This window comes from Arachis ipaensis, chromosome B10 (assembly GCF_059453495.1).
Source record: "Arachis ipaensis isolate K30076 ecotype BB chromosome B10, ASM5945349v1, whole genome shotgun sequence".
NCBI lineage: Eukaryota > Viridiplantae > Streptophyta > Magnoliopsida > Fabales > Fabaceae > Arachis > Arachis ipaensis.
Genome location: NC_142435.1, coordinates 122,435,920 through 122,508,008, shown reverse-complemented (window position 1 = coordinate 122,508,008; position 72,089 = coordinate 122,435,920). Strand labels below are relative to the sequence as shown.

The 72,089-nt window shown below is 37.3% G+C and overlaps 1 non-coding gene across 1 annotated transcript; it reads right to left on the bottom strand.

Moving 5' to 3' along the window:
• Positions 1-41,275: 41,275 nt before the first annotated feature.
• Positions 41,276-41,383, bottom strand: LOC148581543 (small nucleolar RNA R71). Its single transcript, XR_015897202.1, has one exon. It is a non-coding gene; the product is annotated as a small nucleolar RNA R71 (small nucleolar RNA).
• Between the last annotated feature and the right edge of the window lie 30,706 nt (positions 41,384-72,089).

Below are 72,089 nucleotides of genomic sequence, written 5' to 3'. Positions count from 1 at the left end.
TAAGTTTGGTGTCTTGCATGTTTTCTTTTCTTGAAAATTTTTTCAAAAATAAGTCTTGATGTTCATCTTGATCTTCAAAGTGTTCTTGGTATTCATCTTGACATTCATAGTGTTCTTGCATGCATTGTGTGTTTTGATTCATAATTTTCATGTTGTGAGTCATTTTTTTTTTGTTTTTCTCTTTCATCCTTAAAAATTCATAAATAAAAAAATATATCTTTCCTTTTTTTCTCTCATAAATTTCGAAAATTTGGATTGACTTTTTCAAAAATTTTTAAAATTCAATTGTTTCTTATGAGTCAAATCAAATTTTTAATTTAAAAATCTTATCTTTTCAAAATCTTTTTCAAAAATCAAATCTTTTTCATTTTTCCTTATTCATTTTCGAAAATTTTAAAAATATTTTTCAAAAATCTTTTTCTTAATTTTAAATCATATTTTCGAAAATATCATCAACAATTAATGTTTTGATTCAAAAATTTCAAGTTTGTTACTTACTTGTTAAGAAAGATTCAAACTTTAAGTTCTAGAATCATATCTTGTGATTTCTTGTGAATCAAGTCATTAATTGTGATTTTAAAAATCAAATCTTTTTCAAAACTAATTTCAATCATATCTTTTCAAAAATATCTTTTTATCTTATCTTTTTCAAATATCTTTTCTAACTTCTTATCTTCTTATCTTTTAAAAATTGAATTTCAAATCTCTTTCAACTAACCACTTAACTTTTTATTTGATTCTTATCTTTAGTAAAATTGCCCAACTAACTTTTTACCTTTAATTTTCGAAAATCCCTTCCCTCTTTTTCAAAATTTCTTTTTAATTAACTAATTATTTCAATTTTTTATTTTAATTTTATTTCATTCCTAATTTTCGAAAATTACTAACCTTTTTCAAAAACTATTTTCGAAATTTAACTTTAAATTTTAATTTTTAATTTTCGAAAATCCTCTCACCTCTCATCTCCTTCTATTTATTGATTCATTTACTAACGCTTCTCTTCATCTCATATCTCTGCTCCCCTCACCCTTGTGTTTGGATTCTCCTCCCTTCTCTTTCTTTACATTACATTCTTTTCTTCTTCTACTCACACAAAGGAATCTCTATACTATGACATAGAGGATTCCATATTTTCTTTGTTATTCCCTTCTTTGTCATATGAGCAGGAGCAAGGACAAGAACATTCTTGTTGAAGCAGATCCTGAACCTGAAAGGACTCTGAAGAGGAAACTAAGAGAAGCTAAAATACAACAATCCAGAGACAACCTTACAGGAATTTTCGAACAGGAAGAGGAGATGGCAGCCGAAAATAATAAAAATACAAGGAAGATGCTTGGTGACTTTACTGCACTAAATTCTAATTTACATGGAAGAAGCATCTCCATCCCTACCATTGGAGCAAACAATTTTGAGCTGAAACCACAATTAGTTTCTCTGATGCAACAGAACTGCAAGTTTCATGGACTTCCATCTGAAGATCCTTTTCAGTTCTTAACTGAATTCTTGCAGATCTGTGATACTGTTAAGACTAATGGAGTAGATCCTGAAGTCTACAGGCTCATGCTTTTCCCGTTTGCTGTAAGAGACAGAGCTAGAGTGTGGTTGGACTCTCAACCCAAAAATAGCTTGAACTCTTGGGATAAGCTGGTCACGGCTTTCTTAGCCAAGTTCTTTCCTCCTCAAAAGCTGAGTAAGCTTAGAGTGGATGTTCAAACCTTCAGACAGAAAGAAGGTAAATCCCTCTATGAAGCTTGGGAGAGATATAAGCAACTGACCAAAAAGTGTCCTTCTGACATGCTTTCAGAATGGACCATCCTGGATATATTCTATGATGGTCTGTCTGAATTAGCTAAGATGTCATTGGATACTTTTGCAGGTGGATCCATTCACCTAAAGAAAACGCCTGCAGAAGCTCAAGAACTCATTGACATGGTTGCTAACAACCAGTTCATGTACACTTCTGAGAGGAATCCTGTGAGTAATGGGACGCCTATGAAGAAGAAAGTTCTTGAAATTGATACTCTGAATGCCATATTGGCTCAGAATAAAATATTGACTCAGCAAGTCAATATGATTTCTCAGAGTCTGAATGGAATGCAAGCTGCATCCAACAATACTCAAGAGGCATCTTCTGAAGAAGAAGCTTATGATCCTAAGAACGCTGCAATTGCAGAGGTGAATTACATGGGTGAACCCTATGGAAACACCTATAATCCCTCATGGAGAAATCATCCAAATCTCTCATGGAAGGATCAACAAAAGCCTCAGCAAGGCTTTAATAATGATGGAAGAAATAGGTTTAGCAATAGCAAGCCTTTTCCATCATCTATTCAGCAACAGACAGAGAACTCTAAACAAAATACCTCTAATTTAGCAAACTTAGTCTCTGATCTATCTAAGGCCACTCTGAGTTTCATGAATGAAACAAGGTCCTCCATTAGAAATTTGGAGGCACAAGTGGGCCAGCTGAGTAAGAATATCATTGAAATCCCTCCTAGTACTCTCCCAAGCAATACAGAAGAAAATCCAAAAGGAGAGTGCAAGGCCATTGATATAACCATCATGGCCGAATCCAAGGAGGAAGGGGAGGACGTGAATCCCAAGGAGGAAGACCTCCTGGGACGTCCAGTGATCAATAAGGAGTTCCCCTCTGAGGAACCAAAGGAATCTGAGACTCATCTAGAGACCATAGAGATTCCATTGAACCTCCTTATGCCATTCATGAGCTCTAATGAGTATTCTTCTTCTGAAGAGAATGAGGATGTTACTGAAGAGCAAGTTGCCAAGTTTCTTGGTGCAATCATGAAGCTAAATGTCAATTTATTTGTTAGTGAGACTTGGGAAGATGAACCTCCCCTGTTCACCAATGAACTAAATGCATTGGATCAACTGAGATTGCCTCAGAAGAAACAGGATCCTCGAAAGTTCCTAATACCTTGTACCATAGGCACCATAACCTTTGAGAAGGCTCTATGTGACCTTGGATCAGGAATAAACCTCATGCCACTCTCTGTAATGGAGAAACTGGGAATCTTTGAGGTGCAAGCTGCCAAAATCTCATTAGAGATGGCAGACAACTCAAGAAAAGAGGCTTATGGACAAGTAGAGGACGTGTTAGTAAAGGTTGAAGGCCTTTACATCCCTGCTGATTTCATAATCCTGGATACTGGAAAGGATGAGGATGAATCCATCATTCTTGGAAGACCCTTCCTAGCCACAGCAAGAGCTGTGATTGATGTAGACAGAGGTGAACTAGTCCTTCAATTGAATGAGGACTCCTTGTGTTTAAAACTCAAGGTCATCCTTCTGTAAACATGGAAAAGAGGCATAGTAAGCTTCTCTCAGTACAGAGTCAACTAAAACCCCCACAGTCAAACTCTAAGTTTGGTGTTGGGAGTCTATAAAATTGACCTGATCACCTGTGTGGAGCCATGAGAGCCCACTGTCAAGCTATTGACATTAAAGAAGCGCTTGTTGGGAGGCAACCCAATTTTTATTTATCTAATTTTATTTTTATTTTCATTGTTCTTTCATGTTTTATTAGGTTCATGATCATGTGGAGTCACAAAATAAATAGAAAAATTAAAAACAGAATCAAAAATAGCAGAAGAAAAATCATACCCTGGAGGAAGGGCTTACTGGCGTTTAAATGCCAGTAAGGAGCATCTGGCTGGCGTTCAACGCCAGAACAGAGCATGGATCTGGCGTTGAACGCCCAAAACAAGCAGCATCCTGGCGTTCAAACGCCAGGAATGCACACTGAGGAAAGCTGGCGCTGAACGCCAGAAACAAGCATAGAACTAGCGTTCAACGCCAGAAATATGCTGCATCTGGACGCTGAACGCCAAGAACAAGCACCAATTCGGCGTTTAAACACCAGAATTGCATGCAAAGGCATTTCACATGCCTAATTGGTGCAGGGATGCAAATCCTTGACATCTCAGAATCTGTGGACCCCACAGGATCATCTCAGCATCTGTGGACCCCACAGGATCCCCACATACCTCTACTCACCTTACCTCCTCATAATCCTATATCACCATTTCCCCGAACCCTTCCCACACCTCCATCTCATCCATCTCTTCTTCTTCTCATCCTTTCTTCTTTTGCTCGAGGACGAGCAAACATTCTAAGTTTGGTGTGAAAAAAGCATTTCTTTTTTGTTTTTCCATAACCATTGATGGCACCTAAGGCCAGAGAAACCTCTAGAAAGAGGAAATGGAAGACAAAAGCTTCCACCTCCAAGTCATAGGAGATGAAGAGATTCATCTCAAGGGTCTATAGCTCAGTGGTAGAATATTTGACTGCAAATCAAGAGATCCCTGAGATACCTCAGGGGATACATTTTCCTCCACACAATTATTGGGAGCAACTAAGGGTGGAACATCAAGAGCACTCCATCATCCTCCATAAAATTAGAGAAGATAAAAAAGCAATGAGGAAGGAGCAACAAAGACAAGGAAGAGACATAGAAGAGCTCAAGGACATCATTGGTTCCTCAAGAAGAAAATGCCACCATCACTAAGGTGGACTCATTCCTTGTTCTTAAATTTTCTGTTTTTCGTTTTTTTTATGTTAAGTGCTTATCTATGTTAGTGTCTTATTACATGATCATTAGTATTTAGTAACCTTGTCTTAAAGTTATGAATGTCCTATGAATCCATCACCTCTCTTAAATGAAAAATGTTTTCAATTCAAAAGAACAAGAAGTACATGAGTTTCGAATTTATCCTTGAACTTAGTTTAATTATATTAATGTGGTGACAATACTTTTTGTTTTCTGAATGAATGCTTGAACAGTGCATATGTCTTTTGAAGTTGGTGTTTTAGAATGTTAAATATATTTGCTCTTGAAAGAATGATGAACAGGAGACATGTTATTTGATAATCTGAAAAATCATAAAAATGATTCTTGAAGCAAGAAAAAGCAGTGAATACAAAGCTTGCAGAAAAAAATGGCGAAAAAAATAGAAAAAGAAAAAGCAAGCGGAAAAAGCCAAAAGCTCTTAAAACCAAAAGGCAAGAGCAAAAAGGCAATAACCCTTAAAACCAAAAGGCAAGGGTAAATAAAAAGGATCCAAGGCTTTGAGCATCAGTGGATAGGAGGGCCTAAAGGAATAAAATCCTGGCCTAAGCGGCTAAACCAAGCTGTCCCTAACCATGTGCTTGTGGCGTGAAGGTGTCAAGTGCAAACTTGAGACTGAGCGGTTAAAGTCAAGGTCCAAAGCAAAAAAAGGGTGTGCTTAAGCACCCTGGACACCTCTAATTGGGGACTTTAGCAAAGCTGAGTCACAATCTGAAAAGGTTCACCCAGTTATGTGTCTGTGGCATTTATGTATCCGGTGGTAATACTGGAAAACAAAGTGCTTAGGCCACGGCCAAGACTCATAAAGTAGCTGTGTTCAAGAATCAACATACTGAACTAGGAGAATCAATAACACTATCAACTCTGAGTTCCTATAGATGCCAATCATTCTGAACCTCAATGGATAAAGTGAGATGCCAAAACTATTCAAGAGGCAAAAAGCTACAAGTCCCGCTCATCTTATTGGGGCTATGTTTCATTGATATTTTGGAATTTATAGTATATTCTCTTCTTTTTATCCTATTTGATTTTCAGTTGCTTGGGGACAAGCAACAATTTAAGTTTGGTGTTGTGATGAGCGGATAATTTATACGCTTTTTGGCATTATTTTTAGTATGTTTTTAGTAGGATCTAGTTACTTTTAGGGATATTTTTATTAGTTTTTATGTTAAATTCACATTTCTGGACTTTACTATGAGTTTGTGTGTTTTTCTGTGATTTCAGGTATTTTCTGGCTGAAATTGAGGGACTTGAGCAAAAATCAGATTCAGAGGTTGAAGAAGGACTACTGATGCTGTTGGATTCTGACCTCCCTGCATTCAAAGTGGATTTTCTGGAGCTACAAAACTCAAAATGGCACGCTTTTAATTGCGTTGGAAAGTAGACATCCAGGGCTTTCCATAAATATATAATAGTTCATACTTTGGCTGAGTTTAGATGACGCAAAAGGGCGTTGAACGCCAGTTCTACGCTGCAGTCTTGAGTTAAACGCCAGAAACACGTCACGAACCAGAGTTGAACGCCAAAAACACGTTACAACTTGGCGTTCAACTCCAAAAGAAGCCTCTGCACATGTAAACTTCAAGCTCAGCCCAAGCACACACCAAGTGGGCCCCGGAAGTGGATTTATGCATCAATTACTTACTTCTGTAAACCCTAGTAACTAGTCTAGTATATATAGAACTTTTTATCATTGTATTCACAGTCTTGGTTACTCCGGTTCCCATCTGGGGCCGAGACCAATGAACTCCATTATCACTTATGTATTTTCAACGGTAGAGTTTCCGCACTCCATAGATTAAGGTGTGGAGCTCTGCTGTTCCTCATGATTTAATGCAAAGTACTACTGTTTTTCTATTCAATTCAACTTATTCCGCTTCTAAGATATTCATTCGCACTTCACTATGAATGTGATGATCGTGACAGTCATCATCATTCCCCCATGAACGCGTGCCTGACAACCACTTCCGTTCTACCTTAGATTGAATGGATATCTCTTGGATATCTAATACAGGGGACCGAGTCCGAGTTATTAGTGTCTTCGTGGTATAAGTTAGAACCCATGGATGGCCATTCCTGAGATCCGAAAAGTCTAAACCTTGTCTGTGGTATTCTGAGTAGGATCTGGGAAGGGATGGCTGTGACGAACTTCAAACTCGCGAGTGCTGGGCGTAGTGACAGACGCAAAAGGAGGGTGAATCATATTCCAGTATGATCGAGAACCTCCAGATGATTAGCCATGCCATGACAGAGCATTTGGACCTTTTTCACAGAGAGGATGGGATATAGCCATTGACAACGGTGATGTCCTATATAAAGCTTGCCATGGAAAGGAGTAGGAATGATTGGATGAAGACAGCAGGAAAGCAGAGGTTTAGAGGAACTAAAGCATCTCTATATGCTTATCTGAAATTCTCACCAATGATTTACATAAGTATTTCTATCTTTATCTTCTGTTTATTTATTATTATTATTCGAAAACTCCATAACCATTTGATATCCGCCTGACTGAGATTTACAAGGTGACCATAGCTTGCTTCAAGCCGACAATCTCCGTGGGATCGACCCTTACTCACGTAAGGTTTTATTACTTGGACAACCCAGTGCACTTGCTGGTTAGTTGTATCGAAGTTGTGATAAATTATGAATTAAGATTAGAGCACCAAGTTTTTGGAGCCATTACCAGAGATCACAATTTCATGCACCAGTGTGGCTCCTCTTGATTCCTCTCCTGCAGTGTGGTTCCGGACTTCAGGGTGATGGCATTGATGCCACCCTTTGGATTGGGTAATGGTTGAGAGGGGATTCCACCGGAGCTCAAAGGTTGATTATTGGAGTTGTTCATTGATCCAATCTGGGAGACAAGAGCCTGCAAAGTAGCGGTCAGACCATTTAGAGTGGCATTAATGTTATTTTCCATGGTCTGCATTCTCCGGTCAATAGATTGTAGTAAGTCATCATTAGCAGAAAAAGAAGGATATGTAAATTGAGAGGTCTGCTGTAGGGTATTTTGTGGTCCTTGGGATTGCCTTAGGTGAGGTGCTCTATAAGGCTGATTCTGATTCTGCTGCCTGTTGTTGTTGTTATTCCACCTCTGATTTCCCTGGTTATCTCTGCCTCCTCTGTTGTTGTTGTCCCTTCAATTCTGGTTAGAATTGTCTTGCCATTCGTGGTTGTAATTGCCACCTTGATTGTACCCTTGGTTGGGGCGGTCATAGAAGTTATGTGTGGCTGCCACGGTGTTGTCTTCCTGCTGGAGCTGCGGACATTCATCAGTATAGTGGCTATAATCAGTGCAAATTCCGTAAACTCTCTGTGGGACTAACTGTTGGTTTTGCTATGGTAGAGAAGGTTGAGCTTACTGAACTTGTTGTTGATTCAATTGCATCTGCTTCAGCAAGTTGGTCATTTCACAGATACTCTGAGTTAAAACAGCAGTCTCTCTGCTAGAGGATACTTCTGCCACGGCTTTTGCACGGCCTTGTTTCTGCCTGTGATTCCTAGTAGATTCAGCTAAGTCACTGATCAATTGCCATGCCTCATCAGTGGTCTTGTACTTTTTCATAGACCCATTGCTAGCACTTTCCAATGTGGTCTTATCTTGGGGCCTCATGCCCTGTGTGACATAACCGAGTAACACTATCTTGTCAATCATATGGTGGGGGCAAGCTTCCAGAAGATTATTGAAGCACTCCCAGTACTCATAAAGAATTTCAGAGTCATCCTGAACAATCATGGAAATGTCTTTCCTCAGTTTATCAGTAACTTCAGCTGGAAAGAACTTTTCCAAGAATTCTCTTCTCAGTGTATCCCAGTTGGATACAATTGCTGCTGGTTGAGTGTAGTACCACTCTCTTGCCTTCCCCTCAAGAGAAAATGGGAAAGCTTTCAGCAAAATTGAAGTTTCATCTGCACCATCACGCTTGACAGTAGAACAGGCTGCTTGAAAATCTCTCAGGTGCTTGATAGGCTCTTGAGCAAGTTGATGCCAAGGCATCTTAGGCTAGTTTCACTAGCCTTTTTCTTTTATTTTTAGTTGTTTTATGCATTTTCTTGAGCCTTAAGTAATCATTTTGGGCCAAATAGTCATGCTTGTCTTAAATCATTCAACATGAAGATTTTGATGCAAATTCCATGAGTTTTTAGTTATATTCCTTGAAAGCTATGAATGGAAGAATTCTCATGAATTTTTGCAAGACTTTGATGCAACTGTTTGGATGATTTCAGGGAAGAAGAGGCTAGGCAAGGAAGCAACAAAATCAATAAAGGAAGCTTGAATATCACATGTGGAGTTTAAGATCCAGTTTAAGCCTAAACTGGAGCTTAAACGCCAGAATCATGAAGGCTAAGAAATGCTGGAACTGGCATTTAACCTCCAGTTTAACCTTAAACTGGAAGTTAAACGCCAGAATGAGAATTTCACCAAGGAAGCATTTCCACGTTTAACCTCCAGTTTAACCTTAAACTGGAGGTTAAACGCCAGAATTGAGAAATGAACCAGGATGGCTTTTCTCCATTTCCACGTTTAAGCTTCAGTTTAACCTTAAACTGAAGCTTAAACGTGTTTGACAATTCCACACTCCAGGGTTGCCTTCTTCCATTTCCACGTTTAAGCTTTAGTTTAACCTTAAACTGAAGCTTAAACATGCTCGAGCTTGTGCCTCCAGGGAGTGCCAGCGTTTAAGCTCCAGTTTAAGCTTAAACTGGAGCTTAAACGTGTTATATGGAACAGCTTGACCATGCCTTCTTCAAACATAAATAACTTGAGCTACAAAACTCCAAATGAGGTGATTCAAAATGCATTGGAAATAAGACATCTAGAGCTTTCCAAGCATATATGGCATGCATGGTGGATACTAAAAATTGAGGGAGAAAACAGCCCCGTAATATGCATAGAAGAGCATAGTACCAACATGCAATCAGGCCAGCTGACCTCTTCACCTTCCATGGAGTATAACTCGAGTTGTAGAGATCCAATTGAGGTACTTCCAGTTGCGTTAGAAAGCTGACATCCATAGCTTTCCAACGAGGTATAATAGTCTATATTTGGCATCAAATTGGCAAGGTTGACAAGAGAACAAAGTGACGACTCAAGAAAGGGGGGTGCAACATTTGAGTGTAGTTTAATGGATCATTATCCTTTTTGGATCAATTATGTCACTCTACCCTTCAAGCAAGCAAGGCCCATCAACAATACCAAATCAAGGCCACAAGAATCATCTAGAATAGTTTATTTTCATTTGATTGTAATTTGCTTTGAATTTCATTTTCATTTTGTAATTTAGGGAGCCTATTTAAAGGCCTTAGTTTCAGCATTTGAAGGGAGGAGGATTGAAGGGGAATCCAGCCCTTGAGGGGGAAGTTTGGACACACGGAGAACTTTGGATCATTTTCTTTTAGTTTTGTAATTGAATTCAGAGCTATGACTCACTAAACCCCTTTCATTGGGTTAGGGAGCTCTATTGTAATTCAATGAATCAATAATAGTTTATCTTCTTCTTCAATCTTTTCTCTTGAATTTTGTTAGAAAGCTTCTCGATCTAATTCCATTGGGTAGTTGTCTTGGGAAAGAAACTACCCATAATTGGAATCCTTCGGAACCTTGGGAAAGGAATGGAGGATTCATGCTAGAGAAGCTTTCTCACAGTGAATTGGATTGGGGTTTGGATGGATATTGTGACATGTAATCCTACCAAATTGTGGTTCATGAAACTGTGTGGTATAATCAGTGATCGAGCATCATCTCTTCTTATGAACATTTAAACCAAGGGATTGGGAATTTGTTTGTTTTTAGAGAGAATTGGTGAGCCAAGGGATTGGGATCCAATCATATAAGATTGCCAAGCAAAATTCAATGAACGCATTGGTTGAGGAAGAGATAAACATGTTTTGATTCGGAGATCTCAATATCTCCTATAACCCAATGAATTCCCCATTTCTGATTTCCACTTTCTCTTTACATTCTGCAACTCAATTCATGCAATCACCCCCATTCCCTTTTAATTTCAGCAATTTAGCTTCTGCTCTTTGATTCATGCAATTTAAGATTCCGCCATTTCAATTTCTTGCCATTTACGTTTCCCGCCAATTTTACATTCCGCAATTCTCATCTAATTCTTGATTCCGCTCAACTAGACTCACTTCTAATCCGAATTGCTCATTCAACCAATCCTTGTGGGATTCGACCTCACTCTATTGTGAGTTTTTACTTGACGATAACCGGTGCACTTGCCGGAAGGAATTTTGCCGATCGTGCAATTTCCTAAATCGTGGCATAACTAGTTTATGCGCATCACAGGTAAGCCATGAAACTTGGGCATCAAATTGAGCAGTGCGGTCTTTATTTCAAAGTCTGTAGCCACCGCTGGGTGATGCGCTTGAAACGGTTGCATTGTAAAATCAGGGGCTCCTTCCTCCTGGATAGTAACTCTTCTAGATGCTGCCATGTTACCTGCACGTAAAACAACCAAATCAGTAGAACGGGGGCTGGTTTCTTTCTCAAGTGACGTTTCAGATCCGCCCTCAGAGAGGACTAACCGACGCCGAGCTTGCCTTATTCGTGAAATAGTTCTTTCAATCTCAGGATCGAATACTAGCAAGCTTGGATCAGGAAGCGAACGTGTCATCTAACGAAAGAAACAAGCAGCTCATAGTAGCAAAATAAAATAAAATGCAAATAAATAAATTCCAATTAATAACTTTAGCACTCTATTGCAACTCCCCGGCAACGGCGCCAAAAATTGATGTTGGTGGAAATTGGCGAGTTAAGAATGATTATAAAATATGCGTTGCAAGTATAGTTCTCAACCAACCAGAAATCCGCTTATCAATTTAGAAGGGTGTCACAGAAATTAAAATTAAAATACTGGGAGTATGAATCCCAGGTCGTCTCCCAACGAGTTGCAGAAAAGTGTGCTATTTTATTAATCAGATGTTTTCAAAAAGGGTTGAGTTGAATGGCAGAAAATTAAATTAGAGAATTTATATAAATTTAAATAAAAGCCTTGACTGGGAGTTGATTAGCTGGAAGCCCTATTCTTGTTGGAGTACTCTCAAGATTAATTGACAATTGAGGGTTATTATGTTTAGCTGTCCCTTACTAAGTAAGGGAAAGTCAAACAAGCTGGAATGCTGTTTCTATCCACAAGTTCCAATCCGCTCTTGGGAGGATTGGTGTTAATGACTAGAGAGAAATCCAACAATAAACCCAATTACAATCTTTCTCTTGAGCATCCCAACTCAAGGGTTCCTTTCAATCAACTCCCCATCAAGTTAGGGAACTACTCGCTCATTGTAAATGTAAAATTCATAACATAAGAAAGGGAATTAAAGAAAGACATGATAAATAATAATCAAAAGATTAATTAAAAATAAAAGTGATTATTGTATTAATAAATGCTAAAATAACCCAATAGTAAAATTAAGTAAATTAAGGAACATGGAAGAGTAAAAGACAAATAAAGGGAACGAACTAGAATGTCGAAATCTTGATGAGGCAATAACTCTTCTCAATATCCCAATACAAAACAATGAAAATAACAAATCCTAAAAACTATGAATGTGTAGAGAGAAAACCTAGAGGAGAAGAAAACTAGATCTAAAAACTAAAACTATGCGGAATGAATGTTGTTGTTGGTTTATGCATGTTCTCTGGCTCTAGTCTGCTTTTCTGGGCCGAAAACTGGGTCAAAATAAGGCCCAAAATCACCCCCAGCGATTCTGCAGATTATGCAGATCGCGCATGTCACGCGGACGCGTCATTCAGGCAGACACGTCATTCGGCATTTCGCTTTGCCACGCGGACGCATCGTCCACGCCTCCGCGTCGCTTGTGCTATTCCATGCCGCGCGGTCGCGTCATCCATGCGGCCTCGTCACTGCGATTTCCTCTCTTTCGCGCGGTCGCGTCATCCATGCGGCCGCGTCACTTCTCGCTGGTCATCTCCTCAATTCCCTGTGTTCCTTCTATTTTTGCAAGCTTCCTCTCCAATCTCCAACTCATGCATACCCTATAAAGCCTGAAACACTTAACACACAGATCACGGCATCGAATGGAATAAAGGAGAAATAAAATACATAATTAAAAGTCTCTAGGAAGCAAGTTTTCAATCATGCAATAACTTTAGGAAGGAATTATAAATGCATGCTTATTTAATGAATAAGTGGGTAAAGATCATGATAAAACCACATAATTAAACACAATATAAACCATAAAATACTGGTTTATCAACCTCCCCACACGTAAACATTAGCATGTCCTCATGCTTAGTTGAAGGAGATAAAATGAATGAGTAAGAACATGTAAAACCCATGCAATGCAATGCAGCCTATATATGCGAATGCAACTATATGATTCTTGTCCACTTGATCTAAAGTAAATAAGCTCTTCAAAATAATTAAAAATCAAATTCCACTAACTCAATTCTTATACAGTAAGAACAGATAAAAATGCAAGAAGATAGCTCATGAAAGCAGGGAACATAGAAATTCAAGCATGGAACCCTCACTGATGATGTATGTACACTCTAGTCTCTCTAGTGTATAGGGTCATCACTCTATCCTTCTTTAATCATGCTCTCTAATTTTTGTTCTTCTCCTAACCAATCAACAATATTTAATATACCAATGCAAACATCATGAGGTCTTTTCAAGGTTGTAATGGGGCCAAGGCAAGGGTAAGGATGCATATATGGCTAAGTAAGCTTATAAATTGAATCTTTAATTAACCCAAGCTTTAACATAACATATATATATTCTATGTAACTTTTAAAATTCATACCTAGCTACCCAGAAATTTCCTTTCACATTCCAAACTCATGTTTCAATCTTTTATTTTGATTTTATCATACATGCATTGATCTTTGAATGCTTGACTTAGCATTGGGGTAATTTTGTCCCCTTATTTATTTGTTGAATATATTTTATATTTTTTTTCATAAACATAGAAACACAAAAATAACATAGCTTATCAATGCACATAGATTTTTAATTCTTACAGTTTCACATGAGTAGGTATCCAAATTCCTATTATTTATCATGATTCATTCTCTTATTATCCTTTGTTCCCACAATTTCCCATACTTGGATAACACACACAATTCTATCTTAAGCTAACCAAAGATTCAATTTGGGGTATATACTTATTTTTTCGATTAAGGCTAGTAATGTGGTAAAATATAGAACAAATGGGATTTAAAGGCTCAAAGTGGCTAACAAAGGTAATTGAAAGGATAGGCTTTATTTGGATAAGTGAGCTAAACAAATAATGGCCTCAATCATATGTAAACATATAAATATAATAAACATTGGACATATAGGATGAAACAAAATATAGATTACAATCATAGAGAAGTAAACACACAAGAATAAAATAATTATGGTTAAATAATGTAACCATTCATAAAGGCTCAAATCTCACAGGTTGTGTGTTCTTTAGCTCAAAAATCATGTTCCAAATACAACTTCAAGCAAATTTAACATAAAAGTTTTAATTAAAATTAGTGAAATTTTGTTCCAAGGATAGGGTCTTAGAAGAAACCTGTTGTCTTTTCAATCAAGCAGAACATGCATGCAACTAACCTATTACTATGCAATTATCCTATTCTACAAAAGAAAAATCTAACTAAATATCCTAATTTATTGGTGCTAGGGAAGAGAAATTACCTCTGGAAGTCAGGTACTGACCGACCTCCCCACACTTAAGGCTTTGCACCGTCCTCGGTGCCATCCGTCAAGAACAAAGGTGTGCTGGTAGCAGTATCTCCACAGTCAGGACCATCATGGCTCCCTGTGCTGGTAAAAGAACTGGAGTCTGGGGTGTCTGAGTCCTTGAATTTCCCCATGATCAGCTCCTTGAGGTATGTGAATCGGCGCTTGTTACGGCGCTCTCTCAGCTTAGCTTTTTGTGCGTGCCGATCCAACTTTTCAAGTATCTGATGGAGCAGTTGGGCTGTTGTAGGTGCCTATGGTATTGAAGAAGGAATATCTTCAACTGGTTCAGTAGGCTGGCTAATAGTGGCTGCTGGAAGTCGAAGGTACTTCCCGTTGGGGGCATACTGATCATCCCATGGAAGCATGGCTTTGGTGTCCCCAGCTCTGTAGGAGATTCCGACTGCTGAGACAAGATCCGAGACCAGGGCGGGAAAAGGTAAGTTGCCCGCGATTTGTACGTGTCCCATGGCATTCCGGATATGTCTTGGTAGATTCAGAGGTTGGTCTGTAAGGATGCACCATAGTAGAACGGCCATGTCCACAGTGAAGGAGGAATCGTGAGTACTAGGAAAGACGTAATGGGACATAATCTGTGCCCATACACGAGCCTCCAAGGTAAGTGCTGAAGCCAAAATTCCCTTAGGGCGGGTACGATGGTATCCGTAGATCCATCTGCTGCCAGGTAGTGCGATAACTCTGAGAACGGCGTCCCAGTCAAATTGGTACAGCTGGCGCTTGAGTACGGCTTCTTGAAAGGCGTCCAATCCTTCTGGAACAGGGGGAAGACCTAAAGATTTTTGAATGGCCTCTTCTGTAATGGGGACTTATTTCTGACGGACATAGATAGACTGCAGGGTTGGCAGGTGGAAGTTGGAGTAGAACTCGACTACCCAAGAAAGATTGACCTGCCTTGGCTGTCTTTGTAGGAAACCCCATTGTCTTCGGGCAATTTATGGCTCAACAAAGGTAGCAATATTGGGCGGGAGGAGAAGAAGGTATTCATTGTTGTAACTCCTTTCAGCCAGGATGGGGAACATCTGCTCACAGTAGCGATTGGGGAATCGCGCAGTGTCCTTTACTGGGAAGGCTTTTTCTTTATCATCAACCTTTATGATCCTCTTAATTTTCTTTGTTGAGGGCTTTACTGCAGTTGAAGAGGGTTCTGCCACTAATGCTCTCTTTGTACCTCTTCTTGCTGGTTGTTTGGGAGTAGCTTTCTCTTTTCCTTTCTTGGTGGCCATCCTGAAAAAGGGAAGAGAAAGTAAATTAAATTTAAAGGGGTAGAGCAAGAAAAGGGTGATGTAAGTGATATCAATGCACAATAAAGAAGAATGACATTAACACATGGTCCGGACTACATGTGAAAAGTTCATCAATGGAAATATAGCAAGTGCATATGGGACAATGAAATGCAAGAGGTTTATTGGCATGCAGGCAAAGGCATGAGTAGCATATATCAAGCATTCAATGTCCAATTGAAATATGTTATCACTCGTAACTAACTATCATGTTTGTATTGAAAATTAAATTCAATGAATAAAATAGTAAAGGGAATTTGTAAAAAGCAAGCATTAAATATTATAGTAGAAAAAATGTAGAGAAGGTCATAATGCCATATGGGCTTTTTCACAAACACATAGCATGCATGTAGAAGAAGCTCTTGAAAATAAAAATTTGAACATGCAAGTAATCCCTTAAAAAGCAATATATAATTGTCAAACAAATTTACAACAATCCATAAGCATATAATAATAAATAATGACTCACATAAATTGATAACACCAAGTAAAAAGGAAAAAGAAAGGAAGAAAAAGAAGATATGAGTAATGAAAGTAAAAAGAAAAGAAAAGAATATAACATATAAAAATAAGAAGAATAATAGAAAAGTAAGGAGGGAAGGAGAAAGAAAAAAAGAAAAACCTTGTTAATGGGGGTGAGAGAGAGTAAAAAGTGAGAAAGAGGGAAGAAGGGAGGAAGGAAGGGAGAAGAAATAAGGAGGGAAAAGAGAAAATAGGATTTGGGGAGAAAAAGATATGATAATTGGCAAATTAGGAAAACTGTGCGGCGCAAGCGACGCAGTCGGATGGGGCACGCGGTCGCGCGACTTGCGCTTAAACTCAATGACGCGGTCGCGTCGGTCAGGCGGTCGCGTGACCCGTTTTAGGCTAATGGCGCGAGGGTAGCCTCGCACTCGCATAACTCTCTGTTCAAAATCATATTAGTGCCAAATTTTGGGTGACGCGATCGCATGGAGCATGTGATCGCGTGAGTGGTCAATTATTGGGATACGACGCGGTCGCGTGGGGCACGCGATCGCGTGAGAGGGACTGCGCGTCCAGCGCCAGTCCAACAGCACTCTAGCACAACTTTCGGGTGTGCACCACTTTGACGTCGAAATCCTGGTCACGCGGCCGCGTGGGGCACGCGGTCGCGTAGGAGGCCATTTTTCCCATATGACGCGGTCGCGTGGGGTGATTTGTGCCATTGGCACGCCTCCAGCCCTGCTCCTGCGTAACTCTCTGTTCATATTATTATTGTCTCCCATCTCCTTGCGACGCGGACACATCAATGAAGCGGTCGCGTCGCGTGATTTTTTTTAATTAAAAATAAAAGTATGGAAATGCAGATGCACGAAATGTACTAATGAAGAGAAGAGTTATTGAATAAGAAAATTAAAAATAGGGAAAAGAACGATCATACCATGGTGGGTTGTCTCCCACCTAGCACTTTGCTTTAATGTCCGTAAGTTGGACGCTCCACTAGCTCAGTCTTCGGCAATGTGGGGATCTTCCAAGAGGAAGATCTCAAGCTACTTATTTTTCTTCAGCTTCTCGCCATGGTACAGCTTTAAACGATGTCCATTATCTTTGATAAGTTCAGAGGTTGAAGGATGGCTTAGGTGATAAACTCCTTACGGTTCGGCCTTCTCTACTCTGTATGGACCTTCCCATCTTGATCTCAACTTGCCTGGCATGAGCCTCAGTCGAGATTTATAAAGGAGGACTAAGTCCCCAGGTTGGAACTCTTTCCTCTTGATGTGCTGATCATGTACAGCCTTCATCTTCTCCTTGTATAGTCTTGAGTTCTCATAAGCTTCTAGGCGAAGGCTCTCCAGTTCCTGCAGTTGCAACTTCCTTTCAGCTCCGGCCTTTTCAATTCCCATGTTGCATTCCTTTACTGCCCAGAAGGCTTTGTGCTCTACTTCAACAGGGAGATGACAAGCTTTTCCATAAACTAAGCGGAAAGGACTCATCCCAATGGGTGTTTTATATGATGTTCTGTATGCCCAGAGTGCATCTTGTAGCCTGGTGCTCCAGTCTCTTCTGAGGTTTGACTATCTTCTGCAAGATACGCTTTATCTCTCTATTTGATACCTCGGCTTGCCCATTAGTCTGAGGATGGTAGGCTGTTGCAACTTTATGAATTATCCCATGCTTCTTCATTAGTCCTGTTAGTCTCCTGTTACAAAAATGGGTGCCTTGATCATTCACGATTGCTCGTGGTGATCCAAAGCGACGGATAATATGGTTTCTCACAAAGGAAACAACAGTGTTAGCATCATCAGTGTGGGTAGGAATTGCTTCCACCCATTTCGAAACGTAATCCACAGCTAACAATATATAGAAATAACCATTAGAGTTTGGAAATGGACCCATGAAGTCAATGCCCCAAACATCAAAAATTTCACAAAAAAGCATAATTTGTTGAGCCATCTCATCCTTTCTAGATATATTACCAAATTTCTGGCATGGAAAACAAGATCTACAAAATTCAACAGCGTCCTTAAAAAGAGTAGGCCACCAGAATCCACAGTCTAAGATTTTTCTAGCAGTTCTTTGAGGGCCAAAATGTCCTCCACTCTCAGATGAGTGACAGGCCTCTAAGATGGACTGGAATTCTGATTGAAGCACACACCGCCTAATTACCTGGTCAGTGCCACATCTCCATAAATATGGGTCATCCCATATATAATATTTAGACTCGCTTTTCAGCTTGTCTCTTTGATGCTTAGAAAAGTTCGGAGGGAAGGTGCGGCTAACTAGATAATTAGCTACAGGTGCATACCAAGAGACTATCTCAGATACTGCTTGCAGGTTATCAAATGGGAAATTATTAGCTATAGGAGTGGAATCATCTGTAATATGTTCAAGGCGACTCAAGTGGTCTGCCACTAAATTCTTGTTACCACTCCTGTCCTTAATTTCCAAATCAAATTCTTGTAATAGCAGTATCCAACGTATAAGCCTTGGTTTGGACTCCTTTTTAGCTAATAAATACTTTAGAGCTGCGTGGTCTGAATACACTACTACTTTAGTACCAAGTAAATAGGCTCAGAATTTATCCAGAGCGAAAACAATAGCAAGAAGCTCTTTCTCAGTAGTAGTGTAATTCGGCTGAGTGGCATCTAAAGTTTTAGACACGTAAGCAATAACAAAAGGATCCTTACCTTCACGTTGAGCCAGGGCTGCTCCTACGGCATGGTTGGAAGCATCACACATTATTTCAAATGGTTGGCTCCAGTCTGGTCCTCTCACAATTGGAGCTTGAGTCAGGGCGATTTTCAGCTTATCAAATGCTTGTTTGCAATTTTCACTGAACTCGAACTCAATATCTTTCTGCAGTAGCCTGGATAAGGGAAGTGCTACCTTACTGAAGTCCTTAATGAATCTCCTGTAGAAACCTGCATGGCCAAGGAAAGAACGGACTTCCCTCACAGAAGGGGGGTAAGGTAAACTAGAAATAACATCCACCTTTGCTGGATCAACAGAAATGCCAGTGTTAGACACAACATGTCCTAGTACAATCCCTTGTTTAACCATAAAGTGACATTTTTCAAAATTTAATACCAGGTTTGTACTGACACATCTGTCTAATACTTTAGATAATCCATCTAAGCAAAGGCTAAAGGAATCACCGTATACACTAAAATCATCCATAAAAATCTCCATACAGTCCTCAATAAGATCAGAGAAAAGACTCATCATGCACCTCTGGAAAGTAGCTGGTGCATTGCACAAGCCAAAGGACATTCTCTTGTAAGCATAAGTCCCAAAAGGACATGTAAAAGTGGTCTTTTCCTGATCCTCAGGAGCTATATGAATCTGGAAATAACATGTGTAACCATCTAAAAAACAATAATGCGATTTACCTGACAGGCGATCCAGCATTTGATCAATGAATGGAAGAGGATAGTGATCCTTACGGGTTGCTTGGTTGAGGCGTCTGTAGTCAATGCAGACCCTCCAAGCGTTCTGAACTCTGGTTGTCAGGAGCTCTCCATGCTCATTCTTCACTGCAGTGACTCCAGACTTCTTTGGCACCACTTGTACTGGGCTTACCCATTCACTGTCTGAGATGGGATAGATAATATCTGCCTCTAGTAGTCTGGTCACTTCTTTTTTGACAACCTCTAGGATAGTGGGGTTCAGTCTTCTTTGGGGTTGACGGACAGGTCTTGCTCCCTCTTCTAAAAATATCCTATGCTCACAGACTTGAGGGTTTATGCCTACTATGTCTGCCAAACTCCAACCAATTGCCTTCTTGTGCCTCCTCAGCACACCAAGTAGCTGCTCTTCCTGTTGAGAAGTGAGTTCCCTTGCAATTATAACCGGAAACTTCTGTCCGTCTTCAAGGTAAGCATATTTGAGGTGTGGGGGAAGGGGTTTTAATTCCAACTTCTGATCTTGTTCAGGCTCTGGGTTGTCTGGAGCTGGTAATAGTGGTAAGGCACTGTCATTGTCCTCTAAAAATGTCCCCACACTTGGACCTTGTCCTGTGTGCTTCTCTTCAAATTCCTCCTGGTGAACTTCAGCCACGGTTTCATCTATAATGTCACACTGGAGGATAAAATGATCCTCCGGAGGATGCTTCATAACTCCATTCAGATTGAAGATTACTACTCTGCCATCTATTTCAAAAGAGTATGTTCCTGAAAAAGCATCTAATTTAAACTTTGAGGTCTTCAAGAATGGCCTTCTGAGTAGGATTGATGATGGCTTGTCTGAGTCATTTTGGGGCATTTCCAGGATATAAAAATCAATGGGGAACGTGAGTCCCTTAATGCCCACTAATACATCTTCAGCAACTCCAACCACTGTAATAATGCTTTTATCTGCTAACACAAAACGAGCTGCCGACCTTTTTAAGGGAGGGAGCCTTAAAATATCATATATAGACAAAGGCATTATACTCACACATGCTCCTAAATCAAACATGCAATCAGAAATTATCACACCACCAATAGTACAATTGACTATACAAGGACCTGGGTCACTACACTTTTCAGGTAAACCTCCCATTAAAGCAGATATGGAACTTCCTAAAGGAATAGTTTCTAATTCATTAATTTTGTCTTTATGTATACATAAATCTTTTAGAAACTTTGCATACTTAGGTACCTGTTGAATAACATCAAATAGAGGAACAGTTACCTCAACCTTTTTGAATATCTCTACCATTTTTGGATCAGGTTCCAGCTGCTTCCTGGGCTTCCTTGCAAGTTGTGAAAATGGAATAGGATTGGTGTCTTCCACAATGTCTGCACCTTTTAGTGCTTCCGCTCGTGGTTGCACTTCTTCTTCTTCAGCCATGTCCTGTATGTCCTCTTCCTCTTCAACATCTTCTATTTCCAATACCTCTTCAGCTGAGGCGTGTTCTGGTGGCTATGGCTCCTCTTGATTCCTCTACTGCAGTGTAGTTCCAGACCTCAGGGTGATGGCATTGATGCCACCCTTTGGATTGGGTAATGGTTGAGAGGGGATTCCACCAGAGCTCAAAGGTTGATTATTGGAGTTGTTCATTGATCCAATCTGGGAGACAAGAGCCTGCAAAGTAGCGGTCAGACCATTTAGAGTGGCATTAATGTTATTTTCCATGGTCTGCTGTCTCCGATCAATAGATTGTAGTAAGTCATCATTAGCAGAAGAAGAAGGATAGGTAAATTGAGAGGTCTGCTGTAGGGTATTTTGTGGTCCTTGGGATTACCTTAGGTGAGGTGCTCTATAAGGCTGATTCTGATTCTGCTACCTGTAGTTGTTGTTATTCCACCTCTGATTTCCCTGATTATCTCTGCCTCCTCTGTTGTTGTTGTCCCTCCAATTCTGGTTAGAATTGTCTTGCCATCCGTGGTTGTAATTGCCACCTTGATTGTACCCTTGGTTGGGGCGGTCATAGAAGTTATGTGTGGCTGCCACGGTGTTGTCTTCCTGCTGGAGCTGCGGACATTCATCAGTATAGTGGCTATAATCAGTGCAGATTTTGCAAACTCTCTGTGGGACTAACTATTGGTTTTGCTGTGGTGGAGAAGGTTGAGCTTGCTGAACTTGTTGTTAGTTCAATTGCATCTACTTCAGCAATTTGGTCATTTCACAGATACTCTGAGTTAAAGCAGCAGTCTCTCTGCTAGAGGATACTTCTGCTACGGCTTTTGCATGGCCTTGTTTCTGCCTGTGATTCCTAGTAGATTTAGCTAAGTCACTGATCAATTGCCATGCCTCATCAGTGGTCTTGTATTTTTTCATAGACCCATTGCTAGCACTTTCCAATGTGGTCTTATCTTGGGGCCTCATGCCCTGTGTGACATAACCGAGTAACACTATCTTGTCAATCATATGGTGGGGGCAAGCTTCCAGAAGATTATTGAAGCGCTCCCAGTACTCATAAAGAGTTTCAGAGTCACCCTAAATAATCATGGAAATGTCTTTCCTCAGTTTATCAGTAACTTCAGCTGGAAAGAACTTTTCCAAGAATTCTCTTCTCAGTGTATCCTAGTTGGATACAATTGCTGCTGGTTGAGTGTAGTACCACTCTCTTGCCTTCTCCTCAAGAGAAAATGGAAAAGCTTTCAGCAAAATTGAAGTTTCATCTGCACCATCACACCTGACAGTAGAACAGGCTGCTTGAAAATCTCTCAGGTGCTTGATAGGCTCTTGAGCAGGTAAGCCATGAAACTTGGGCAGCAAATTGAGCAGTACGGTCTTTATTTCAAAGTTTGTAGCCACCGCTGGGTGATGCGCTTGAAACGGTTGCATTGTAAAATCAGGGGCTCCTTCCTCCTGGATAGTAACTCTTCTAGATGCTGCCATGTTACCTGCACGTAAAACAACCAAATCAGTAGAATGGGGGCTGGTTTCTTTCTCAAGTGACGTTTCAGATCCGCCCTCAGAGAGGACTAACCGACGCCGAGCTTGCCTTATTCATGAAATAGTTCTTTCAATCTCAGGATCGAATACTAACAAGCTTGGATCAGGAAGCGAACGTGTCATCTAACGAAAGAAACAAGCAGCTCATAGTAGCAAAATAAAATAAAATACAAATAAATTAATTCCAATTAATAACTTTAGCACTCTATTGCAACTCCCCGGCAACGGCACCAAAAATTGATGTTAGCGGAAATTGGCGAGTTAAGAATGATTATAAAATATACGTTGCAAGTATAGTTCTCAACCAACCAGAAATCCGCTTATCAGTTTAGAAGGGTGTCACAGAAATTAAAATTAAAATACTGGGAGTATGAATCCCAGGTCGTCTCCCAACGAGTTGTAGAAAAGTGTGCTATTTTATTAATCAGATGTTTTCAAAAAGGGTTGAGTTGAATGGCAGAAAATTAAATTAGAGAATTTATATAAATTTAAATAAAAGCCTTGACTGGGAGTTGATTAGCTAGAAGCCCTATTCTTGTTGGAGTACTCTCAAGATTAATTGACAATTGAGGGTTATTATGTTTAGTTGTCCCTTACTAAGTAAGGAAAAGTTAAACAAGCTAGAATGCTGTTTCTATCCACAAATTCCAATCCGCTCTTGGGAGGATTGGTGTTAATGACTAGAGAGCAATCCAACAATAAACCCAATTACAATCTTTCTCTTGAGCATCCCAACTCAAGGGTTCCTTTCAATCAACTCCCCATCAAGTTAGGGAACTACTCGCTCATTGTAAATGTAAAATTCATAACATAAGAAAGGGAATTAAAGAAAGACATGATAAATAATAATCAAAAGATTAATTAAAAATAAAAGTGATTCTTGTATTAATAAATGTTAAAATAACCCAATAGTAAAATTAAGTAAATTAAGGAACATGGAAGAGTAAAAGACAAGTAAAGGGAACGAACTAGAATGTCGAAATCTTGATGAGGCAATAACTCTTCTCAATATCCCAATACAAAACAATGAAAATAACAAATCCTAAAAACTATGAATGTGTAGAGAGAAAACCTAGAGGAGAGGAAAACTAGATCTAAAAACTAAAACTATGCGGAATGAATGTTGTTGTTGGTTTCTGCATGTTCTCTGGCTCTAGTCTGCTTTTTTGGGCCGAAAACTGGGTCAAAATAAGGCCCGAAATCGCCCCCAGCGATTCTGCAGATTATGCAGATCGCGCATGTCATGCGGACGCGTCATTCAGGCGGACGCTTCATTCGGCATTTCGCTTTGCCACGCGGACGCGTCGTCCACGCCTCCGCGTCGCTTGTGCTATTCCATGCCGGTCGCGTCATCCATGCGGCCGCGTCACTGCGATTTCCTCTCTTTCGCGCGGTCGCGTCATCCATGCGGCCGCGTCACTTCTCGCTGGTCATCTCCTCAATTCCTTGTGTTCCTTCCATTTTTGCAGGCTTCCTCTCCAATTTCCAACTCATTCATGCCCTATAAAGCCTGAAACACTTAACACACAAATCACGGCATCGAATGGAATAAAGGAGAAATAAAATACATAATTAAAAGTCTCTAGGAAGCAAGTTTTCAATCATGCAATAACTTTAGGAAGGAATTATAAATGCATGCTTATTTAATGAGTAAGTGGGTAAAGATCATGATAAAACCACATAATTAAACACAATATAAACCATAAAATAGTGGTTTATCAATACCCTCACCCTTACCTTGGCCCCATTACAACCTTGAAAAGACCTCATGATGTTTGCATTTGTACATTAAATACTTGTTTATTAATTAGGTGAAGAACAAAATTTAGAAAGCATGATTAGAGAACAGTAGAGTGATTACCCTATACACTTGAGTGATTAGAGTGCACATATACTATCAGTAAGGGTTCAATGCTTAATTCTATGTTCTCTGCTTTCATGAGCTGTCTTCTTACAAGTTTACTTATTTTTACTGTATGATTTTAATTGGTGATATTTGATTTATATTTGTCTTGAAGAACTTATTTACTTTTGACCAAGTAGGCAAAATCATTCTAGCATGTAGTTGTATTCATAGGTTGTATTGCATTGCATGAGTCTTACTTTCCCTTATTTAATCTTTTAATCTCCTTGAGATAAGCATGAGGACATGCTAATGTTTAAGTGTGGGAAGGTTGATAAACTACTATTTTATGGTTTATCTTGTGTTCAATTGAATGGTTTTATCAAGCTTCTACCCACTTATTCATATGATTTGCATGATTTTATAATTCCTTCCCAGTGTTATTCTATGGTTGAAAACTTGCTTCCTAGAGGTCTTTAATTTTTATATTTTAATTCTCCTTTATACCATTCGATGCCGTGATCCATGTTTTAAGTGTTTCAGGCTTTATAGGGCAGGAATGGCTTAGAGAATGGAGAGGAAGCTTGCAAAAATGGAAGGAACACAAGAAACCAAGGAGATAACCAGCGAGCACCGACGCGCACGCATGGCTAACGCGAGCGCGCGGAATGGAGAAATTTGCAGCGATGCGTGCGCATGCCTGACGCGTACGCGTGGATTGGAGTTCTGCAAGATGACGCGTGCGCGTGCCTGACGCGTACGCGTGACAAGGAAATTCGCCAAATGACGCGCACGTGTGATTGACGCGTACGCATGACATGCGCGATCTGCAAAAATAACAGAAAATGCTGGGGGCAATTTTGGGCCGAGTTTTGACCCAGTTTCTGGCCCAGAAACACAGATTAGAGCCAGGGAACATGCAGAGACTTAACATACATTCTCATTAGCATAGTTTTAGGATTTTAGATCTGAATCTAGAGAGAAAATTACTCTTCATCTAGGTTTTCTTTACATTCATAGTTTATTGCTTTTGCTTTTGGATATTAAAGACTCATCACTGATGACATGTCAACATGTCATATTTTTCTATGTTTTTTCATACAAGAAATTGATAATTAGTGCTTAAATGGTATATTTCCTTCATCTTTTGATTTTATAAATTTTGTAGGAAATAAAAAGAAAAAGAAGCAAAAAGAGCACAAAATAAGCTAAAAAGAAAAAAAGAGAAATTTTGAGCACACTTTGAAGTTAAGCACGCTTTAGAACCTTAGGCCACGTTTTTAAAAGCGTGACCCATGACCATGAGGCTTTGGCATATGCATTAATGCACATGTACGCATGCGTTTAATAATTATGCAATGCATGAACGCATTAGCATTATTAATTAAATAAATAAAAGCATGCATGCATGAAATGTATAACGCCAATGAAATGAACGCTAAATGAATGAAATACATGCATTATTAATTAAAGCCAATGGAAAATTTCATGTAAGATATTATTAAAGCAAATGGCTTTAACGTTATTACAATTGGCATTAATTAATAAAGATGAATGCATGCATGAATCATTTGATTGTTAAAGCTTACATTAATGCATTGCAATATAAAGCATGTATAGCATTCATTAAAGAGAACAAAATAAAAACATAAAGCCTAGCGTTCAATTAAAGAAAGGAAGGAAGAGCGCTCGGTTGGTTTTGTGAGCTTTATCGGGCTTGCCACAAGGAAAATACAAGGCGCAATACAGTAAAAGGGGAATAGCCAAATTCGAACTTGGAGCTTCTCATATCAAAAGCAAGGAGCACTCCACTCTTCCAAAGAAATCAACACCAAGATGCCTCCACCATGGTTCAAACTTGAAAGCATGGCACCCAAGGCAAGGCGCTACAATGGGAAGCTCAGTTTGCTTTCTCAACTGAGCGCTATCCCCCCTCCCCCCCAAATCTTCGCACAATTTGGGCGCACCAAAGACAAGAAAGAAAGCTCAGTTCATTTTTTCAACTGAGCTCTATTGAGGTGTGACATGAGCAAGGCTGGGACACGCACAAATTGGGCAAGCCAAAGACAAGTTTGGGCGCTCAGTTTGGTTTTTCAACTGAGCCATGCCCTGGGAGTGTCACCCATGGGCCAAAATTCAACCAAAATTCCATTTAAATTCAATTCTTCACCAAATTGAATCAAGGCCAACCAAACCCATCTTTCTTCAAATCCAAAGCAAGCAAAGCCCACATCATCACTCAAAGGCACAAGAACAAGCTAGAATTAGGATTTTTATTTAATTTGTTTTTCATTTCAATTTTATTTTATTTTGTAAAAAGCCTATATAAAGGCATCACTCTCATTTTCAAAAGGGGGAGTCCCATTAGAGAGTATAGAGGCTAGCTCCAATAGAGAGTAGTAGTAGAGAGCTCACTTTTACATCTTAACTTGAATTAGAGAATTGAAGGAATTCTGTTTCAATTCTCACTTTGAGATCTCTTGTTTACTTTTTCTGCATAATTCAAATTCTGATTACTGCTTCATCTTCTATTCTTCTGCAATTTACTTTTTCTTATTTCTTTTGCAATTGTTCTTGTTGGATCAAGGAAGGATTTGAGATCTAGACTTATTTTTTAGTCTCTTCCACTCCTGAGATCTTCAACCTTCTTTTAAATTGCTGCAACTAAGCATCAGTCACTTTCTGTTTTAATTTTTCAAGTAATTTTATTTCTCTTGTTTAGATCTACTGCATTTAGATTCATTTTCTTCTCTGTTTAATTGTCATTATACTTCTGCTTGTTTACATTTTGCAATCCCAGCACTCAATTTCCTTTATTCCTCCTGCACTTTAAATTTCCAGCTGCTTGTTCTTTTTCAATTGCTTGAGCTATTGCTTTCTTTAATTTCCTTGCACCCAATTCCATTTACATTTGATGCAATTTATATTTCTTGCTATTTAAGATTCTGTCAATTTACCTTTCTTGCACTTTAAGTTTCTGCACATTTACTTTCTGCAATTTATAATTCCTTGTCATTTACATTCTGTTGCTTCAAGTCTCACCCAATTTCACTTAAATGTTAGCTTGACTAAACTAATCACCCACTAAAGTTGCTTGATTCATCAATCCCTGTGGGATCGACCTCACTCTAAGTGAGTTTTACTACTTGATGCGACCCGGTACACTTGCCGGTTAGTTTTAGGTGTTTGGAAATCCGTTTTTCCAAATTTTCCCATCAAGTTTTTGGCGCTGTTGCCGGGGATTGATTTAGATCAACAATGATTAAGTGGGTGAGAAGTCTAGATCAAGCATTTTCTTTATTTTTGTTTTCTGTTTTAGATTGAAACCAAGGTGTTTGAGTTTTTGCCTCACTAAGAAATTCTCATCTCTGATATAAGCAATTTCAATTTTCCTTGGTGTTGTGTTTTCCAAAATTCAAATGGAGTTCAACTCATCTTATGATCAAACAAATTTTATGGGATATTACCCACCATCACCAATTTCTAATGGTGGCTGGGAATATCACCAAGAAAATACAAATTCTAAGCACTCCAATCCATGGAGATTTGCTTCAGAGACACAAGATGAGCAAGAGAATCATATGGGATATTTTCCTCCACCACAAAATGATGCAATTCATCATTCTAATGGTGGCTGGGAGTATCACCAAGGAATGAAAGAGCATCCACCCTCACGTCCCAGTTTCTCATTTGAAAGATCTTCATCACTTGATTATGCCTCAACACAAAGTTTCCTCCAAAATCCATACAAGTCATCCCATCAATCACACAACTCATTCTACACCCCTCAACACAACTTCACCACAATACATCCATGTCACCAAAATTATTCTCAACCTTCATCTCTTGAACCAACAGATGAGGATTACCTTCAAGCCATTGAAATACATAGAAAACTAGTGGAAAGATACACAAAATTCCCATCCTGGAAAGAAATCGTCTTCAAGAAGATGAATGGGCCCTTAGAACAAACAAGGGGGAACTTAGAACCATCAAATAGTAAGGATGAAGACCAATTGATGGATGTGAAGGATAAAGTGGAAGAGCAAGATGAGGAGGCTACTGCATCAAGTGAACTTTCAATAAAGAATGAGGTGGTTGAAAATGAAACTGCACTTGAGATGACAAGGGAACATGAAGACTCACAACTCTCACAAACGTCCCTGACCCAAAAACTCTCAACAATTGAATCTGTGATTGAAAAATATGAAGAGGAGATGAAGAAATGTTAGGAAGATCAACAAACCTCCTCAATAAAAAAGCTATTAAGTCAAATGTTGAGTGCAAGGGAGGAAGTGGAAGAGCAAGAAAGTGAGAAAGACAACCAAAGAATTTCAAACTCAAGTGAAGCAGAGAAGTACATGGAACCACCAATTCAAAAGGCTCTGGATGAATACAAAACTCCAATAATCACACAGCAACCAAGTCTTGAATCCAAAGAAGTGAAGGCAACTAGCAAGAACACCAATTCTGTCCCTAATCTAGCAAGCAAGATCAATCAAGCCATTTGCAAAAGGAAGCTTGCTGAGGAAAGGCCAAGACAAGGGACACTAGCTGAATCTTTCCCTCCTTTGAGGTCATTCCTCTTAACAAACTGGAAGAAGAGGAAGAAAGTGAAGAACAACATGTCAAGCTAATGACACTAAAAGAGCACTTGTTGGGAGGTAACCCAACCATAGGTAACATTTCTTCTCTACTTTGCTTTCCTTTTTTTTGCTTTGTTTAAATTCAATAAATTGGCATATGGTTACATTCTAAGTTTTGTGTTGCCTTGTAACAAATTGTTTTCAATCTTTTTGGATGATTGCATCAAATCAAAAAATGAAAGTGACACACCAAGATTCTAAGTTTGGTGTGCCACTTATTTTTCTATGCAAATCATTCAGCAACACCACTTGTTTGCATAATCATAATGTTCTTTGCACTGTTATCTTTCTTTTAGTTAGACAATTTCAGTTTTCTCTTTGTTTTTAGTCATTTTCTTGTTTTAAATGCTTTCTTTTATTTACTGTGTTTGTTAATACACTACCAAGAGAGCTTTATTCATGACAGATTCTTGACTTGGTGATTGTATTTAACATACAACAGTTTCATTTAGTCTTATTTCAAATAAAATGGACATAGGATTGCATTCTAAGTTTGGTGTTGCTATGCAACAAAAATTTTCTTCCAATCCTTACCAATACTTGCATTAATTCCAAGTGAAAGTGTCACACTAAGTTTGGTGTGCCACTTATCTTTTATGCCATGTATCATGCACACCTTCTTATATATGCAATCAAAATGTCTCTGTCTCTTATGCCTTGATTATCATCTTTAATTTTGCTTGCTTAGAACACATGTGCTACTAACATTTCATTGTATAAGACATTCATGATCCATCTTAGCCCCATAGCCATTGTTCTCATTGTTGCTTGAGGATGAGCAAGCATTCTGAGTTTGGCAAGGGAAAGGGAAGAATAAGAGGAAAATGACAACAATAGAGAAGATGGACTACAAGGTTGTAAAGTTCCTTTTCCTCTCCTTTGTTTCCAGCATTTTATTTTGCATGATTGTCTTTATATTCTCTGTGTGCATGTGTGGTATGAATAAGCATAGCTTGAATATTGATTTGCAACATGTTGCCATGCCATTATGACTACCAACTTGAGTTTTGTAAAGCTTAAACCAGTAAAGTATCATGATCATAAACAAACAAGGCATTAAAGAAGAGTTTAGCATGTGCATACAAGTATTGGAAAGCTAGTATGATTAATTGTTGCTCAATTACATTGGATTTTATTTAATTGAAGTTTTCATCTAGGACATTTTGTGAAATCTTTTGAAAAATCATGAAAACCTTGAAGAAGCAAATACAATTAAAGCAAGAAAAGAAAAAGGAAAAGAATGAGAAAGCTGAAGGCTCTGAGTACCAATGGCAATTTATTTGTTAAGTACTTGTGGTGTTTATGTATCAAGCCAAATGCTTGAAAACAAAACACTTAGAAGTCAAGGCTAGGCTCAAGTGCAAAAGCACTCCCTCAAAGCTCAAGGTTCTGAGCATCAATGATTAGAGAGCCAAGAAAAGAAAAGAAAAATGAGCTTAATGAAGTCCTCTAATTAAATGCTTGTGGTGCTTATGTATCAAGTGGTAATACTTGAAAACAAAGCATTTAGAGTCGTAGCTTTGTTATCAACTCATGGGGCAAAGCACCCAAAAGGAGAAGCTAATAAAAAAAATCAAAAGCTTGTTTCAAGGAAGAAATATAAGAAAAAGATTTCATAAATAGAGCTAGAAGGAAGCATCAATCATTTACATTTCTTTTGTGATTGTAGCATGCATAGAAAACTAGCTAACCATGAACATTGAGTTGCTATTGTTCTTACCTTGGATTGTCAATCTTTATTGCATGATTCTTTTCTTGCTTGGGGACAAGCAAGGTTTAAGTTTGGTGTTGTGATGACATGTCGACATGTCATGTTTTTCTATGCTTTTTCATACAAGAAATTGATAATTAGTGCTTAAATATTTCATTCTTTTGTGCTTAAATGGTATATTTCCTTCATCTTTTGATTTTATAAATTTTGTAGGAAATAAGAAGAAAAAGAAGCAAAAAGAGCACAAAATAAGCTAAAAAGAAGAAAAGAGAAATTTTGGACACACTTTGAAGTTAAGCACGCTTTGGAACCTTAGGCCACACTTTTAAAAGCGTGACCATGACCATGAGACTTTGGCATATGCATTAATGCACAAGTACGCATGCGTTTAATAATTATGCAATGCATGAACGCATTAGCATTATTAATTAAATAAATAAAAGCATGCATGCATGAAATGTATAACGCCAATGAAATGAACGCTAAATGAATGAAATACATGCATTATCAATTAAAGCCAATGGAAAATTTCATGTAAGATATTATTAAAGCAAATGGCTTTAACGTTATTACAATTGGCATTAATTAATAAAGATGAATGCATGCATGAATCATTTTATTGTTAAAGCTTACATTAATGCATTGCAATATAAAGCATGTATAGAATTCATTAAAGAGAACAAAATAAAAGCATAAAGCCTAGCGTTCAATTAAAGAAAGGAAGGAAAAGCGCTCGGTTGGTTTTGTGAGCTTTATCGGGCTTGCCACAAGGAAAATACAAGGCGCAATACAGCAAAAGGGGAATAGCCAAATTCGAACTTGGAGCTTCTCATATCAAAAGCAAGGAGCACTCCACTCTTCCAAAGAAATCAACACCAAGATGCCTCCACCATAGTTCGAACTTGAAAGCATGGCACCCAAGGCAAGGCGCTACAATGGGAAGCTCAGTTTGCTTTCTCAACTGAGTGCTATCCCTCCCCCCCCCCCATCTTCGCACAATTTAGGTGCACCAAAGACAAGAAAGAAAGCTCAGTTCATTTTTTCAACTGAGCTCTATTGAGGTGTGACATGAGCAAGGCTGGGACACGCACAAATTGGGCAAGCCAAAAACAAGTTTGGGCGCTCAGTTTGGTTTTTCAACTGAGCCATGCCCTGGGAGTGTCACCCATGGGCCAAAATTCAACCAAAATTTCATTTAAATTCAATTCTTCACCAAATTGAATCAAGGCCAACCAAATCCATCTCTCTTCAAATCCAAAGCAAGCAAAGCCCACATCATCACTCAAAGGCACAAGAACAAGCTAGAATTAGGATTTTCATTTAATTTGTTTTTCATTTCAATTTCATTTTATTTTGTAAAAAGCCTATATAAAGGCATCACTCTCATTTTCAAAAGGGGGAGTCCCATTAGAGAGTATAGAGGCTAGCTCCAATAGAGAGTAGTAGTAGAGAGCTCACTTTTACATCTTAACTTGAATTAGAGAATTGAAGGAATTCTGTTTCAATTCTCACTTTGAGATCTCTTGTTTACTTTTTCTGCATAATTCAAATTCTGATTACTGCTTCATCTTCTATTCTTCTGCAATTTACTTTTCCTTATTTCTTTTGGAATTTTTCTTGTTGGATCAAGGAAGGATTTGAGATCTAGACTTGTTTTCTAGTCTCTTCCACTCCTAAGATCTTCAACCTTCTTTTAAATTGCTGCAACTAAGCATCAGTCACTTTCTGTTTTAATTCTTCAAGTAATTTTATTTCTCTTGTTTAGATCTACTGCATTTAGATTCATTTTCTTCTCTGTTTAATTGTCATTATACTTCTGCTTGTTTACATTTTTCAATCCCAGCTCTCAATTTCCTTTATTCCTCCTGTACTTTAAATTTCCAGCTGCTTGTTCTTTTTCAATTGCTTGAGCTATTGCTTTCTTTAATTTTCCTGCACCCAATTTCATTTACATTTGATACAATTTACATTTCTTGCTATTTAAGATTCTATCAATTTACCTTTCTTGCACTTTAAGTTTCTACACATTTACTTTCTGCAATTTATAATTCCTTGTCATTTACATTTTGTTGCTTCAAGTCTCACCCAATTTCACTTAAATGTTAGCTTGACTAAACTAATCACCCACTAAAGTTGCTTGATTCATCAATCCCTGTGGGATCGACCTCACTCTAAGTGAGTTTTACTACTTGATGCGACCCGGTACACTTGCCGGTTAGTTTTGGGTGTTTGGAAATCCGTTTTTCCAAATTTTCCCATCAAGTTTTTGGCGCCGTTGCCGCGGATTGAATTAGATTGACAATGATTAAGTGAATCTGTTGAAGATACTATTCTAGTTTGTTTCCTTACTCTTTTATTTATTCCATATTCTTAATTCTTGTTTAAAGTTACAATTGGATTATTTTCATGGATTGTTAATGAAAATGATTACTTTTAGTTTTAATTAAATTGCAGTTGTTGTCTATCATGTCTTTCTTTTATTCCCTTTTTAATTATATGCAAGTAATTTTCATGTCAATGGAGTAGATTCCTAATGAGCGGATAATTTATATGCTTTTTGGCATTGTTTTTAGTATATTTTTAGTAGCATCTAGTTAATTTTAGGGATGTTTTTATTAGTTTTTATGTTAAATTCACATTTCTGGACTTTACTATGAGTTTGTGTATTTTTCTGTGATTTCAGGTATTTTCTGGCTGAAATTAAGGGACTTGAGCAAAAATCATATTCAAAGGTTGAAGAAGGACTGCTGATGCTGTTGGATTCTGACCTCCCTGCACTCAAAGTGGATTTTCTGGAGCTACAGAACTCAAAATGGCGTGCTTCTAATTGCGTTGGAAAGTAGACATCCAGGGCTTTCCAGAAATATATAATAGTCCATATTTTGGCCGAGTTTAGATGACGCAAAAGGGCGTTGAACGCCAGTTCTACGCTGTAGTCTGGAGTTAAACGCCAGAAACACGTCACGAACCAGAGTTGAACGCCAGAAATATGTTACAAACTGGCGTTCAACTCCAAGAATGACCTCTCCACGTGTAAAATTCAAGCTCAGCCCAATCACACACCAAGTGGGCCCCGAAAGTGGATTTATGCATCAATTACTTACTTCTGTAAACCCTAGTAACTAGTTTAGTATAAATAGGACTTTTTACTATTGTATTTAAAATCTTCGGATCATCATATGATTTTTAGTTCATCTTAGGATCATATTGATCATGTTTGGGGGCTGGCCATTTGGCCATGCCTGGACCTTATCACTTATGTATTTTCAACGGTAGAGTTTCTACACTCCATAGATTAAGGTGTGGAGCTCTGCTGTTCCTCACGAATTAATGCAAAGTACTACTGTTTCTCTATTCAATTCAACTTATTCCGCTTCTAAGATATTCATTCGCACTTCAATATGAATGTGATGAATGTGACAATCATCATCATTCCCCTACGAACGCGTGCCTGACAACCACTTCCGTTCCACTTTAGATTGAATGAATATCTCTTGGATCTCTTAATCAGAATCTTCGTGGTATAAGCTAGATTGATGGCGGCATTCATGAGAATCCGGAAAGTTTAAACCTTGTCTGTGGTATTCCGAGTAGGATTCAGGGATTGAATGACTGTGATGAAATTCAAACTCGCGAATGCTGGGCGTAGTGACAGACGCAAAAGGATAGTAAATCCTATTCCAGTATGATCGAGAACCTCAGATGATTAGTCGTGCTGTGACAGAGCATTTGGACCTTTCTCACAAGAGGATGGAATGTAGCCATTGACAACGGTGATGCCCTTACATAAAGCTTGCCATGGAAAGGAGTAAGACTGATTGGATGAAGACAGCGGGAAAGCAGAGATTCAGAGGAACGAAAGCATCTCTATACGCTTATCTGAAATTCTCACCAATGAATTACATAAGTATTTCTATCTTTATTTTCTGTTTATTTATTATTATTCGAAAATACTATAACCATTTGATATCCGCCTGACTGAGATTTACAAGGTGACCATAGCTTGCTTCATACCAACAATCTCCGTGGGATCGACCCTTACTCACGTAAGGTTTTATTACTTGGATGACCCAATGCACTTGCTGGTTAGTTGTGCGAAGTTGTGAAGTTATGTTTGGATCATGGTATTGTGCACCAGTTATTGGCGCCATTGCCAGGGAGAGAACGAACAACAAATTTTACAACCTCAGAGTAACAATTTCGCATACCAATTCCCAACTTGACATGGGGGTTGATTAAAAGGAGACACTTGAGTTAGAATGCTCAAGTGATTAGTTAAATTGGAAGTTTTTGGCTAATTCTATATTTACTAACGCTAGACCTTCCCAAGGGAGAGGACTAGGATTTGTGAATAAGAGTTAGCTCAATCACTTGACTTTCCTTTATTTAGTAAGGGTTAACTAAGTGAAAATAACAACCTCTTTATACTACACTTGAGAAAATTCCAACAAGGATAGAACTTCCAATTAATCATTCCCCCCAGTCAAGGATTTTTAATTAAAATATATATTTCTCTTTTAAATTACAATTATTTATTTTCGATCATTCAACTCTCAAAATCCTCGGAAAACTCCATATTAATAACTTAGCACCCTTTCTAGCAACTCGTTAGGAGATGACCTGGGATTCATACTCCCAGTATTTTTATTCTAAACTTTTGTGACAGCCTTTCTAAATTGATGAGGCGGATTTTAGCTGGTTAAGAACTATACTCGCAACGCTGTTTTTATATTGACTTCTTAATTGGTCTAATCTGCCACGCATCAATTGCATGTGTAGTTAGTTGCTTGTATTTAAGTACTACTTGGTTGAAGTAATAATTTATTTTCCAAGAAACTATTTTAAGGCATTTCACTAATTTGAATTAAAATTTTTGAACTTGCTTGAAGAAATTTATTTTGGAACATGGTTTTAGAGCTCGATCACACAAGCTTAGTGAGTGGTGTGGGAAATTGTGATTCACACTTTTCATAACTCCGCACAACTAACCAGCAAGTGCACTGGGTCGTCCAAGTAATACCTTATGTGAGTAAGGGTCGATCCCACGGAGATTGTCGGCTTGAAGTAAGCTATGGTCATCTTGTAAATCTTAGTCAGGCGAATTCAAATGGTTATGGGTTTTTATAATTAAAAGATAAATAAAACATAAAATAAAATAAAGATACTTATGTAATTCATTGGTGGGAATTTCAGATAAGCGTTTGGAGATGCTTTGTTGTTTCTGAACCTCTACTTTCCTATTGCCTTCTTCCAATCATGCGCACTCCCTTCCATGGCAAGCTGTATGATCCTCTCGGATGAAAAATCCCTTGTCCTTTTGCACACTGTCACTGCGCCCAACATTCGCAAGTTTGAAGGTCGTCACAGTCATCCCTTCCTAGATCCTACTCGAAATACCACAGACAAGGTTTAGACTTTCCAGATCTCAGGAATGGCTGCCAATGGTTCTAGCCTATACCACGAAGGTTCTGATCTTAGATTCGGATGCTCTGTTGTCAGGAGAGATGATGCAAATCGCATATCAGAGACCCAAGAGAATATACTCCGGCTGTCGTCCAATGACTACGTTGAACATCATGTAGACCGCTTTGCGGTTGTCAGGCACGCAGATCTTGGCTAAGCAAGTAACAAAGATTAGGTGATTGTCACGGGTCACTCCTTCATTCTGACTTAACTGAATTAAGTACGAGTGTATATCTTGGAGAAGAAGTAGGCATGAATTGAAAGAAAAACAATAGTACTTGCATTAATTCATGAAGAACAGCAGAGCTCCACACCTTAATCTATGCGGTGTAGAAACTCCACCGTAGAAAATACATAAGTGAAAATAGTTTAGGCATGGCCATGTGGCCAGCCTCCAAGTCCAAGTCTTGATCTAAAAATGATCAAAATATCCTAATACAATAGTAAAAAGTGCTATTATACTAAACTAGTACTTAGGTTTACAGAAAATGAGTAACTAAGTGTAAATAGTGCAGAAATCCACTTCTGGGGCCCACTTGGTGTGTGCTTGGGCTGAGCATTGAAGCTTTCACGTGGATAGGCCATCCTTGGAGTTAAACGCCAGCTTGGGTGCCATTTTGGGCGTTTAACTCCAGTTCTGGTGCCAATTCCGGCGTTTTACTCCAGAAAAGGGTCTTTGGTGGGCATTTAGACGCTAGTTTGGGCCATCAAATCTTGGGTAAAGTATAGACTATTATATATTGCTGGAAAGCCCAAGATGTCTACTTTCCACCACAATTGAGAGTGAGCCAATTGGGCTTCTTTAGCTCAAGAAAATCTACTTAGAGTGCAGGAGGGTCAAAATCCAACAACATCTGCAGTCCTTTCTCAGCCTCTGAATCAGATTTTTGCTCAGGTCCCTCAATTTCAGCTAGAAAATACCTGAAATTACAGAAAAACACACAAACTCATAATAAAGTCCAAAAATATGATTTTTGCATAAAAACTAATAAAAATATAATAAAAAGTAACTAAAACATACTAAAAACTATGTAAAAATAATGCCAAAAAGGGTATAAATTATCCGCTCATCACAACACCAAACTTAAATTGTTGCTTGTCCCCAAGCAACTAAAAATAAAATAAGATAAAAAGAAGAGAAAATACAATAAATCTCAAAAATATCAATGAAGATTAGTTTTAATTAGATGAGCGGGACTTGTAGCCTTTTTGCTTCTGAACAGTTTCGGCATCTCATTTTATCCTTTGAAGTTCAAAATGATTAGCATCCATAGGAACTTAGAATTCAGATAGTGTTATTGATTCTCCTAGTTCAGTATGTTGATTCTTGAACACAGCTACTTTATGAGTCTTGGCCGTGACCCTAAGCACTTTGTTTTCTAGTATTACCACCGGATACATGATGAGCGGATAATTTATACGCTTTTTGGCATTGTTTTTACATAGTTTTTAGTATGATTTGGTTAGTTTTTAGTATATTTTTATTAGTTTTTAATTAAAAATCACATTTCTGGACTTTACTATGATTTTGTGTGTTTTTCTGTGATTTCATGTATTTTCTGGCTGAAATTGAGGGACCTGAGCAAAAATTAGATTCAGAGGTTGAAGAAGGACTGCATATGCTGTTGGATTCTGACCTCCCTGCACTCAAAGTGGATTTTCTGGAGCTACAGAACTCCAAATGGCGCGCTTCTAATTGCGTTGGAAAGTAGACATCCAGGAATTTCCAGAAATATATAATATTTTATACTTTGCTCGAGTTTAGACGATGCAAACTGGCGTTGAACACCAGTTCCATGTTGTAGTCTGGCGTTCAGCGCCAGAAACAAGTTGCAAAGTGGAGTTCAACGCCAAAAAACATGTTACAAACTGGCGTTCAACTCCAAAATTGACCTCTCCATGTGAAAGCTTCATGCTCAGCCCAAGCACACACCAAGTGGGCCCCGGAAGTGGATTTCTGCATCAATTACTTACTTCTGTAAACCCTAGTAGCTAGTCTAGTATAAATAGGACTTTTTACTATTGTATTTGACATCTTTGGATTACCTTTTGATCTTTAGATCACGTTTGGAGGCTGGCCTCTCGGCCATGCCTGGACCATTATCACTTATGTATTTTCAATGGTAGAGTTTCTACACTCCATAGATTAAGGTGTGGAGCTCTGCTGTTCCTCATGAATTAATACAAAGTACTACTGTTTTTCTATTCAATTCAAGCTTATTCCTATTCTAAGATATCCATTCGCACCCAAGAACATGATGAATGTGATGATTATGTGACGCTCATCATCATTCTCACCTATGAACGCGTGCCTGACAAACACTTACGTTCTACATGCAAACAAGCTAGAATGAGTATCTCTTGGATATCTAATACAGAGGACCGAGTCCGAGATATTAGAATCTTCATGGTATAATTTAGAACCCATGGATGGCCATTCCTGAGATCCGGAAAGTCTAAACTTTGTCTGTGGTATTCCGAGTAGGATTCGGGAAGGGATGGCTATGACGAACTTCAAACTCGCGAGTATTGGGCGTAGTGACAGACGCAAAAGGAGGGTGAATCCTATTCCAGTATGATCGAGAACCTCCAGATGATTAGCCATGTAGTGACAGCGCATCGGACTATTTTCACAGAGAGGATGGGAAGTAGCCATTGACAACGGTGATGCCCTACACAAAGCTTGCCATGGAAGGGAGTAGGAAGGATTGGATGAAGACAGTAGGAAAGCAGAGGTTCAGAGGAACGAAAGCATCTCTATACACTTATCTGAAATTCTCACTAATGAATTACATAAGTATCTCTATCTTTATTTTCTGTTTAATTATTATTATTATTCGAAAACTCCATAACCTTTTAATATCCGCCTGACTGAGATTTACAAGGTGACCATAGCTTGTTTCATACCAACAATCTCCGTGGGATCGACCCTTACTCACGTAAGGTTTATTACTTGGACGACCCAGTGCACTTGCTGGTTAGTTGTACGAAGTTGTGAAATAGAATTAAGATCATGAACGTGCGTATTGAGTTTTTAGCGCCGTTACCAAGGAAGCAATGATCACGATTTCGCACACCAAGTTTTTGGCGCCGTTGCCGGAGATTGTTCAAGTTTGGACAATTGACGGTTCATCTTGTTACTCAGATTAGGTAATTTTATTTTAATTTTAAGCTTTTTATTATTCTTATTTTCGAAAAAATCAAAAAAATATTTTCTTCTTTTTCATTTTTCCCAATTAATTCTCGAAAAATACAAAAAAATTTACAAAATCATAAAATCAAAAATATTTTTTGTGTTTCTTGTTTGAGTCTTGACTCAAGTTTTAAGTTTGGTGTCAATTGCATCTTTTTAATTTTCTAAAAAATTATTTTCGAAAATTTCATGCATTGCATTCTTCATGATCTTCAAGTTGTTCTTAGCCAGTCTTCTTGTTTGATCTTCATATTTTCTTGTTTTGTGTCTTTTCTTGTTTTTCATATGCATTCTTGAATTCTTAGTGTCTAAAAATTAAAAAAAATTTTAAGTTTGGTGTCTGGCATGTTTTCTTTTCTTGAAAATTTTTCAAAAATAAGTTCTTGGTGTTCATCTTGACATTCAAAGTGTTCTTGGTGTTCATCTTGAGATTCATAGTGTTCTTGCATTGAGTCAATTTTGTGTTTTTCTCTTCCATCATTAAAAAATTCAAAAATAAAAAAAAAATTATCTTTCCCTTTTTCACTCATAAATTTTCGAAAATTTGAGTTGACTTTTTTAAAACTTTTTAAAATTTAGTTGTTTCTTATGAGTCAAATCAAATTTTCAATTTGAAAATTCTATCTTTTTCAAAACTTTTTCAAAAATCAAATCTTTTTCATTTTTTCTTTATGATTTTCGAAAATTTCAAAAATTATTTTCAAAATCTTTTTCTTAATTTTATTTCAAAATTTTCGAAACTTAACTAACAAGTAATGTGATTGGTTCAAAAATTTGAAGTTTGTTACTTTCTTGTTAAGAAAGGTTCAATCTTTATGTTCTAGAATCTTATCTTTTAGTTTCTTGTTAGTCAAGTAATCAATTTTAATCTTAAAAATTAAATCTTTTTAATTATATCTTTTTATCATATCCTTTATATCATATCTTTTTCAAAATTTTATCTTTTTTTAAAAAAAAAAATTTGATTTTAAAATATCTTTTCCAACTTCTTATCTTCTTATCTTTTCAAAATTGATTTTCAAATCTTTTTCAATCAACTAATTTATTGACTTTTTGTTTGTTTCTTATCTTTTTCAAAACCACCTAACTACTCTTCTCTCTCTAATTTTCGAAAATACCTCCCTCTTTTTCAAAAATTCTTTTTAATTAATTAATTATTTTAAATTTTAATTTAACTTAATTTCAATTTTAATTTCCGAATTTTAACCTTAATTTTTATTTTTAATTTGTTTAAATTTTCGAATTCTTCTTTTTCTCATCTTATTCTGTTTATTTATTCAATTACTAACACTTCTCCTCATCTCAAATCACTGCTCCTATCCTCACCCTTGTGTTTGAATTATCCATTCTTCTTCACTCCTATTCCCTTTCTTCTTCTAGTAACAATAAGGAACCTCTTTACTGTGACATAGAGGATTCCTCTTCTTTTCTTGTTCTCTTCTCTTTCATATGAGCAGGAACAAGGAAAAACGCATTCTTGTTGAAGCTGATCCAGAACCTGAAAGGACTCTGAAGAGGAAACTAAGAAAAGCTAAAATACAACAATCCAGAGATAACCTTACAGAAATTTTCGAAAAGGAAAAGGAGATGGCAGCCGAAAATAATAATAATGCAAGGAGGATGCTTGGTGATTATACTACACCTACTTCCAAGTTTGATGGAAGAAGCATCTCAATCCCCACCATTGGAGCAAACAATTTTGAGCTGAAACCTCAATTAGTTGCTCTAATGCAACAGAACTGCAAATTCCATGGACTTCCATCAGAAGATCCCTACCAGTTTTTAAGTGAGTTCCTGCAGATCTGTGAGACTGTTAAGCCTAATGGAGTAGATCCTGAAGTCTACAGGCTCATGCTTTTCCCTTTTGCTATAAGAGACAGAGCTAGAACATGGTTGGACTCAGAACCTAAAGATAGACTGAACTCTTGGGATAAGCTGGTCACGGCCTTCTTGGCTAAGTTCTTTCCTCCTCAAAAGCTGAGCAAGCTTAGAGTGGATGTTCAGACCTTCAAGCAAAAAGATGGTGAATCCCTCTATGAAGCTTGGGAAAGATACAAACAGATGACCAAAAGGTGACCTCCTGACATGCTTTCAGAATGGACCATTCTGGATATATTCTATTATGGTCTGTCTGAGTTCTCCAAGATGTCACTGGACCATTCTGCAGGTGGATCCATTCACCTAAAGAAAACGCCTGCAGAAGCTCAAGAACTTATTGACATGGTTGCAAATAATCAATTCATGTATACTTCTGAGAGAAATTCCGTGAATAATGGGACGCCTCAGAAGAAGGGAGTTCTTGAAATTGATACTCTGAATGCCATATTGGCTCAGAATAAAATATTGACTCAACAAGTCAATATGATCTCTCAGAGTCTGAATGGATTGAAGGAATCATCCAACAGTACTCAAGAGGCATCTTCTGAGGAAGAAGCTTATGATCCTGAGAACCCTGCAATAGCAGAGGTGAATTACATGGGTGAACCTTATGGAAACACCTATAATTCCTCATGGAGAAATCATCCAAATCTCTCATGAAAGGATCAACAAAAGCCTCAACAAGGCTTTAATAATGGTGGAAGAAACAGGTTTAGCAATAGCAAGCCTTTTCCATCATCTTCTCAGCAACAGACAGAGAACTCTGAACAAAATACCTCTAATTTAGCAAACTTAGTCTCTGATCTGTCCAAGGCCACTCTAAGTTTCATGAGTGAAACAAGGTCCTCCATAAGAAATTTGGAGGCACAAGTGGGCCAGCTGAGTAAGAAAATCACTGAAACACCTCCTAGTACTCTCCCAAGCAATACAGCAGAGAATCCAAAGAGAGAGTGCAAGGTCATTGATATAACAATCATGGACGAACCCACAAAAGAGGAAGAGGACGTGAATCCCAGTGAGGAAGACCTCCTGGGACGTCCAGTGATCAACAAGGAGTTTTCCATTGAGGAACCAAAGGAATCTGAGGCTCATCTAGAGACCATAGAGATTCCAATGAACCTCCTTATGCCCTTCATGAGCTCTGATGAGTATTCTTCTTCTGAAGAGAATGAGGATGTTACTGAAGAGCAAGTTGCCAAGTACCTTGGTGCAATCATGAAGCTGAATGCCAAATTATTTGGCAATGAGACTTGGGAAGATGAACCTCCCTTGCTCATCAATGAACTAAGTGATCTGGATCAACTGACATTGCCTCAGAAGAAACAGGATCCTGAAAAGTTCTTAATACCTTGTACCATAGGCACCATGACCTTTGAGAAGGCTCTGTGTGACCTTGGGTCAGGGATAAACCTCATGCCACTCTCTGTAATGGAGAAACTAGGAATCTTTGAGGTGCAAGCTACTAGAATCTCATTAGAAATGGCAGACAACTCAAGAAAATAGGCTTATGGACAAGTAGAGGACGTGCTAGTAAAGGTTAAAGGCCTTTACATCCCTACTGATTTCATAATCCTAGACACTGGGAAGGATGAGGATGAATCCATCATCCTTGGAAGACCTTTCCTAGCCACAGCAGGAGCTGTGATAGATGTTAACAGAGGAGAATTAGTCCTTCAATTGAAGGGGGACTACCTTGTGTTTAAGGCCCAAGGCTATCCTTCTGTGACAATGGAGAGGAAGCATAAAAAGCTTCTCTCAGTACAGAGTCAACCAAAGCCCCCACAATCAAACTCTAAGTTTGGTGTTGGGAGGCCTCAGCCAAACTCTAAGTTTGGTGTTGGGAGTCTATAAAATTGACCTGATCACCTGTGTGGCTCCGTGAGAGCCCACTGTCAAGCTATTGACATTAAAGAAGCGCTTGTTGGGAGGCAACCCAATTTTTATTTATCTAATTTTATTTTTATTTTCATTGTTCTTTCATGTTTTATTAGGTTCATAATCATGTGGAGTCACAAAATAAATACAAAAATTAAAAACAGAATCAAAAACAGCAGAAGAAAAATCACACCCTGGAGGAAGGACTTACTGGCGTTTAAACGCCAGTAAGGAGCATCTGGCTGGCGTTCAACACCAAAACAGAGTATGGATCTGGCGTTGAACGCCAGAAACAAGCAACATCCTGGCGTTCAAATGCCAGGAATGCACCCTGAGAAGAGCTGGCGCTGAACGCCAGAAACAAGCATAGAACTGGCGTTCAACAACAGAAACATGCTGCATCTAGGCGTTGAACGCCCAGAACAAGCATCAATTCAGCGTTTAAATGCCAGAATTGCATGCAAAGGCGTTTTACATGCCTAATTGGTGCAGGGATGCAAATCCTTGACACCTCAGGATCTGTGGACCCCATAGGATCATCTCAGCATCTGTGGACCCCACAAGATCCCCACCTACCTCCACTCATATTCTTCCCTCTTCTAAACATTCATCCTCTCTTTCCAATAAAAACCCTTCCCCAAAGCCCTTCACCAATCACCTCAATCTCTCTTCCCTATTACCACCTACCACCACTCACATCCATCCACTCTTCCCCATAAACTCCACCTACCTTCAAAATTCAAAATCACTTTCCCACCCAAACCCACCCAATATGGCCGAACCTACCCCCTCTCCCCTCACTATATAAACCCCTCCATCCCTCCTTCATTTCCACACAACACAACCCTCTCTTCTATACCTTGGCCGAATACACCCCCTCACTCTCCTCCATATTTTCTCTTCTTCTACTTCTTTTCTTTCTTCTCTTGCTCGAGGGCGAGTAATATTCTATGTTTGGTGTGGTAAAAGCATAAGCTTTTTGTTTTTCCATTACCATTGATGGCACCTAAGACCGGAGAAACCTCTAGAAAAGGGAAAGGGAAAACAAAAGCTTCCACCTCTGAGTCATGGGAGATGGAAAGATTCATCTCCAAAGCCCATCAAGACCACTTCTATGATGTTGTGGCCAAGAAGAAGGTGATCCCCGAGGTCCCTTTCAAACTCAAGAAAAATGAGTATCCGGAGATCCGACATAAGATCCAAAGAAGAGGTTGGGAAGTTCTAACCAACCCCATTCAACAAGTCGAAATCCTAATGGTTCAAGAGTTCTATGCAAACGCATGGATCACTAGGAACCATGATCAAAGTGTGAACCCGAATCCAAAGCATTGGCTCACCATGGTTCGGGGGAAATACTTAGATTTTAGTCCGGAAAATGTAAGGCTGGCGTTCAACTTGCCAATCATGGAAGAGAACGCACGCCCCTACACAAGAAGAGTCAACTTTGATCAAAAGTTGGACCAAGTCCTCATGGACATATGTGTGGAAGAAGCTCAATGGAAGATTGACTCAAAAGGCAAACCGGTTCAACTGAGAAGATTGGACTTTAAGCCTGTAGCTAGAGGATGGTTGGAGTTCATTCAACGCTCAATCATTCCCACTAGCAACTGGTCTGAAGTTACTATAGACCGGGCCATCATGATCCATAGTATCATGATTGGGGAGGAAGTGGAAGTTCATGAGATTATACCTCAAGAACTCTACAAGGTGGCTGACAAGTCTTCCACTATGGCGAGGTTGGCCTTCCCTCACCTCATTTCCCATCTATGCAATTCGGCTGGGATTGACATAGAAGGATATGTCCTCATTGATGAGGACAAGCCCATCACTAAGAAAAGGATGGAGCAAACAAGAGAGCCTATTCATGGATCTCAAGAGACGCATGAAGAAGCTCATCACCAAGAAATCCCTGAGATGCCTCAAGGGATGCACTTCCCTCCACAAAACTATTGGGAGCAAATCAACACCTCCCTAGGAGAATTAAGTTCCAACATGGGATAACTAAGGGTGGAACATCAAGAGCATTCCATCATCCTCCATGAAATTAGAGAAGATCAAAGAGCTATGAGGGAGGAGCAACAAAGACAAGGAAGAGACATAGAGGAGCTCAAAAGCACCATTGGTTCTTCAAGAAGAGGAAGACGTCACCCTCACTAAGGTGGACTCATTCCTTAATCTCCTTGTTTATTTATTTTCCTGTTTTTCGATTTTGAGCTTTATGATTATTTATATTTGTGTCTTTACTATATGATCATTAGTGTCTAAGAGTCTATGCCTTAAAGTTATAAATATGAATCCATCACCTCTCTTAAATAAAAACTGTTCTAAAAACAAAAGAACAAGAAGTACATGGTTTCGAATTCATCCTTGAAACTAGTTTAATTATTTTGATGTGGTGGCAACACTTTTTGTTTCCTGAATGTATGCTTGAACAGTGCATATGTCTCTTGAAGTTGTTGTTTATGAATGTTAAATATGTTGGCTCTTGAAAGAATGATGAAAAGGAGAAATGTTATTTGATAATCTGAAAAATCATAAAAATGATTCTTGAAGCAAGAAAAAGCAGTGAATACAAAAAGCTTGCAGAAAAAAAAATGGCGAAAAAAAAAGAGAAAGAAAAAGAAAAAGCAAGCAGAAAAAGCCAAAAGCTCTTAAAACCAAAAGGCAAGAGCAAAAAGCCAATAGCCCTTAAAACCAAAAGGCAAGGGTAATAAAAAGGATCCAAGGCTTTGAGCATCAGTGGATAGGAGGGTCTAAAGGAATAAAATCCTGGCCTAAGCGGCTAAACCAAGTTGTCCCTAACCATGTGCTTGTGGCGTGAAGGTGTAAAGTGAAAACTTGAGACTGAGCTGTTAAAGTCAAGGTCTAAAGCAAAAAAAGAGTGTGCTTAAGAACCCTGGACACCTCTAATTGGGGACTTTAGCAAACCTGAGTCACAATCTGAAAAGGTTCACCCAGTTATGTGTCTGTGGCATTTATGTATCCGGTGGTAATACTGGAAAACAAAGTGCTTAGGGCCACGGCCAAGACTCATAAAGTAGCTGTGTTCAAGAATCAACATGCTGAACTAGGAGAATCAATAACACTATCTGAACTCTGAGTTCCTCTAGATGCCAATCATTCTGAACTTCAATGGATAAAGTGAGATGCCAAAACTATTCAAGAGGCAAAAAGCTACAAGTCCCGCTCATCTGATTGGAGCTAAGTTTCATTGATAGTTTGGAATTTATAGTATATTCTCTTCTTTTTATCCTATTTTATTTTCAGTTGCTTGGGGACAAGCAACAATTTAAGTTTGGTGTTGTGATGAGCGGATAATTTATACGCTTTTTGGCATTGTTTTTACATAGTTTTTAGTATGATTTGGTTAGTTTTTAGTATATTTTTATTAGTTTTTAATTAAAAATCACATTTCTGGACTTTACTATGAGTTTGTGTGTTTTTTTGTGATTTCAGGTATTTTCTGGCTAAAATTGAGGGACCTGAGCAAAAATCAGATTCAGAGGTTGAAGAAGGACTACAGATGCTGTTGGATTCTGACCTCCCTGCACTCAAAGTGGATTTTCTGGAGCTACAGAACTCCAAATGGCGCGCTTCTAATTGCGTTGGAAAGTAGACATCCAGAAATTTCCAGAAATATATAATAGTCTATACTTTTCCCGAGTTTAGATGACGCAAACTGGCGTTGAACGCCAGTTCCATGTTGCAGTCTAGCGTTCAGCGCCAGAAACAAGTTGCAAAGTGGAGTTCAACGCCAGAAACACGTTACAAACTGGCATTCAACTCCAAAATTGACCTCTCCACATGAAAGCTTCATGCTCAGCCCAAGCACACACCAAGTGGGCCCCGAAAGTGGATTTCTGCATTAATTACTTACTTCTGTAAACCTTAGTAGCTAGTCTAGTATAAATAGGACTCTTTACTATTGTATTTGACATCTTTGGATTACCTTTTGATCTTTAGATCACGTTTGGGGGCTGGCCTCTCGGCCATGCCTGGACCATTATCACTTATGTATTTTCAATGGTAGAGTTTCTACACTCCATAGATTAAGGTGTGGAGCTCTGCTGTTCCTCATGAATTAATACAAAGTACTACTGTTTTTCTATTCAATTCAAGCTTATTCCTATTCTAAGATATCCATTCGCACCTAAGAACATGATGAATGTGATGATTATGTGATTCTCATCATCATTCTCACCTATGAACGCGTTCCTGACAAACACTTCCGTTCTACATGCAAACAAGCTAGAATGAGTATCTCTTGGATATCTAATACAGAGGACCGAGTCCGAGATATTAGAATCTTCGTGATATAAGTTAGAACCCATGGATGGCCATTCCTGAGATCCGGAAAGTCTAAACCTTGTCTGTGGTATTCCGAGTAGGATCCGGGAAGAGATGGCTATGACGAACTTCAAACTCGCGAGTACTGGGTGTAGTGACAGACGCAAAAGGAGGGTGAATCCTATTCCAGTATGATCGAGAACCTCCAGATGATTAGACATGCAGTGACAGTGCATCGGACCATTTTCACAGAGAGGATGGGAAGTAGCCATTGACAACGGTGATGCCCTACACAAAGCTTGCCATGGAAGGGAGTAGGAAGGATTGGATGAAGACAGCAGGAAAGCAGAGGTTCAGAGGAACGAAAGCATCTCTATACACTTATCTGAAAATCTCACTAATGAATTACATAAGTATCTCTATCTTTATTTTCTGTTTAATTATTATTATTATTCGAAAACTCCATAACCTTTTAATATCCGCCTGACTGAGATTTACAAGGTGACCATAGCTTGCTTCATACCAACAATCTCCGTGGGATCGACCCTTACTCACGTAAGGTTTATTACTTGGACGACCCAGTGCACTTGCTGGTTAGTTGTACGAAGTTGTGAAATAGAATTAAGATCATGAACGTGCGTATTGAGTTTTTAGCGCCGTTACCAAGGAAGCAATGATCACGATTCGCACACCAATACATAAATGCCACAGATACATAAATGGGTGAACCTTTTCAGATTGTGATTCAGCTTTGCTAGAGTCCCCAGTTAGAGGTGTCCAGAGCTCTTAAACACACTCTTTTTGATTTGGACCACGACTTTAACCGCTCAGTCTCAAGCCTTTTACTTGACAACTTCACGCCACAAGCACATGGTTTGGGACAGCTTGATTTAGCCGCTTAGGCTAGGATGTTATTCCTTTGGACCCTCCTATCCATTAATGCTCAAAGCCTTGGATCCTTTTTACCCTTGCCTTTTGGTTTAAAGGGCTATTGGCTTTTTCTGCTTGCTTTTTCTTTTTCTTTCTTTTTTTCTTTATTTTTTGCCCTCTTTTTTTTCGCAAGCTTTCTGTTTCACTGCTTTTTCTTGCTTCAAGAATCAATTTTATGATTTTTCAGATTATCAATAACATTTCTCCTTTTTCATTATTCTTTCAAGAGCCAACAATTTTAACATCCATAAACAACAATGTCAAAAATATGCACTGTTCAAGTATTCATTCAGAAAATAAAAAGTATTGCCACCACATCAAAATAATTAAACTAATTTCAAGATAGAATTTGAAACTCATGTACTTCTTTTTCTTTTTCAGAAAATATTTTTCATTTAAGAAAGATGAAGGATTCATAGGACATTCATAGCTTTAAGACATAGACACTAGACACTAATGATCATGTAATAAAGATAAAAAAACATAGACAAAACATAAAGCATGGAAACCGAAAAACAGAAGAATAAGAACAGGGAAATTAAAGAACGGGTCCACCTTAGTGATGGCGGCTAGTTCTTCCTCTTGAATATCTTATTGAGTGCTTGAGCTCCTCTATGTCTCTTCCTTGCCTTTGTTGCTCCTCTCTCATGGCCTTTTGGTCTTCTCTGATTTCATTGAGGATAATGGAGTGCTCTTGTTGAGGTCCATGAGAGGGCTCTCTTGTTTGCTCCATCCTCTTTCTAGTGATGGGCTTTTGAGATGAATCTCTCCATCTCCCATGACTCGGAGTTGGAAGCAACTGCCTTCCCTTTCCTCTTCCTAGAGGTTTCTCCGGCCTTAGGTGCCATTAATGGTTATGGAAAAACAAAAAGCAAAGCTTTTTTTCCACACCAAACTTAAAAGGTTTGCTCGTCCTCAAGCAAAATAAGATAGAAGGGGGTAGAAGAAGAATGATGCAATTAATTTTGAAAACTTATTACTGTATGCAAGAAAAAGAGTTGAAAAAGAATTTGAAAAGATATGTAAGTTTTGAAAATGTTTTGGAAGGATTTGAAAAGAATTGAAAAAGAATTAAAAATAATTGGAAAGATTATTAATATTTGAAATTAGAAATTGAAGATGAACGTTTAAAATATGTTTGATGCAAAAAATTATGAATTAAAACATGAAAAATTGAAAAAAATCGAATTGGAAACAAAATTACCTCCCTTGTGTCATCCTAGCGTTAAACGCCCAGAATGCTATCCATTCTGGCGTTTAACGCCCACTAGACTGCCTATTTGGGCGTTTAACGCCCAACCAGATACCCTGGCTGGCGTTAAACGCCAGGAATCCTTCTTTACTGGGCGTTTTTCTGAACGCCCAGAATGCTGCCTGCATGGGCGTTAAACGCCCATTCTGCTATCCTTACTGGCGTTTAAACGCCAGTAAGCCTATCCTCCAGGGTGTGCTATTTTTTATGCTATTTTTTTATTTTGATTTATTTCTGCAACTATTTTTATGACTTCACATGATCATCAACCTAAAGAAAACATAAAATAACAATGGAAAACAAATGTCTAAAATAAATATAATTAAATAACATTGGGTTGCCTCCCAATAAGTGCTTCTTTAATGTCAATAGCTTGACAGTGAGCTCTTAGAGGGCTTCACAGAGACTCAGAGCTTAATGGTGGTCTCCCAACACCAAACTTAGAAGTTGAGTGTGGGGGCTCTATTTGACTCTGTATTGAGAAAAGCTTTTCATGCTTCCTCTCCATGGTTACAGAAGAAGATCCTTGAGCCTTAAACACAAGGTAGTTTTCATTCAATTGAAGGACTAACTCTCCTCTATCCACATCAATCACAGCCCTTGCTGTGGCCAGGAAGGGTCTTCCAAGGATGATGGATTCATCCTCATCCTTCCCAGTGTCTAGGATTATTAAATCAGTAGGGATGTAAAGGCCTTCAACCTTCACTAAGACATCCTCTTCAAGTCCATAAGCCTGTTTCATTGATTTGTCTGCCATCTCTAGTGAGATTCTTGCAACTTGTACCTCAAAGATCCCTAGTTTCTCCATTACAGAGAGTGGCATGAGGTTTATTCGAGCTTTCTCAAAGGTCATGGTGCCTATGGTACAGGGTATTAAGAACTTTCTGGGATCCGGTTTCTTCTGAGGTAATTTTAGCTGAACCAAAGCATTCAGTTCATTGATGAGCAATGGAGGTTCATCCTCCCAAATCTCATTACCAAATAACTTGGCATTCAGCTTCATGATTGCTCCTAGATACTAAGCAACTTGCTCTTCAACAATATCTTCATCTTCTTCAGAGGAAGAATACTCATCAAAGCTCATGAATGGCAACAGTAAGTTTAGTGGAATCTCTATGGTCTCTGTATGAGCCTCAGATTCCTTTGGTTTCTCAGGAGGTAACTCCTTAGTGGTCAGTGGACGTCCATTGAGGTCTTCCTCACTAGAAATCACTGCCTCTTCCTCCTCTATGGGTTCGGCCATTTTGGTTATATTGATGGTCTTGCACTCTCTCTTTGGATTCTCTTCTGTATTGCTTGGGAGAGTACTAGGAGGAGTTTCAGTAACTCTTTTACTCAGCTGACCCACTTGTGCCTCCAAATTTCTGATGGAGGACCTTGTTTCAGTCATGAAACTGAGAATGGTCTTAGATAGATCAGAGACTATGGTTGCTAAGTCAAAGAGGCTCTGCTTAGAATTCTCTATCTTTTGCTGAGAAGATGATGGAAAAGGCTTGCTATGTCTACTTCTTTTTCGAAAATTTCTGTTAGATCCTCTCCAGAGTGTTATGCCTTAGCTTCTCTTAGCTTCCTCTTTAGAGTCCTTTCAGGTTCAGGATCAGCTTCAACAAGAATGTCTTTATCCCTGTTCCTGCTCATATGAAAAAGAAGAGAACAAAGAGAGAATAGGAATCCTCTATGTCACAGTATAGAGATTTCTTTATATGAGTAGAAGAAGAGAAGAATAGAAGGATGAGGTAGAGAGAGAATAAAGAGAATTCGAACACAGAGAGAAGGAGAGGGTTCGAATTTTAAGAAGAAGAGAAGTGTTAGTAATTAGATAAATAAATAGAAAGAGATGAGAGAGAGAGATTATTCAAATTTTAATTAAAATAAAAGAAAATATTTTTGTTTTTATTTTAATTATAAGTTAGAATTCAAAATTATTAAAAGAAATAAAATAAATTTAAAATTTAAAATAATTAGTTAAATAAAAAGAATTTTGAAAAAGTGGTTAGTGATTTTCGAAAATTAAAGAGAGAGAAAAGTAGTTAGGTGGTTTTGAAAAAGATAAGAAATAGTAAAACAAATAAAAAGTCAAGTGGTTAATTGAAAAAGATTTGAAAACAAATTTTGAAAAGATAAGAAGTTAGAAAAAGATTTTGAAATTAAGTTTTGAAAAAGATATGATTGAAATTTATTTTGAAAAGATTTGAAAAAGAAATTTAAAAAGATTTGATTTTGAAAATTAAAGTTGATGACTTGACTAACAAGAAACTAAAAGATATGATTCTAGAATTTAAAGATTGAACCTTTCTTAACAGGAAAGTAACAAACTTGAAATTTTTGAATCAAAACATTAAATGTTAGCAATGATTTCGAAAATTATGAAATAAAAATAAGAAAAAGATTTTGAAAATTTTATTTTGAAGAATTTTCAAAAAACAGGAAAGAAAAATGAAAAAGATTTGATTTTGAAAAAGATTTGAAAAGATAGAATTTTTAAATTGAAATTTTGACTTGACTAACAAGAAACAACTAAATTTTAAAAATTTTTTACTAAGTCAATCCAAAATTTCGAAATTTATGAGTAAAATAAGGAAAAGATATTTTTTTTTATTTTTGAATTAGTGAAGAGAGAGAAAAACAACAAAAAGACACAAAACATAAGAAATTAAGATCAAAACAACTAATGCATGCAAGAACACTTTGAATGTCAAGATCATAATGAACATCAAGAACATATTTTTGAAAATTTTTAAGAAAAAAAACACATGCAAGACACCAAACTTAAAAATTTTTAATGTTTAGACACCATGAATTCGAAAATGCACAAGAAAAACAAGAAAAGACACAAAACAAGAAAATTTAAAGATCAAACAAGGAAAATCATCAAGAACAACTTGAAGATCAAGAAGAACACAATGCATATATTTTCGAAAATTTAAGAAGAATTAAAACATGCAATTGACACAAAACTTAAAATTTGACACAAGACTCAAACAAGAAACACAAAATTTTTTTGGTTTTTATGACTTTATTAAATTTTTTTGTATTTTATATATATATATTTCGAAAATAAAAATAATAAAAACTTAAACATAAAATAAAATTACCCAATCTAAGCAACAAGATGAACCGTCAGTTGTCCAAAATCGAACAATTCCCGGCAACGGCGCCAAAAACTTGGTGTGGGAAATTGTGATTCACACTTTTCACAACTCCGCACAACTAACCAGCAAGTGCACTGGGTCGTCCAAGTAATACCTTACGTGAGTAAGGGTCGATCCCACGGAGATTGTCGGCTTGAAGCAAGCTATGGTCATCTTGTAAATCTCAGTCAGACGGATTCAAATGGTTATGGGTTTTTATAATTAAAAGATAAATAAAACATAAAATAAAATAAAGATACTTATGTAATTCATTGGAGGGAATTTCAGATAAGCATTTGGAGATACTTTGTTGTTTCTGAACCTCTGCTTTCCTATTGCCTTCTTCCAATCATGCGCACTCCCTTCCATGGCAAGCTGTATGATCCTCTCGGATGAAAAATACCAGGTACGATCTCTGCACGGCTAATCAACTGTCGGATTTCTCGTCTCGGATGAAAAATACCAAGTACAGCTACCGCACGGCTAATCATCTGTCGGTTCTCGCTAGCGTCAGAATAGGACCATTGTCCTTTTGCACACTTTCACTGCGCCCAACATTCGCAAGTTTGAAGCTCGTCACAGTCATCCCTTCCCAGATCCTACTCGAAATACCACAGACAAGGTTTAGACTTTCCGAATCTCATGAATGGCTGACAATGGTTCTAGCCTATACCACGAAGGTTCTGATCTTAGATTCGAATGCTCTGTTGTCAGGAGAAACGATGCGAATCGCGGATCAGAGACCCAAGAGAATATACTCCGGCTGTCGTCCAATGACTACGTTGAACATCATGTAGACCGCTTTGTGGTTGTCAGGCACGCGGATCTTGGCTAAGCAAGTAACGAAGATTGGGTGATTGTCACGGGTCACCCCTTCATTCTGACTTAACTAAATTAAGTACGAGAGTATATCTTGGAGAAGAAGTAAGCATGAATTGAAAGAAAAACACTAGTACTTGCATTAATTCATGAAGAATAGCAGAGCTCCACACCTTAATCTATGAGGTGTAGAAACTCCACCGTAGAAAATACGTAAGTGAAAATAGTTTAGGCATGGCCATGTGGCCAGCCTCCAAGTCCAAGTCTCAATGTAAAAATGATCAAAAGATCCGAATACAATAGTAAAAAGTTCTATTTATACTAAACTAGAACTTAGGTTTACAGAAAATGAGTAACTAAGTGCAGATAGTGCAGAAATCCACTCCCGGGGCCCACTTAGTGTGTGCTTGGGCTGAGAATTGAAGCTTTCACGTGCATAGGCCATCCTTGGAGTTAAACGCCAGCTTGGGTGCCATTTTGGGCGTTTAACTCCAGTTCTGGTGCTAGTTCCGGCGTTTTACTCCAGAAAAGGATCTTTGGTGGGCGTTTAGACGCCAGTTTGGGCCATCAAATCTCGGATAAAGTATAGACTATTATATATTGCTGGAAAGCCCAAGATGTCTACTTTCCAACGCAATTGAGAGCACGCCAATTGGGCTTCTGTAGCTCCAAAAAATCCACTTCGAGTGCAGGAGGGTCAGAATCCAACAGCATCTGCAGTCCTTTCTCAGCCTCTAAATCAGATTTTTGCTCAGGTCCCTCAATTTCAGCCAGAAAATACCTGAAATTACAGAAAAACACACAAACTCATAGTAAAGTCCAGAAATATGATTTTTGCATAAAAACTAATAAAATATAATAAAAAGTAACTAAACATACTAAAAACTATGTAAAAATAATGCCAAAAAGGTATAAATTATCCGCTCATCAGTGAGATTTTGAGCTTATTTGATTGGTTGCATCTTATCAACCAATATTTTATTTTGGTGTATGTTGTTCTCTCTAAGATTGTGATCTTTGTCTTGCTTAATTCTATATTTCCATTGTTTGATGTATACATGCACTTATGTGATTGAGGCATTTGTTTCACTAAAGCTCACATACCCATATAGCCTTAACCTTTCATCATCCTTTCAAACCAATATTGAGTTTGTTTCACCCCATTTATTCTTTATTTTAGCACATCACTAATTTTAAGAGAAAAACAATGAATGTCCTTAATTAGAATCATTGGTTAGCTTAGACTAGTGAGAGTATTCATGAATTAAGTGTGGAGAAATTGGGATTGGAACATTTGGTTTGGGAATTGTGTATTATATATTTTTGTGAAAATGTGAAAAAGATAGTTGAGCACATATTCTTGCATTCAATACCTTAATCATATGTATTGATTTCTCGTATATGTATATTAACCACCACATATATAAAAAGATTAAAAAGAAAAAATAAATAAATAAAAAAAGAAAACAATAAAAAGGGGACAAAATGCCCCAAAGTACATGATGGTAGCAATGCATATGTATTTTACTCAAATTTGGGATGCATGAATATGTGGAAAACATAGTTAATGGATAGTTAGGTTTTGCACTGTAATTACATGGATTGTCCTAGGTTAGGTGGGAAGTTTAGGTTAATCATGGATTCAGATTTTAGTCCACTTAACCAAATACATTCCTATCTTGACCCTAACCCCATTACAGCCCTTGAAAAGACCTCTTGATATGTGTATTCGTGCATTATATTTTTGTTGATTAGTAGAAGAAGAGCAAGCCATAGAAAGTAAGATTAGTAGAGAATCGAGAGAATCGACCCTTAAACACTAGAGTGTTTAAAGTGTATACACTTACGGTGAGGATTCGATGCTCGATTCTGTTTCCGGCTTTCACGAGCTTTCTTCTTGCAAGTCTATTTGTACTTCATTTTGAGATTTGAATTAGTGGAATCCAGTTCATATTTATTCTTGAAAAATGGACTTACTTTTAATCAAGAAGGCAGAAATATTTTGTATTTAGTTGCATTCATATAAATAGGTTACATTGAATAAATCCTACCGTTCCTCTTCACCCCTTTATAGCTTTTCTTGAGCTTAGCATGAGGACATGCTAATATTTAAGCGTGGGGAGATTGATAAACCAATATTTTATGGTATATTTTGGATTGAATTGAGTGGATTTTGTCAACTATTCTCACACTTATTCATGTAAATTGCATGTTTTTAAGTTTCCTTCCTAATTTTGTGCTATGATTGAAAACATGCTTCCTAGGCCTTAAAATTACTAATTTTTAATCCTCTTTTATTACCATTCGATGTCGTGATTTGTGTGTTAAGTGATTTCAGGGTTTATAGGGCAGGAATGGCTTAGAGGATGGAAGGAAAGTATGCAAAACTGGAAGGAACACAAGAAATTGAAGATTTGAGAAACTAGAAGTGACGCGTACGCATGGCAGAAGCGTGCGCATGACCAGGAGCATCGTCCGCTGACGCGTATGCATGGATGACGCGTACGCGTGACCAAGCCATAGTCCAAATAACGCGCACGCGTGGCCAGTGCAAAGTTCAAACAACGCGTACGCGTGACTGAAGCATACGCGTGGCAAGTGTCACGTGCCTCAGTAAAGAAAATTCGCTGTGGGCGATTTCTGGGCTGCTTTTGACCCATTTTCAGGCCCAAAAATGAAGACAAGAGGCTACAGAGTGGAGCTGGAAGGCATCATTTGAATCATTCATTCATTTTCACACACTTTAGGTTTTAAATGTAGAATTCTAGAGAGCAATGCTCTCTCCTCTCTCTAGGTTTTAGGGTTTCTTTTTTCAATTTCATCTTATATTTAGATTTAATTCTTGTTTTCATTTACATTTCCTTGCAACCTATTGTTCCTGCACCTTTGTCCTTTATTTCTACTTGTCATTTTCTTCACTTTGTTGCCTTTATGTTATGCACTCTTGCTACTCTTGATCTTTATTAATGCAATTTATATTTCATGTTATTAATGCTTTCTTTAATTTGTGTTATTGTTTTCTTGCAATTGTTAGTCTTGGGTTTTACTATTTCTTGTTAGTTTTTCATGTTTTTATTTTGCGCCTTCCAAGTGTTTGATAAAATACTTGGTTGGATTTTAAAATAGATTTTTGTGTTGTTGACTTGGGTTGATGATTTGGAGACTCTTGAATTGTCAAAGTCTCTTGTTGATTGGTAATTGAAGATTGCCGGTTAGCTTGAACTTCACTAAATCTAGTCTCTCACTATGAGTTGACTAGGACTTGTGAACTCAAGTTGATTGTATGCACTTGACTTTCCTTCATTAGTTAGAGGTTAACTAAGTAAAGGCAATTTACATTTACCATCACAATTGACGACGATAATGAGGATAGGACTTCTAATTCTCTTTCCTTGCTAAGAGCTTTCTTAGTTATTAGTTTATTTTCTTGCCATTTTACTTTCTTGTTTCTTATTACAAAAACCCTAAAATATACCTCATAACCAATAATAAACTACACTTCCCTGCAATTCCTTTGAGATACGACCTGAGGTTTAAATACTTTGGTTAATTTTATTGAGTTTGCTTAAGTGACCAACAAATTAAACGTTGATTGAGGTTTAATTGTCGATTTAGACCTATATTTGCAACGCAATTTTATTGAGAAATTCTTTACCAACATTTTTTCTCCATCACTGTTGGAACTGGCATGGAGACTGAGACGCGTAGAGGAGAAGTCATGTGACCGTCGGGTCGAGTTGTTGGGGTTAGACTTCGGTTTTCTAATAGTTTGGGCTCGTTTGTTTGGCTCGTTTGTTGGGGTTGTTGGTTATTATTTACTCTATAGGTATCAGATAGAAAATTAATTTTACCAAATTTATGCCAAATTTGGTAGGAAATGATTTTTTTTTTTTTTTGGACATTGTAGAAAATTATTTGAATTGAGCGTTTTATAACCCAAATATACTTCAAGAGATTCGTTTGGGCCAAGAGGTATCTCGAACCAAGTTGAAATATTGGACCAAATATTTTCAATATCCAATCTAGTAACTTGTTTCCTGTCGTAAAATTAATCATCATAGTTAAGTTGTAAAATTAATCATCGCATTTAAGTTGTTGTTGTTATTTTCTATTTTTTAAATTACTGTGAATCCATTTGTGAAGCTATATCATATGATAATCGGGTGTGTTTGGGCCCAATGCAAAAAAAAAAAAAATCTGGAATCGTACATGTCCTATCAGTATTGATGAATTCATAAATTAGGTTAGCTAAGATTGTGTTTGGTTCTTAGAATAAGATAATGAAAATAAAATATAAAAAATAAAAATACAAAAATTAGTGTTTTATATTTTGTTTAATAATAAATTAGAATAAATTATAAAAATTTAATTTATTTTAATTTTTTGTTTAAAAAAATTTGGGAAAAAATATCATAATAAAAAAATAATTATAAAAAATTAATAAGAATAATAAAAGAAAAAATAAAAAATAAGTTGTGTTTTTTGTTAGTATTTTTGTATTTTTTCTGTTAAGATAAACACAAAATATACTAATTCAGCATCTTTGAACACAAAATTTCTATTATCTATATCTTATCTGTCAAATATAATTTTGTATTCTATTTGTAAACAAATGCAACCTAACATACTATAAAGAGAAAAAATAAATGAAAAGGGACACTATAAATTAATAGATTTATAGGATATATATTATATATCGTTCAATTAATTAATTAATTATGTCATATATATATGGTATAGCTCTCAACGGATTGTTTGTTCTATATTAGGTGGTGTTAGATAATTAAGACTTGAGAGTAGGGGTAGCAAACGGGCCGGCCTGCCTCAACCCGCCCTGTCTAGGCCTGCACCATAAACGGGGTGGGTCGGCCCACCCCGCTAACTAAAGTGGGTTCAAAATATCAGTGCGCCTCGCTTTATGGCGGATTGGCGGGTCGGCGGGCTAGCCCGCTTATCTCTTTTTTTTTTTTTGAAAAAAAATAATAATTAAAAAATTTAATATAAATAAAAAATAGTCAAATTATAATATAAATTTTTTTACTATCTTTTTTTAATTTTTAACTTCAATAAAATTGTTCAAAATAATATTTGTTAATAAAGTCATCTTTATTTTAAAAAACAAGTCACATAATTTAAGCATATATATGAAATTATAAAATAAAATAAATAAAGTTAATAACTAAAAGAAGAATAAAAATAAAAATAAAAATAAAGTGTTTAAAAATGATATAATTATTAATTTTGTAGTAGTAATTACTCTTTTATTTAATAAAAAATAAAAAATAAAAATCCTTGGCCCGGCGAGCTGCCCTGCCCGTCCCTCCAAAACCCGCAAATTTGGCAGTGCGGGTTTGGCGGATTTTTTAAATTTCGCGATTTTCAAAATCTAGCCCGACCCGCCTTTTTTAGCGGGTTCGGCGGATCGACTCGACGGATTCGACCCGTTTTACCACCCCCTACTTGAGAGTATCCCATACATTTTTTAACCTTAAGTTTAGAAGATTATATTTACCAAAAGTCCAATTTAATTTTATTTACAAATTGCATTAGTTGTTACAGTTAAATATTATTAATGATATTATACATTTGTAAAACTTTCTAGAATTGTTATGATCTTATTTTATAAAAATAAATATCTAGATATTATGATAAAGAACTCTAGAAGTTAAGTAAATAAATCAAATATTAGAAATATTTAAAATTAGTATCTAAAAATATTTAGGTTAATATCTAGAAATATCTAAGATTTAGAATTATCTAAAATCAATTTTTAGAGCCTATAAATAGGTCATCATAGAGTTTATTATAACTAACTAACAAACATATCAAACTCTACTAGTCTTTGTACTTTCTCCTTAACCTATCAATAGTATAACTATCAAATTTCTAAAATCAATTATCCAAACTATTTATTCATCAAAACTACATTTGCTACAATGTTCAAGTCCATAATACACTAAATCAACATCAAACTATTTCATAAAATTAACAGTGGCATTAAAGTTACATTCAGTCATCTATTGGGCGTCAAATCTTTCTTCCTAATCTATCAACCATACATATCCACCACATTATAACCTACTCAAAAAAAAAATTTTCATAACCATAACAATCTCAACCATCAATATTTTCATGCCCATATTGTCAGAAGTTAATTATGAGGACTGACATTCTCAAATGAAAAATTTTCTACAAGCACAAGACTTGTGGGATGTTGTCCACGAAGTGTTCATTATGCCAAAAAATCAAGCAATACTTTTTGCTGCAACAAAAATTGAAGAAAGTGCAACAAAGAAATTATATTGCTATGCTTCCTCCAACAAATTGTAACGAAGACAATCTTTTCAAGGATAAGAGGAATATCATCAGCTAAAGAAGTGTGAAAAAATTTGGAGTAAGAGTTCAGAGGCGACACAAAGGTACGTACAATCCTCCTTCAATCTCTAAAGAAGCAATATGCAAATATGAAAATGAAATATTTTGAGAAAATAAAAAGTTATTATACAAGATTAATGATTTTAGTAAGTGAAATGAAAGTTTATGGAGAATACTTGTCCCATAAAAAGATAGTAGAGAAAATATTCATTAGTTTGCCTTTAAAATTTGATTGTAAAGTGTCTACAATTGAAGAAACTAAAGATTTATCAACACTAATACTAACAGAGTTAATAAACTCACTACACGCTTTTGAACAAAGACTAGCAAGTCGAAATGATAAAAATTTAATAGAAAATACATTTCAGTCTAAACTCAATATAAAATCTTAGAATCTAAATAAAAAAGGAGGAGAAAAAAGACAAGCAAATTCTAAAAGTTCAGACACTTCTAAAAAAGTAGAAAATAAAACTAAAAATAGAAAACAATGTTCTCCTTATGGCATATGTAAGAAAATCAACCACCTAAAGAAGGATTGTTGGCATCGTGAAAAATCACAATGCCATAATTATAAAAGGTTTGGCCATATAAAAAAAAAGACGGTAGGATGAAGATCAATCATCAAGCAAACTTCTCAGAAGAAAAGGAGGGAGAAGAGTACCTATTCTATGCATCATCACAAGAAAAGTGCAAGAAGAAAGATGACATATGGTATCTCGATAGTGATTACAGTAATCACATGACAGGTGATCAAAGCCTATTCAGTGACATCAATAAATCTGTTCGATCTGGCATCAGACTTGAAGACGAAACAATCATGCAGGCGAATGGCAAAAGTACAATCACCGTTCACACTAAGATAGGAACTACGAATATTTATGATGTTCTATTAGTTCCTAAATTAGCACAGAATCTACTTAGTATTGGCCAAATATTGGAGAAAGGCTACATATTACACTTTGAAGAAGACTCATGCACCATAAGTGAAAGAAAAACTAAAAGACTTCTAGCAATCATCAAAAATAGGAGCTTTCCACTCAAATAGAATTATATCATAGAAACTGTATTAAAGACACAAGAAGATAACTCATGGCTGTGTCATCAAAGATTTTTCCATTTTCACTTTTATGGATTAAAGCTGTTACATCAAAAATAACTAATGAGAGATCTACCAAGCCTCACAGAGATTAATGAACCTTGCAAAGGATGCTTACTTGGCAAGTAATATCGTCAACCATTTTTTTCTAGAAGAGCTTGGTGAGCCAATGAGATGCTTGAATTAGTTCACACTGACGTTTGTGGTCCGACGAAGACTCCATGACTCTAACAATAGGTACTTCATTCTCTTCATCGATGATTATACTAGAATAACGTGGGTATATTTCCTACGTGAAAGATCAGAGATTTTTGGCATCTTCAAGAAATTCAAGCAACATGTGGAGAAGCAAAGTGGTCGTAGCATCAAGGTGCTTTGTAGCGATAGAGGAACTGAATACACTTCTAAAGAATTTAATAAATTCTGCAAAGAAGAGGGTGTTGAGCGTCAACTCACAGTGGGATATGCTCCTGAGCAAAATGGAGTATTTGAAAAGAAAAATAGAACTATGATAGAGATGGCACACTTGATCTTCAAGGAGAAAAATCTGCCAAATATCTTATGGGCAGAAGCTGTTTACACAACAGTATACTTACTAAATCGTAGTCCCACTAAGACAGTAGAAAATAAAACTCCAATCAAAGCATGGAGTGGATGAAAACCTTCTGCAAAGCATCTAAGAGTCTTTAGATACTTATGCTATGTCCACATTCCCACACAAAAAAGAAGTAAGTTGGATGAGAAGACAGAAAAAGAAATCTTCCTTAGGTATAATTGATACAGGCCAAACGTCGATTCGAAATTTCTTCTCAATAAAAGAGTCGCTTCGTTGCAAGTATAGTTCCAAACTAACAATTGACCCGCATCAAAGTTTAGTTTTGGTTGTCACAAGTTCAACCCAATAAAAATAATCGAGAGTATTACTCCCGGGTCATTCTCCCTAGGAATTACAATCGAATGCTCAATTATTGGTTATAAGATTCACGGGGGTGGGTTGATAAAAAAGCAAGAATTTAAATGACAATAAAATAAAAAAACAACTAAAGATAACAAATACTAAAGAGGCATTCATGGCAAGGATTGAGCTTCAAGATTTTCTATCCTAGTCATTAATCATAATACAATAATTACCAAGAGTTAAACCTATTACGTTATCTTCAGATCGGAAGAAGATCAATTAGTTCTAGTTAACCCCAATCCATAAGGAATGTCAATGGAAACAAGATTAAGTAACAACTCTAGATCACCAATCCAAGTTGGGTATTAATGACTCAAGATTGTCTAATTTCTCTTTCCAAGCCAAGAATGCTAAAAAATTTACTCTAAAACTAAGCCAAGTATTTTATCAAACACTTATTGGGTATAAAAAGAAAAGTATAGTGAATTGCAATAATAATAAAATCTACTACTACCAAATGCAAGAAAATAACAATAATAACTCAAACAAGCATTAGGAAAACATAAAACATCAAATTGTATTAAAAAAAATAAAATTAACAAGAGTTCATATACATAAAAAAGTAACCAAAATGAGAAATTAACAGGAAGAACTAAGAAAATTAAAGCAATGGAACAAGGAAAAGTAAAAAGAACTAGATCAAAACAAGAATTTAAACCTAAATATAAGAGAAATTAACATAAATCTATCCTAATTTTAGAGAGAAGAGGGAGCTTCTCTCTCTAAAAAACTACCCTAAAACATATTTTTAACCTACCCTAATTGCTTCTCCATTGTTCCTTCTTGAATTTGGCCTCAAATACTTCAGAATTGAGTTGGATTTGGGCCTCAATGAGCTCAGAATTTGCCTCCAGCGTGTTTCTTTAAGTTGGTCACGTGCTGCTTGTCACATGTACGCGGAGGTCACGCGTATGCGGAACTGGGCAGATTTCCAAAACTTCAATTCTTCATGAATTCTCTACTTTTACATGCTTTTTCTTCATTCCTTCAATCCAATATTTGCCTTCTAAACCTGAAATCACTTCATCAAACACATAAAGGTATCGAATGGAATTAAAGTTAATTAAATTTATCAAATTAAGGGTTTAAAAAGCATGTTTTCACTCTTAAGTACAAATTAGGGAAAATTCACAAAACTATGCTATTTCATTGAATAAACGTGAGATAAATTGATAAAATTTACTAAATTCAACACAAGAGAAACCCTGAAATTAGAGTTTATCAATAGTACACAATCAAAAGGATATCGTGTGTATAACTTACAAACAAAAAAACTCATAATCAGTCGAGACGTGGAGTTCGATGAAAATGTTTCATAGAACTGGGAAGATGAAAAATTCTATAAAGGAAGCATTGAAGTATCACAACAACCACCTAGATTAGAAGAACAAGAACGTGAAAAAGCAAGTACACCAATTCCAACAGTAGAAACAACAACTGATTCTCCTCTAAGAAAAATTAGACTTCTACAAGACATATATGAAACATGCAATTTTGTGAAGATCGAGCCTACAAGCTTTGAAGAAGCAGAAAAGGAAGAAGAATGGAGAATTGCTATGGAAGAAGAAATCAAGATGATTGAGAAGAACAACGCATGGGAACTGGTAAATTGCCCTTCAAATAAAGATATCATTAGAGTCAAATGGGTATACAAGACTAAACTCAATCCCGATGAATCTATTCAGAAGCATAAAGTAAGGCTCATAGCTAAAGGATATGCACAAATTCTTAGGATAGATTACACGGAGACATTTGCACTTGTAGCTCACCTAGATACAATAAGGGTGCTCATTGCACTAGCCGTACAAAAACAATGGAAGACTGATAAACCACTATTTTATGGTATATTTTGGATTGAATTGAGTGGATTTTGTCAATTATTCTCCCAATTATTCATGTAAATTGCATGTTTTTAAATTTCCTTCCTAATTTTGTGCTATGATTGAAAACATACTTCCTAGGCCTTAAAATCGCTAATTTTTAATCCTCTCTTATTACCATTCGATGCCGTGATATGTGTGTTAAGTGTTTTCAGAGTTTATAGGGTAGGAATGGCTTAGAGGATGGAAAGGAAGCATGCAAAAGTGGAAGGAACACAAGAATTTAGAGATTTGAGAAGCTGGTCTCGACGCGTATGCATCAATGACGCATACGCGTGACCAAGCCATAGTCCAAATGACGCGTGCACGTGGCTGACGCCTACGCGTGGCCAGTGCAGAGTTCAAATGACGCGTACGTGTGATTGACGTGTACGCGTGACAAGCGGCACATGCCTCAGTAAAATGAAAACGCTGGGGGCAATTTTCGGGCTGCTTTTGACCCAGTTTCAGGCCCGAAAATGAAGACAAAAGACTACAGAGTGTAGCTGGAAGAGAGGATTTGAATCATTCATTCACTTTTACACACTTTAGGTTTTAGATGTAGATTCTAGAGAGAGAGGCTCTCTCCTCTCTCTAGGTTTTAGGGTTTTTTCTTTCAATTTCTTCTTAGATTTAGATTTAATTCTTGTTTTCATTTACATTTCCTTGCAACCTATTGTTCCTGCACCTTTGTCCTTTAATTCTACTTATTATTTCCTTCACTTTGTTGCCTTTATGTTATGCACTCTTGCTACTCTTGATCTTTATTAATGCAATTTATATTTTGATGTTATTAATGCTTTCTTTAATTTATGTTATTGTTTTCTTGCAATTGTTAGTCTTGGGTTTTACTATTTCTTGTTAGTTTTCCATATTTTTATTTTGTGCCTTCCAAATATTTGATAAAATGCTTGGTCGGATTTTAAAATATATTTTTGTGTTCTTGGCTTGGGTTGATGATTTGGAGACTCTTAAATTGTCAAAGTCTCTTGTTGATTGGTAATTGAAGATTGCCGGTTTGCTTGAACTTCACTAAATCTAGTCTTTCACTATGAGTTGACTAGGACTTGTAAACTCAAGTTGATTGTATGCACTTGACTTTCCTTCATTGGTTAGAGGTTAACTAAGTGAAGGCAATTAACATTTACCATTACAATTGACGATGATAATGAGGATAGGACTTCTAATTCTCTTTCCTTGCTAAGAGCTTTCTTAGTTATTAGTTTATTTTCTTGCCATTTTATTTTCTTGTTTTTTATTACAAAAACCGAAAATATACCTCATAGCCAATAATAAACTACACTTTCCTGCACTTCCTTTGAGAGACGACCCGAGGTTTAAATACTTCGGTTAATTTTATTGGGTTTGCTTAAGTGACAAACAAATTAAAAGTTGATTGAGGTTTAATTGTCGGTTTAGATCTATACTTGCAACGCGATTTTATTGAGAAATTCTTTACCGACATTTTTTCTCCGTCAAAGATCTATCAACTGGACGTGAAATTTGCCTTTCTAAGTGGAGAACTGGTGGAAGAAGTATATATTGATCAACCACAAGGGTTCGTTATAGAAGGATGTAAAGACCAGGTGCTAAGGCTAAAGAAAGCACTCTATGGACTCAAGCAAGCAAGCTCCACGATCATGGTACAATTGAATTGACAAATATTTTACTGATCATGAATTTAAGAGGAGCAAAAGTGAGCCTACATTCTACATCAAGATGCAAGGTAATTCAAACACTCTCATAATTTCCTTGTACGTGGATGATCTTATCTACACAGGAAATAATGAGACTATGATCAGAGAATTTAAAGAAAAAATGAAGCAGATATTTGAGATGACTGACTTAGGAATGATGCACTATTTTCTTGACATTGAGGTAAACCAAAATGAAAACAGAATTGTCATGTCGCAAAAGAAATATACTCAAAATTTGCTACAAATATTCAAGATGAATAATTGCAAAGCAGTATCTACTCCTCTAGTTCATAATGAGAAATTACAAAAAGAAGATGGATCTGGAGAGGAAAATACTTCACAATACATAAGTCTCATTGGAAGTCTCCTTTATCTAACTACCACAAGACCCGACATCATGTATGCAACAAGTTTACTATTAAGATTCCTGCAAAAATCAAGTCAAAAGCACTATGGAATTGCAAAAAGAATCTTAAGATATCCAAAAGGCACAAAGGATTATGGCATTCACTATAAATCTACCGAAGATCCAAAACTATTTGGATATAATGATAGTGATTGGGCAAAATTAATTGACGACATGAAAATCACTTTTGGATATTGATGAACGGATTTTTGATGGTCTAGAATTTCACAAATGAATCCTCGTTGCTAGTATAGTTTCTAAACCAACAAAGAATCCTTTCATACAAAAATTCAGTTGTCACAAGTAACAAACCCAATAAAATTAAATCGAAGTATTTAAACCTCGGGTCGTCTCTCAAGGAATTTGCAGGGAAGTGTAGTTATTATTGGTTATGGAAAAGTATCTTTTTGGGGTTTTTGAAATAAGGAATAAGAAAAGTAAATTGCAAGAAAGTAGACTAATAGCTAAGAAAGGCTCTTGGCAAGGTATGAGAATTAGAAGTCCTATCCTAGCTATCCTTATCAATTGTGATGAGAATTGTCCATCGTTCCCACTTAGTTAACCTCTAACTATGAAGGAAAGTCAAGTGGATGAATCAATTTGATTCCTCAAGTCCTAGTCAACTCCTAAGGAAAGGGTAGCTTTAGAGGGATCCAAATTAATTAGCAACTTTTCAATTATCAATCAACAAAAGAGTTTGATAACTCCAGAGTCTCCAATTACTCAACCAAAGCCAAGAATATAAAAATCTAACTTAAAACCCTCCCAAGCATTTTGTCAAACACTTGGAAGGCATAACATAAAAACATAGGAAACTAATAAGAGATAATAAAATCCAAACAACCAATTGAAAGCATCAATGACTAACAAATAATAGAAGAAGCAATAAATATGAAATACCTCAAATTGCATTAAAAGGGAAATCAAATCTAACATGAGAATTCATAAACTAAATTGGGAACATAAAGTAATCAATAAGGGAAATAAATAAACTAGAATGCTAGAATAAATAAGAGTAGAAGAGAAACTAATTATACTAAGATAGAAATCTGAAATTGAAAATAGCTAAACCTAAGAATCCTAAAACCTAGAGAGAGGAGAGAGCCTCTCTCTCTCTAGAAAACTACATCTAAAATCTAAAATTCTGTGTATGAATGTTGTATGAATGAATCATTGATTCTCCCACTATGCAGCCTCTAATATGTGTTTTCTGGGCCAAAAATTGGGTCAAAAATAGCACAGAAATCGCCCCCAGCGTTTTCTGATGCGTCCAGCACGTGGCTTAGTCACGCGTACGCATCGCCCACGCGTACGCGTGCTCCACGCGTGCGCGTCGTGACGAATGGAACTTTTGTATGGTCTAGAATTTTATGAAATTAATCACGTTGCAAGTATAGCTTCTAGACCAACAATAAATCCTTTCGTACAAAAAACTTTGGTTGTCACAAGTAACAAAACCCAATAAAATTTATAACCGAAGTATTTAAACCTCAGGTCGTCTCTTTGAATTCCGGGGTCTCAAACCTTGCTTTTGCACCCGTCTTCTTGTTGACCATCTTTGTTCCAACCGGGTGGTAAGCAATCTGAATTCTCACTGAGGCATCCAAACAGCTTTCTAGACCCATACAATTTAGTATTCTTCCAACCATGATAATTTAGCCGTGAGCTTCCTACCACAATGAACCTAGGATTGTGTTGCCAACCACTAACCATCTCCCTCTTACTCTTATAGCCATAAAGAGCTCTAAGTTTCCCATCCGTCTCAAGCAAAGCATATTCAAGTGGGCTAATTAAGCTTAGAGGTGAGAGATTTATCCACTTAAATGAAGGGATGGATGGTGATGGCTTTGGGAGAGAGGTCTCCAACAACCTTGGCAAGGTGATCTCCAGCTCCATTCCCTTGGGCTCTTCTTTGACGACTTCCACCTCCTTGCAAGCTTCTTCAGTATCAACCTCTTCCTCTTGGTAGCTTTCTTCCAATTCGATCTCTTCTTCATTATTCACCAAGGGCATGGGAGGTTGTGCTTCTTCTTCTTTAATCTCCATGTCAAGTCCAATGGGAGAGGATTCAAATGTAGATAAGAATTCATCAATGATTGAATCCATCTCTTGATCATCCCCTTCAACGTCTTCAACCATGATATGCCTTGGAGGTTGTACACCCTCCTCAACATCAAATTCAAACTCCTTAGAAGGGGGCTCTATGACTGGGCTTTCCCATGAACGTTTCGCATCTCCTAAGTCTTCAACCACTTCTTCTTCTTTGATAATTCCGGCTTCCTCCACTTGTTCCAGTATAAAGTCATGCTCCTTACTGTCCACCGGAGTTTCTAGTGTCTCCTTCATGCTACGTTCTTCATTAGATTCTCCACATGAAGCCATGGAAGTTCCTTGAGTGTCCGAACATCGGGAAGCTAATTGGTTTATCGCTTGTTCCAGTTGATGAAGGGTTGCATGAAATTGATCTACTGTTTCCTTGAGGCGAGCCTGTGATTCTTGTGTCGATGGATATGGACATGGTGCATATGGAAGTGGTGGTTCTTGGGAGTAATTGGATTGGAACTGGGGTGGATAAAGGTTAGGGTCATATGGAGGTGAATGGTTGTAGGTGGCTTGTGAGTAAGGTGGTTCAAAACTATGTTGAGGAGGTGGTTTATTGGCATATGATGGGGTTTGTTGGTAACTACAAGGGGGCCCACCATATCTATCATCTTGGTACGCACCTCGGAATGGCTCTTGACCATAGTAATTTGATGGAGGTGGTTTGTCACGAAAGGGTCCACCATAACTATTGTCTTGGCATGCATTGTAGAATGGTCATTGTCCAGGGTATCTTGGAAGGTGTTGTTGCCGAAAGGGTTGATCAGATCCTCGTGGCTCTTTCCATCTGTAATTGTTTTGACCTTGATGCATGTTTCTGTTATAGCTTCCATTCCTTTCAACAACATTAAAACTAAACTCAAGGCGACGGGGGTGAGAACTCATATTAACTAATAAAAATTAAAAACAAAAATAAAAACAAATAAACAAGCAAAAATAAAATATTTACAGTAACCAGTAATAAGGCACACGTTTGCAATTCCCCGGCAACGGTGCCATTTTGACGAACGGGAATTTTGTATGGTCTAGAATTTTATGAAATTAATCACGTTGCAAGTATAGCTTCTAGACCGACAAGAAATCCTTTCGTACAAAAAACTTTGGTTGTCACAAGTAACAAAACCCAATAAAATTTATAACCAAGGTATTTAAATATCGGGTCATCTCTCAAGGAATTGCAGGGAAGTATGATTTATTATTGGTTATGGGAAAAGGTATATTTTCGGATTTTTAAAATAGAGAACAGGAAAATAAACTGGCAATAAAATAAATTAATAACTAGAAAAAACTCTTGGTAAGGTATGAGAACTGGAAATCCCATTCTAGTTATCCTTATCAGGTGTGATGAGAATTGTTATTGCTCCCACTTAGTTAACCCTTACTAAATAAAGGAAAGTCAAGTAGACTAATCAATTTGATTCCTCAAGTCCTAGTCAACTCCTATGGAAAGAGTAGCTTTAAAGAGATCTAAATCAATCAGCAATTTCCAATTTTCAATCAACAGCTGAGTTTGACAACTCAAGTGTCACCAATTACTCAACCAAAGCAAAAGGGGAAAAATCCAAATTATTTATATCATAAATAAAAGAAAGCAATCATAAATCTGAAATACCTCAAATTGCATTAAATAAAGAAATCAAATCTAACATTGGAAGGTTCATAAACCAAATTGGATAAAAAGAGAATCAACGAGAAAAATAGAATAAACAAGTAAGCTAGAACAAATAAAAGTAGAAGAGAAGTTAAATTAAAGGAACATTGAACCTGGAATTGAGAATAAGTAAACCTAACCTAAGAGAAATCCTAAATCCTAAAACCTAAGAGAGAGGAGAGAGCTCTCTCTCTAGAAACTACATCTAAAACATAAAATTGTGAATAATGAATGTTGTGTTCATGAATTGATTGATTCTCCCACTTTATAGCCTCTAATATATGTTTTCTAGGCCGAAAACTAGGTAAAAAATAGCCCAAAAATCGCCCCCAGCAATTTTTGATACGTCCAGCACGCGGCAAAGTCACGCGTGAGCGTCGTCCACACATGAGCATGGATTGGATTTTTGCCAGGTCATGCGTGCGTGTCACCTATCTTCGGGACAGCTATGTCAAATTATATATCATTGCAAAACCCCAGACGTTAGCTTTCCAATGCAACTGGAACCGCCTCAGTTAAACCTCTGTAGCTCAAGTTATGATCAATTGAATGCGAAGAGGTCAGGGCTGACAGCTTTTCAGTTCCTTCAGCTTCTTGTATTCCTTCTACTTTTGCATGCTTCATTTCCATCCTCTGAGCCATTCCTGCCCTGTAATCTCTGAAAACACTTAACACACATATCAAGGCATCGAATGGTAATAAGAGAGGATTGATATTAGCAAATATAAGACCAAAGAAGCTTGTTTTCAATCATAGCACAAAATCAGGAAGGAAAACATAAAACATCTGAATTGTATGAATAAGTGTGAGAATAATGGATAAAATCCACTAGATTAAGCACAGGATAAACCTTAAAAATGGGGTTTATCACGTCACCTAACAGCATGGCAACTATGGAAAATTATATATCATTTTGAAGCTTCAGATGTTAGCTTTCCAACGCAACTAGAACCGCCTCATTTGGACCTCTGTAGCTCAAGTTATGATCGATTTAGTATGAAGAGGTCAGGCTTGACAGCTCAGCAATTCCTTCAATTTCTTGTATTCTTTCCACTTTTGCATGCTTTCTTTCCATCCTCTAAGCCATTCCTGCCCTATAAACCCTGAAATCACTTAACACACATATCAAGGCATCGAATGGTAATAAGAGAGGATTAATGATTAGAAATTTAAGGCCAAAGAAACATGTTTTCAATCATAGCACAGAATTAGGAAGGAAAATGTAAAACATGCGAATTATATGAATAAATGTGAGTTTAGTGGATAAAATTTACTCAATTAAGTACAAAATATACCACGAAATAGTGGTGCATCAGATATGCATTTATACTAGGATCTGGAGTATTCTCTAAGGCATAAAAAAAACTGTGGCTCAATCATCTCTCGAAGTTGAGTATTGATGAGCGGATATTTTATACGCTTTTTGGCATCATTTTCATATAGTTTTTAGTATGTTATGTTTAGTTTTTATTAAGTTTTTATAGGTTTTAGTGTTAAATTAATATTTTTGGATTCTACTATGATTTTTATGTTTTATGCAATTTTGGATAATTTCTAGCTGAAATTGAGCAGCTGGAGCAAAAGTCTTATTCAGAGACAGAGAAAGCACTGCAGATGCTGTCCGGATCTGACCTCTATGCACTCGGAAGAACATTTCTGGAGCTAGAAATGTCCAAATGAAGCGTTTCCAACGGCTATGGAAAGCTGACCTCCAGAACTTTCCATAAATATATGATAGTCTATACTTTGTTTCGGATTAAGAGGCCCAAAACGGGCATCCAACGCCAGCTACCTACCCCCTTCCAGGCGTCCAGCGCCCAAAGAGCAGAGCCCAGCGTCCAAACGCCCAGAGAGGACCCCCTAGCTAGTGTTCAATGCCCTAGGAGCCTCATAGCACGTGGATATCATCAAAGCTCAGTCCAAACACTCACCAAGTGGGTCCCAGAAGTGAATTTTAGCACTAGATAGACTATTTTACCCTTACTAGTCATCTGTTTAGTATTTAAAGTGTATTTTACATCTCTCTTAAGAGACGTATATCATTCAGTATTTTTTTAAGTTTTACATTGTATTTCTTTTCAGTATGAGTTTCTAAACCTCCTAGGTTGAGGGGAGGAGCCCTGCTGAGGCCCATGAATTAATAAAAGTATTACTGTTTCTTCTTCGATCCGTGTTTGATTTATTTATAAGATGTATACTCACTCTTCAACATGGTGAATAGGATGATCAGGGATAGTCAGCTCTATTCATCATATTAAGACGAACGTGCCTGACAAACACCCGCGTTTACTTGGGTTCGTGTGAATACATAACTGGAAAGCGCGAACCAATAGCTATGTTTATACATCTCTCAGACGGTTAATCCACGATTTCGTTGGGGACTTCTTGAGACACCAGTTCAGCCGATTCTGGGGAGATTAGGGTCTTCGTGGTATAGGCTAGAATCCAAAGAAGTAGCATCCTCTGATCCGGAAGATTCGACC